The 69909-nt window shown below is 53.5% G+C and overlaps 2 protein-coding genes and 3 pseudogenes across 5 annotated transcripts in view; 4 read left to right on the forward strand and 1 right to left on the reverse strand.

The window, feature by feature from the left end:
- The first annotated feature begins 10661 nt into the window (after positions 1-10661).
- On the forward strand, positions 10662-11084 carry LOC308245559 (ATP synthase F(0) complex subunit C2, mitochondrial-like; annotated as a pseudogene). The gene has a single exon. The product of its transcript is annotated as an ATP synthase F(0) complex subunit C2, mitochondrial-like (transcript).
- A 2389-nt stretch (positions 11085-13473) lies between these two features.
- Positions 13474-25279, forward strand: LOC308242225 (zinc finger and SCAN domain-containing protein 4-like; annotated as a pseudogene). Its single transcript has 3 exons — positions 13474-13496; positions 13903-14901; positions 25004-25279. The product of its transcript is annotated as a zinc finger and SCAN domain-containing protein 4-like (transcript).
- A 581-nt stretch (positions 25280-25860) lies between these two features.
- Positions 25861-27066, forward strand: LOC308242227 (tubulin beta-5 chain-like; annotated as a pseudogene). The gene is made up of 2 exons: positions 25861-26728; positions 27004-27066. The product of its transcript is annotated as a tubulin beta-5 chain-like (transcript).
- Positions 27067-31474: 4408 nt separating this feature from the next.
- On the reverse strand, positions 31475-34166 carry LOC308242230 (small ribosomal subunit protein uS17-like; the record flags this gene model as incomplete). Its single annotated transcript, XM_080656143.1, has 2 exons — positions 31475-31970; positions 34129-34166. 2 exons carry the CDS (start codon positions 34164-34166, stop codon positions 31523-31525), a joined length of 486 nt encoding a protein of 161 aa, XP_080512269.1. The 3' UTR covers positions 31475-31522.
- Positions 34167-44447: 10281 nt separating this feature from the next.
- Positions 44448-69909, forward strand: part of WDR1 (WD repeat domain 1) — a 31547-nt gene continuing 6085 nt past the window's right edge. The window contains exons 1-11 of the mRNA XM_080650987.1: positions 44448-44684; positions 45110-45231; positions 54200-54290; positions 58749-58896; positions 60179-60359; positions 63485-63562; positions 63859-63939; positions 64229-64462; positions 65220-65307; positions 67088-67244; positions 68966-69053. Coding sequence (XP_080507113.1) covers positions 44669-44684; positions 45110-45231; positions 54200-54290; positions 58749-58896; positions 60179-60359; positions 63485-63562; positions 63859-63939; positions 64229-64462; positions 65220-65307; positions 67088-67244; positions 68966-69053 — 1284 coding nt within the window. The 5' untranslated portion in view covers positions 44448-44668. The remainder of the gene's footprint in view (positions 44685-45109; positions 45232-54199; positions 54291-58748; positions 58897-60178; positions 60360-63484; positions 63563-63858; positions 63940-64228; positions 64463-65219; positions 65308-67087; positions 67245-68965; positions 69054-69909) is intronic.

A 69909-nucleotide genomic window follows, 5' to 3' on the forward strand; every position in this document is an offset into this window, starting at 1 on the left:
GATCCCAGGGCAAGAATGTTAGCATCCATACTGACCCTAAATATCCCTTCCAGGCAGCCCATGCCCATGGGGCAATATGGAAAGGAAGAGGGCTCTTACCCTGGGGGAATAAGTGTATCAAACATGCAAAAGAGATTTTTAAATGCTTGAGGTAGTGAATCTACTGAACCAGATTGTCATAATGCCCTGCCCGGGACACCGGGACGGGTCCCAGACAAGCTACGGAAACCAAACCGATAAAGCAGCAAGACAAGCGGCCTGAGGATCGTCACTTCTTGGGGCTATAATTGCCCACCTGGACTTGTCGGAAATTAAACCCCATTGCACAGACCCAGAGGAGGAGTAGGCCCATGAATGGGGATTCTCTAACGCTGACCCTCATTCTATATGGATCAACACTCAAGGTGTGATCTTGCTGCCTGAAGCTCTAGTATACTCCATCCTAGAACGCCTACAGGAAGGGACCCCTTATGAAAGAGATGCTTTAAGGGACCTCATTAGACAACATTTGAAGGGCCCTCATTGACAAAGGGCCATTCAGAAGATCACCCAAGCCTGTCAGATATGCACCAAAAACAATCCTAACACCGAATGTGCCCCAACAGGAAAAGGGAGGACAATAGAAAGGGGTATGCCCGTTTGAGGACTGGCAAGTTGACTTTACACAGATGCCTAAAACCACAGGAAACTTTAAATTGGTATTCGTTTTTGTCGACACCTTTTCTGGATGGGCAGAGGCATACCTCATTAGAACTGAGAAGGCAAATGAGTTAGCAAAGTTCCACTCAAAGAAATAATCCCTAGGATTGGACTTCCTTACAGCATTCAACTTGACAATGGACCACCATTCACTTCAGAAATCTCCCAGAACAAGACCATGAGGATTCCTGCAACAGAGAGGAATTGGCAGGTCTGCTCCAACCACGAAGACAAGAGGAGAAACAGTCCAGAGATGGAAGACGCTGACGACGCCTTGCCACGCTAGCAGTCAGCAGCTGTGCGTCGCAGCAGGTTGCCTAGGACCAAACCAGAGAGGGTCGGACCTGCATTGCCACCATGTGCCCACCATCCAGATATCATTGCTGACATGTACATTTAAGGAACTGTTTGACATTGAAACGGGGACTCAGAACTGTTGGACATTGAAATTGGGACTCAAACATTTTTTGTTACTATATGTTTATTTCTAGTCTGCAGAGTCAAGATATTTTAAAGGAAAGAAATGGTGGAAAAATAGATACAGAGGCAAAGAAGCATTGAACAGACTGTCAAAACTACAGCGGGAAGGCAGGGGAGGTTGCGAGGGAGGGGGTGGCTGTAAGAGATCAACCAAAGGACTTGTACGCATGCATATAAGCATAACCAATGATACAAGACACTGGGAGGGCAGGTAAAGGCATGTACTGGGGGGTAGGGGAGGCCGGGAGGAGATCAATGGGGAAAAAAGAAAGGAGACATATGTACTGCTATTTGTAATACTTTAAACAATAAAAAAATAGAATAAAATAAAAAGAAATCTCCCACGAGATAGGTCAGGCACCTCAGATTCAATGGGAACTACATGCATCTTGGAGAGCCTGTTCTACAGGGAAGTCTGGGAAAATGAGCCACTCAATCAAGACCCTAGCGAAATGTGCCAGAACGGAGCGAGGAGCTGTGGGACTGGAGGGTTAAGCGATTTGAAATAACGGGTGAAGCCAGACTGAGCTTTGGACAGAGAAGACGTGTCCACCAGACGGTCATGGGGACACGCAGGAGATGAAGTTCACACGGCAGGCCGAGGAGCTGCGGGCACAAGTGCCAGCGCAATGACCAGACATGCGCGGTTCGCCGGCTTCGCGCTACCAGCAGGCGGGGACTAGGCGGTCACCGGTGTGAACCAGGCATTGCCAAAAACACACTCATTTCTGCAGGTGCTTTTAAATCTTGAAAATGAACTGTACGTTAATAAACATTTGGGGCATATATATATATATATGCCAGGAAACACATTTGAAATGCGACCAGACATTCCCTATTGCCCTGCTCTGGATTAGGGTAGCGCCCTGAAGTGGGCTGAAATTAAGCCTTTTTGGAAGAATTTATGGGAGACCCTTCCAAGTTTCTGTTTCAGAAACACTCCCTTTAGATGTAGAACATGAGTCAAAAAGTCAAACAGTACTAGTATCTACAACATTGAGGGCCAACACTGACAGCTTTACACAAGTTTCTCATTGCAGGCTCATCTACCTCCCCATCACTGCAGGTCAGTCTCGGGCTGGAACAAGTCTTACTAATGACCCCTGGAAGACAGCAGTTAGCCAGGCAAGGGACCTGTCCCTATGCCGTCCTGCTGACAGCACTCCCCTAAAGCTCAAATCTGGCCGCTGCCATTGATACCATGAGGGAAAGCGGGCCCTGCACTCCTGAATTATTTAAAACCCCTCTTTAGGAAAGGGACAGCACCTTCAAAAGCTAAGTGACAATGTTACTTATTTTTATTGTTGACATTACAGATGTCCCCATTCCCCCACACACACACCCTTTTGCCTGGCTCCACTCAGACCCTGCCCTCCCTCTCTGTGGCCCTCACAATATTAATTTTAATTTTAATTTTTTTTTTTTTACAATTGCAATACTTGATGCCCATGCTTGGACTGATAACACCTTTGTCCCAATTTCCCAGACAAGTCACTCAGCAGGAACGTACCCTGCTGTAGGGTGTGCCACACAAAGCCCCCCTCAGGATTAGGTCATGGGGATCCCTTAGCCTCTGCAGTTTCTGATTTCACTACAGTTCCCCCTGCACGAGGAGGCATGCCCCTCACTAGACACTTGATTGCTCGTCTACACAACAGTTCTCACTTTGGAAGCCCATTGGCAACACCACCTCTTGAAATATGAAGAAGGGTATCAGCTTCGCTTGTTCAGCTATCGCATCCTCTAGGCACCACGCTGCTGCCTTCCAAAGACAACAACCCTTCTCCCACGTGTAAAGGCTCCCTCCTTTCCTGACCCCCTTCTTCCTTTAGTAGATAGAAGAATCTCTGGACCTGGGGATCGGTGAGACTATGCCCCTTGACAGCAGGAAGAGTCTACAAATGAGACCTTCATTCATTTACCCTTACAAGGGGATCTTTATAACAATCCTTCATGGGCCATACAAAATTATCAACTTAAATATTAACCTGCTATATTTGATCAAACATTTAATTCACTCACCCCTAATGCCTTGGCAGGGCTAGACCAAATGATTTCCCGGGCCTTACATGACGCATGGGCCGGACATTCCCCACCCCTGTTATAGGCAGTCAGAGCACCGGGAGTCCCCCACATTGGCTAAAATGGTGCCTGGGAAGGTTCTATACTGAGTGTGCCGAAAATTGGAAAGATGAATGGACAATACCCAAGAACACCAAAAACTAGCAAGACTGTTGGATAGGGGAGAAACCCTCCCCTCCCTCTCCCTATAATAACGGGCTTAAGCAGGAAGGGGAGCTGGTCTTTGAGACAGGAGCTCAGCATTCTCCCAGGTCATGCGGTGTGGAGAGCACCTGGGAAGGCACATGGGCATTCTTCCTTAATAATTGTCAGCTGAACCCAAGGTGACAGGCAAAACGCCTCTTGGTTACATATCTTACCAAAAAGGCAGATGTGTTCTCAGCATTGACTCTTATCTTTGCCCAAGTGTCGGGAAGTGGGTTTTGATATGTAAATCCAGTCTAGCACTGGGAATGAGGGAATGAATATGGGAATGAGGGAATGAATGAATGAATATGGGAATGAGGGAATGAATACGGGAATAAGGGAATGAATAAGACCCGGACCCACCCAAGCTCCTTAAGTTTTTGGTGAAAGCTTCCTGGTATTTGGGGTATAAAATAAACACGCTGCATCGGCTCTGGGTCACTGTCTCTCCATCAGAAGAGGGCAGCAATCCACCCAGTTCCAGCTTTTTCCTTCTATCTCTGTGTCTCTTTCTTTTATTTCTCAATCCCCAGCCGCCCCTACTCAGGAACTGGACCCGCTCTCTAGCCCCGCTGGACGTGGAAAAGAGAGAAATATTTACATCGCGGCACCTGAAGGAAACCTCTTTCCTTTTGCATCTGCCTCCAGAGTTTGGCTTTCCCTGCAGCAGGCAGCCAAACTGCGTTTTTCGGTGCAAGTCATACCAGTCAGAATAATCAGCTTACAAAACTCAAACTTGCAGTGGTTTAAATTCAGTGATAATTTCTGTAATCTCATGTGTCGGGCCCTTTCGGTTGGGCAGCACTCCTGCTGATCTTACTTTGGAGGCCACATTTCAGATGATAGAGTACCCATGTGCCCTACTGTCCGCTGATGCCCTCCTTTCTGTTCCAACAGGGTTAGGAATCGGAGTGGTACAAAATAGAGAAGAGAAGGCTGGAAGGGCAGGGAGGGCCGGCTCCTAATGGCCTCAGCTAGGAGGTGACATATGCCATGTCCCCAGCAGCCCATTGGCTGGAGTTAGCTGAACAGCTTCAACTGCAAGAGAGATTGGGACATGTAGGGGAAGCACATGGGACATTTGGTAATCAACAACTTGCCAAAATAACTATGACTCTGAGCAGGTACCTCCCTCTCTCTGTGCCCAAATGTATTGATTATTAGCCTCAGTGTTACAGCATCAGCATCACCGGATATTTTGTAAGAACTACAGTCTCTGGTCCCTTCGCTCACCTCCTGAATCAGAACCTGCACATCTCCGAGTGACTTGTATGCATATGACAACGTGAGAAGCACTGGCCTTAAACACTACAGTCCCTTCATCCGGCTAATTGTTTCCTTTCCCCAGAGCACCTGCTCTGACTCACCCCACCCCCACTTCCAGGTGAGGGATTAGACATTGCCAGGGCACTGCTCTTACCCTTAGAAAACCAGAGGGAGGAAAAGGTACGCATGGGCAGTGGGGAAGAAGCACCCTGTTATCAGAGAAGGCGCCAGATGCAGAGCCCAGGGCTTTAATTAATGGTAACACAAAGCAGGGGAATTGGGGGTGGGGGGGAGCACTCAGGAGGGACGGTGGTGGGGAACTGAAGAGGAGTGTCCTCGGGCTGGACCAGCTGTCCTGGTCAGAGAGAATCAGTTTGGAAAGATACAAACCAACATGCTGTTGTGGTCCAGTCGGTGAAGAGCTCACTCAGCTCTCCTCTCCTGAAAGCTGAGACCTGGCGCTTCTCCTTCCCAAGGTGGCAGGGGCTGAACTCACAGGGGAGCTTGGATTTGCCTCCCTGCAATGTAGCCACACAGCTCAGCACTCGCCCCATCGGAGTCCCAGACAGAAACCTCCCGAGACAGTCTGAAAAGCCCAGCTGTGCAGTCTCCCCCCTCCCACACCCCACTTTAGGGCACCCAGATCTCCCCTCAGCTGGCCTCAGCAGGTGGGGCCAAAAGTCCCAGCAGCAAGGGGGGGGACTAGGCTCCAAACCCAGCAGTACAGGTGGGCGGAGCAGCTCAACAGGTACACACTGAATATGCTGGAAGAAACTGGAGGTGGACACAAGGCCAATAATGACATTATTGTCAACTGGGTAAAGGAAACATTGGAGGAAGCGAAGAAACGTTCATCCATCTCTAGTTCAAGGGCCCCGAGAGGCGTACGAGCTTGCCTGTTCTGGATCTCGTCGCTGCCATTCGACCAGCTCCCAGGAGCCCTGACCTCTGAAGACAAAGCCTAACAAGGAAGAGAAACTCCCCCGTGTAAAGTACACCATCTCTTTGGCCCGGGAAATTGGAGCAGGAGTGTATGCCCTTCTGGAAATCCTGGTTGAAGTGAACCCTAAAATGGTCCCAATGGCGTTTGCTTGCCTCGTGGTGAAAGGAGTGAAGAGGGTGTAGGCCCAGGGGGCGGGGCTGGAGGCAGCACCCCTGGCTGCTCAGCACCCAGGGCTCTCAGGAAGCACAGAGACGGCTCAAGCCCTCCCAGCGCTCCCACTTGATGTCATTAGACAAGATCCCAAAAAGCGTCTCTGTTCAGCCAGGTAGCTCTCCTGTATTTAACAAAAAGGGTTGCGTTCCTTGCAAAAGCCCAGTCTCTGACAAATACATGTTTTACCATTGAATGTACTGCTTCCTTGAAAATCTAGAGAAATAAAGAACTTATTTTCCAGGCACTGTTTCTGCTTCCTGCCTTTAGGCGAGTACAGATGCTGCCGTGTTATTACGTTTAACATCATCTTTCAAACCAGCTTCATTCGGCTGTTTTTGTTCAAGGGGAGGACCAGCAGAGGGAGCCATCAAACCAGTCGTCAGCCTGTCTCTGGAGGCCAGCATTTGATCTGTGACCAGCCTCTCCTCCTGTCCCCCTTCCCTCCACTGTCTCCCTGTGACTTTGCTCTCCACCCTCTCAGAACTATGCTGTTTTAGGAGCAAAATACATTTCTAAGATGTCTGATGTGGGAGTTGGACACTAGACCATGATAATGCTATTTATCATCATCATCATCATCATCATCATCATCATCATCCGGTAGAGCTGGAAGGGGCCTGAATTCAGTACATCTGAACCAGGTTCTCAGGTTAGCTTCCTACCTTCCAGAAGAAAGAATCCCACCAGGAGCCAGGAAACCAAGGCCAACTCAACACAGCACAAGCAGGAACTGAATTGGCGGCAGCGGGTGCAGGCTAACTCCACGTGACTTCCATAAAGCCTGCAGGAGTGCTCTCAGCCCCGCAGGAATCACAGCTGTCCTTGCAGCTTAGAGTTCTGGCCTGCAGATTTGGCTAAGAAATGGTAAAAACAGGGACGTCTATCAATGTCTGGTCAGTTATGCAAGACAGGTTTGCCTATTTGGAAGGGAGCCTTAACCAAAGCTCAAAGACACTTTTTCCATCACCTCTGCCTCGGCCACGCTTCGCCAAGGGATGGCTGCTCATGCCCAGGCAGGTAAGATCAGCCACAGAGCATCACTGAGCTTCTGTTAAGTCCTTGTCAAGAACAAACAGCTCCTCACTTGTGAGCAGAGAAGAAATAAACTCTGGTCCACCATCTGCTATTGAGTTAAAAATCTGAGGTCTTAATCCCCTGGCTAAGCCCAAAGCCTTGATCCTGCATCTTATTATTTTTATTCCCAGCCAGCAGAATGTGCGTTTCAAAGTCCCTAGCCAATGGATCAAGATTAGTATTATCAACTGGCCTTCTTTTTAATCTTCACCCGAAAATAGACAGGAAGGGAGAGAGAGAGAAACATCCATCGGCTGCCTTTTGCATTCCCCCTACCAGGGGCCAAGCCTGCAACCCAGGCATGTGCCCTGACCAGGAATCAAACCGGGACAATGCTCAACCAACTGTGCCAGTCTGGCCAGGCTCAATTGGCCTCCTTAAAACTCTGTTATCCACTCCCAAAGTTGGAATCAACCAGGAGATGACCACGAAGTCAGACAGATGGCATTAAGCATGTCAACTTCATTGCTGACACAACTAGAGCAGAGAACATCGTGAATATTTGTGGTCACGATGGGTCCCCTGATAGTTTGCATTCATGTAGAGACTGATGCCCAGCCACTGACCGGATGGAAGGACTTCCCTATAAGTGCCCACAAGAGGAAACAGAGCATGCATCCTGTGGGCGAGGTGAATCCAGGAGAGAATGAGCAGCCAGGTGGCCCCGAGGTGCTCAGATCACTAAACTGAACCTGACAGGACTGCCTCTTCCTCCTCTGCCCACCGTGAAGGTCACGGGGAAGAGGGCTGGCAGTCTCTCCATTCTCGCCAGAGAATGGAGCAGAAAATCCCCTCTACAGGTGAAAATGTGAGAGGTGTGGGGAGGGATGACAGGACATCTGGCATAGGAGACACAAAAACCTGAGAAGCGTACTCTTGGGGACACTGGCTAGGTGTGCAAAGGTGGTGTGCTCCTGGGTGCCAGCACGCCGCTGGGCGTTACATGCATAGCTTTCTCCTCCCAACGGCGCTCGTGGAAAATAAATATTCAGTTCCTAGCTGGGTGATGCTGGGGAGATTATTTAACCTGCCTGAGCCATGATTTCTTCACCTATAAAAAGGGTACATAGACACGCAAACTCATTTCCAAATTCATTACAAACATCGAGCAGCATCCACAGGGGTCTGATTCATGAAACAGACTAAGTTCATCCTGGCCATCCAAGTTCTCATTCTAACTCCAAGACGCCGTGATGACCTGGGAACTGTGTGTGGACCATCCAGTCACTGAGGGTTAGGGCGGGGGGGTGAAGGGCAAGGGGCTGGTAGAAACCAGTCTTCAATATCCCTCTAGACCAGCCGTGGGCAAACTACGGCCCGCGGGCCAGATCCGGCCGGTTCAGCTGTTCTATCCGGCCCGCAGAGCCGAAAGAGCGGAGGGTTCTTTTGCTCTCCCCTCCACTCCTTTACTTTGAATTTATATTAGTTCACACAAACACTCCATCCATGCTTTTGTTCCGGCCCTCCGGTCCAGTTTAAGAACCCATTGTGGCCCTCGAGTCAAAAAGTTTGCCCACCCCTGCTCTAGACTCACTTTCCTTGCAGAAGGCGTTGGGGTCCTCGTCTGGACCTAGAAAATGTGCTGTAATAAAAGGGGTTGATTCCATTTTCGAAATCCATCATTCCAAGGCCAATGAACAATGGGGAAAGCGTTGTTTTGGGGGGTTTTTTTGGAAGGAAAAGAGAATGTTTACCGAGTTCTCTCCATTCATATTCATTAGCCCTGTCTCTCCCAATATGTCACCTGTCAAGCCCGACAGGATAGAAACAGACAGGAATAATAGACCTCAATTATGCGGACTTGGAAAATAAATGAAAGGTAGCAAGCGAGAGGATCCAAGGAAACGAGTGTGGTTGTTGCTGGGTCCTCGTGCGCCCTGTCAGAGGCTGAGGAGGAAGATAACTAACATTTCTATTCAACTCAGCCCCCAAATTGTGAGCAGCTGGAGACGCAGAGATGAAAACATTGTCTCATCCCCCAAGGAGCTCGGATAAGCTGAGTCTGATCAGCCCAGTGAGAGCAAAGATGGAGGTGGTCCCAGCCCCTGGGGTCAGGGGAGGGCCTTCTGAAGGAGAAGATACCAGAGCCGAGGCAAAGGTTAGGAAGGAGCCAGCCAAGCAGAGGGAGTAGGGTAAATTCAGTGATGAGAGAGCTCTAGACAGAGGAAATGATGGCTAACACCCGCCAAATCTCACTGCCTTCCAGTGTGCTACCTGCTTTCCACGAAGCCCCTGTGGCATTGTGATTTATGATGAAAAATATGTATTTGATCTTCGGCCATTTCTGGCAGAGTCCTGAATCTTAGAATTTCCTAAGCAACTACTGGACCTCACCTAAGGATGGAGACTGGTGGTCAGTGGAAGCAGCCACTGCTCAGTCCCACCAAAACCTCCAGGAAGGCAGAGGGGCTAGAGGTTGAGTTCAGTTGCCAATGGGCAATGATTTAATACAACATGCCTAGGCAACAAAGCCCTCCTAAAACCCCAAAAAAGGGCTGAGTTCGGAGAGCTACTTGATTTGTGAACATGTAGGTGCCTGGAGAAGGGCGGGGAACCTCCGCACCATTTTCCATTCCTTGTCCCATGCATCTCTCCCATCCGGCTGTTCCTAGTTATATCCTTTTGTAATAAACCAGTGACCTAGTGAGGTACGTGTTTCTGAGCTCTGTGAGCCACGCCAGCAAACTGAACACAAAGCGGGGGTGTTGGAATCTCCAATCCATAGCCATTGAGGCAGAAGCAGGAGGCGACCTAGGCTGGTGAGTACATCTGGGGGTGGAGGGAGGACAGTTTTGCAGAACTAAGCCCATAACTTGTGGAGTCGGATGTTGTCTCTGGGTATCTAGCGTGAAGATTGAATTGAATTGTAGGGGACCCAGCTGGTGTCAGAACTGTTGTTGGTGTGGAAACATCCCCCGTTCCCACACACACACACACACTGGAATTTGGTCCAGGCTTTTAAATTCCTGTGGCAACATGCTCATGAAATAGCTCCTGTTAGCACCCCTACTTCTCAAATGAGACAACTGAGGCTAGACAACTAGCTTGCCCAAGAAGCCGTCTGCACACACCCGAACAAGGATTCAAACCTAGGACGGTATCATTCCAGAGCCTAGGTTTTAACAGAGACAAACCATGCTGCCTTCCGAACATGATGAGCAAGGCCCGGAAGTGGGCTCCAGTGTCCTGTCCGTGGATAACTACAAAGAGGGCTGTTTCTGGACAGTACTATGGGAAGCAGAGAAGAGCTGAACACCATTTGAAAGACTTCATGTACCATGGGAAGAGGCAGGATGTTACCCTGGGGTAAGATGATCTCAGAGGGTTTTAAGCAGAGGAACGTCACGGGTAGATGGGTTTTAAATAAATCCATTTTCTTTGGTCCCACCAAAGTGACATGAAATAAGACCAGAGACCGGAAGGCTAGTGAGGACACTCTTGTGGTAGGTAATCCAGAGGGAAAGTGGTGGGAGCCGAGACGGTGAAAAGCAGACTGGAGCAAGAGGGGAGAGAGAAGACCAGCAGGACGGCTGTCTAAGGGACAGGGGGAGGAGGGAGGGTAAGGCTGATTCCGGGCTTTAGACGGAATGACCAAAAGGTGCATGTTGTCTCCAACTGAAACAAGAACATAGGGAGAACTGTTTGGGAGGATTGCACTCTTAAACACTTCCTTCTTGGTCTTCTCTGCACTGGGAGCAGCTCCCCCCATCCCCTGAAAATGTCTGCCTGCACCACGTTTGTCTCCACCCCCGCCTTGGTCAGGAGCGCCTCTTAGCTGAGCCGGTCACTGTCTGCAGTGGTGCTGAAACGACCAGAGACACTGACAGATGAGAGCCTCAGCAGCTTGGCAGCCCCACGTCCCCTGACCTGGCTTATTTCCACCCGCAGCTTCCAAACCAGTGCCATTTCAAGGGACATCGACACAGCAGCCAAGTTCGTTGGGGCTGGGGCTGCCACAGTAGGGGTGGCAGGCTCTGGGGCTGGAACTGGGACTGTGTGTGGGAGCCTCGTCATTGGTTATGCCAGGAACCCTTCTCTGAAGCAACAGCTCTTCTCCTACGCCATTCTGGGCTTTGCCCTCTCAGAGGCCATGGGGCTCTTTTGCCTGATGGTGGCCTTCCTCATCCTCTTCGCCATGTGAAGGAGCTGTCTCCACCTCCCACAGTTCTTTTTCCGGTGTCCTGTCTGCCCTGCATGTTCCTTTTCCTATACCTCCCTAGGCAGCCTGGGGAAAGTGGTTGGCTCAGGGTTTGACAAAAGGAAGACAATACTGTATTAATAAAAATAAATAAATAAAAATAAACTTTCTTCTTGGCAGTAAATAACATCTTTGCTCAAAATAAAAAATATTAGCAGTTGTGACCACTCTGGCTTCAAAAGAATGTATATTTCCTCAGACACTCACAATCTGTGCTTGATTATGTGGGTGTGTTATGGCCTTTAAAAAAGTTAGAAATATAAGATATGGCAATTAATAAGGTAATTTTTTAAAAAATATGTTTTATTGATTTTTAGAGAGAGAGGAAGGGAGAGGACAGAGAGATAGAAGAAATATCCATGAAAGAGAATCATCGATTGGCTGCCTCCTGCACACTGCCCTACTGGGGATTGGGGCCACAACCCAGGAATGTGCCCTGACCGGGAATTAAACCGGTGGTCTCTTGGTTCATGGGTCAATGCCCAATCACTGAGCCACACTGGCTGGGCAATAAGATAATTAGAAATCATCCTGTAAGGGAGCCAGTGATGCACTTTCATCGAATCAGACACACTTGAACTTGGCAACAACATTATGTTTGGGCAAAGCAGCCTTCTCTTCTGGGAAGAGGCTCCATAACTTTCCTGCACAATGGGGACAGGACAGCCTCTTCCATAGGTGGTGCTGGGAAAACTGGGCAGCCCCCTCAAGAGAATGGAATTGGACCACTCTCTTACACCGTACACAAACGTCAACCAGACAAGGATTCAAGACGTAAGCGCGAGACCTGAAAACTCCCAGAAGAAAACACTGGGGGAGCTCCTTGACATTGGTCCTGGCAATCATGGTTTTTGGATCTGACACCAAGAGCACAGACAAAACAACACGAAAGCAAACTTTTACAAATGGGACTACAAACTAAAAGTGTCAGTACAGCAAAGGAATCATCAACAAAATGAAAAGGCAACTGACAGAAAGGGAGCAAATATTTGCAAACATATCTGATCAGGGCTGATATTCAGAATATATACCTCAATAGCAAGAAAATAATAAACAGAAAAATAAATAATCCAATTTTAAGAGGAGCAAGGGACCAGAAGAGACATTTTCCCAAAGGAGACACCAATGAACAAGTGTCCAGGAAAAAGTGTTCACATCACTAATCCCCAGGGGAATGCACATCCAAACCACAGGGAGGCATCCCCTCACACCTGCTGGGATGACTTTTTCTCAGACAATGAACAGGTGTAATCCAGGGTGTGGAGGAAAGGGACCCTGTGTGCACCCTCGGTGGGAATGTAAACTGGTGCAGCCATAACTTGGTTTCTGTTGCTTCCATTTCCTCCTGGGAATGGAATCTCTGCTAGTTCCTCCTCTGACACACCAGATGGCAGTGTTCAATGAGTCCAGAGAAAACTGCTAGGATAGGGGCTAAATCACAAGGAACAACAGCAGCCTGTAATTATTGGAATCGAGAGTCTAGGTCAGTGGTCGGCAAACTCATTAGTCAACAGAGCGGCAGTTTGCCGACCACTGTCCTAGGCTATGGGGCTGCAGCACAGGATAAAGGCATTTCATTCTACTAGTAAATGGCTCTTAACCCCTCAGAGCTTCGTGGAGGTACAGTCGTCCCCACATATCTGCAGGGATACGCCCAAGATATTCCCCGTGGATGCCTGAAACCACGAAGAGTCTGAACCCTACGTTTTTTCTTATACGTCCACTTTCGGGCTTCTCTTTGGTGTGCCCGGATTGCCTGCATCACTACTCTTGCACTATCAGGCCATTATGAGTAAAATAAGGGTTCAACAGAATCAATGCAATACAGGACAGCAGATGCAATGACAGCTAAGACAGCCTGGATCCACCAGGCAGAGTGCTCCCTGTCCCGAGCGGGGCAGAGGACTGTGTGGGATCTCATCATGCTGCTCCACTTGGCCCATCAGCACGTGTCTAAGCCACCATGCCCGGGGGAAGTGAAGGCAGGACAAGGGTTTTAAACACACCTCACCCTTGCTTCGGGATTAGTCCTGGGAATTTTAAAAGAGAAAGTACTTCCCAAGTCAGACTTCGCTAGACATGGTGGGACTACATGAAGAGAAAAGTCAGATTGGAATTTAAACTCTTTTCCCGCCGCAGGAAAAGCATACATGGCTCAGAGTCAAGACAGAAGGAAACAGTTGTTAGAAGCTCAAGCTGACAAGAAAAATGTAGCAAGCTAGAACATTTAAGTCACACTATCTCCCAAATGGCAGGAATATAAAGAACCGGTGCCGAGAGGCACCAGGGCTGACAATGGAGCCCCACAGCCGCTCAGCTTTGAGCCAGGATTATGGGGTTTGAACAGCTGTCTTTGTGAGGAACTGCAGCACTTAGTCACCTACCAGTTATCATTGAAACAGATCCCCAGAGAAACAACCCAGAAGAGAGTGCATTCCCGAAGTTTACTCTTTCTGAAAATCTGTGTTAAGAATGGCTTTGGGTCTCAAAATCTCATCTCAAGATGAACCATCCAAGAATGGTCCTGGGTCAGAAAACCTAGAGCTTAGATCTCACCGAGGACCTGCCCACAAGGAGGGAGAGGAGGAAGAGGAGGAAGAGGAGGGAGAGGAGGGAGAGGAGGGAGAGGAGGGAGAGGAGGTCGAGGAGGTCGAGGAGGTCGAGGAGGTCGAGGAGGTCGAGGAGGGCGAGGAGGGCGAGGAGGGCGAGGAGGGAGAGGAGGTCAGCTTTCCAGCACTGGACTTAACTCATTTACAAACAGCAGCAACGGGTGTGTGAGGCAGGAGCTGCAAAGTCTATCAGTCATTTCACTCGTGGCTGCAGCCAGAAAGACATAGCAAGGACGAGATGATTTCCCATCTGGGGCTGGGACAGTTCATGCTCAGCAGGCACCGCAGCAACAGGGCCACGTTGGAGGAGAAGTGGGAGTCGAGTGGCAGGGACCTGGAGGCATTCATGGAGGACCTGAGTGATGAGAGCATGAAGCCCCTGGCTTGGTCCACAACCACAGACAGGGACAGGAAGCCCTCTTTTCTGAGAATATGCCCTTAAGAGAAGTCATTGCCCACTTCAAGGAGCAGTGGTCAGCAGCAAACTCAACGGTGGTCAACACCAAGGACACTCCCGGACTCCCCAAGATACATCCCTGCAAACGGGACCAGGAGATGAAGGTAAAGAAAATGGCCGCAGCCTTTCCAGTCAAGGCAATCAAACACCTTCCCTACTCATTCTCCAGGGAGAGGACTGTCCTGGGTCGGAAGAGGGAGGGCTTTCCCTGGAGAATCCACTCAGCTCCAGAACAGCAAGTCGGGGCGCCTCCATGTCCCAGGAAGGGCCTCACCAAGATGTGCCCATGGAGGTGGGAGACAGAAGCCACCACGCCCAGAAGTCCTACCAATGTGAGAAGTGTCCCCAGCCCTTCGGGTATTTCTCTCGGTTCAAAGTGCATCAGAGAAGACACAATAATGAGAGGACCTTTGTTTGTGCCGCGTGTGGCAAAGGCTTCTTCCAGGCCTCGGACCTCCATGTGTATCAGCGGATTCACGCGCAAGAGAAGCCTTTCAGGTGCCACCAGTGCGCCAGGCCTTCAGCCACAGAACCAACCTGCTGGCTCGGGAGAGGATCCACGGGCAGCGAGAAGCCCTGTGTGTGCGCTCGGGGAGAGAGAAGAGACCGCCAGTCATGCACCTACCACCGGCCCCTGAGGCTGCACCAGAGAACTGCCCACACCGGGGGCCTCCACACCAGAAGCTTCCTCCATGTAATGTATTTTTTTTATATTTTTATTGATTTCATGGAGGAAGGGAGAGGGAGATAGGAACATCAATGATGAAGTGAGCAAAGACTTTTCTTAAGGACATGTAATATATGTCTGTCATTATACATATTTCTATAGTACTTCTCTATTTAGAACATGCTTTATAATGTCCCAATCTTACTTTCCATTCATTGTCTCCCCCACTAAAATGTAAGTTTAAGAGAGACAGGGTATTTTTTTGTTTACTAGTCTCGAACCCAGAAAGTGCCTGACCCATTTCCAATGACCAATAAATAGTTGTTGAATAAAACAACAAAAACAGTGTTCCATTAGAAGTTGAGTACCTGACATATTAAAGTATTCACACAGCAATAGAAACCTTAAACCTCAGCAATTATTCTGCTAGGGTGTAGGAAATAAGTTTTCTGATAATATTCCATGAGAGAAATCTACATCAGCAAGTCAGATCGAACTTAGACAATACAACAGGGTTATGTTCCTGATGGCAAAGCACAACACTGGGAAAGACAAAGCAACACCACCCGCAGAGTCCAACAAAAGCAAACTACTCCCCAGTCATCGGAATCTGAGGGATCTGCCTCTCAGTGCTGTCTGCCAGGATCATAGGTGGGGACCTGGCTGAAGAGGATGAATGTCTGAGGAACCTCTTCTCAGGAGGGAGAAAGACACCATCACAGGAAGATAGATGATGCAGACCACAGCTGTGGGAGTGGGAGAGTCTTGTACAGCAGGAACGATGTCTCTTTCACCCTGAAAGGAAGACCAGGAGTACTGACATCCTTCTGGAATGGGTGGGCATTTCCCTAGAGCCTGGGGTGATCTGTGACACATCTTCTAAATGCCTTGTGTCAACACGCCATAGCAGTGACATATTTTAGTTATGACTAAAATTTGAGAGTCACAAGAAAAGAGACAACCCTCCCCTACCTTGCTTGGCAAGCCAGAGATCTCTCTTCTAGCTATCCTCAGGCTGAGACACTGTTCATCCTACCTGTGTGGGGAGGGCCCAAGAACCACACATCCTAAGTCACAAGAGGATGGATGCTCTGGAGGGAGCAACAGACACACCCAAGGACAGGACATCCAGGGTCATTTTCTTCCTTCTGATGTAGCTCATAACCATGTTTGGGGAGATATCTTCGCTGGGATGTCTTTGTTCAATGACATAGTAAAGGAAACACACCAGCAAGAACCCACAAGGCACACACCCTGCCCCACCCCGCTGGTGTGTTGCCATTCCTAGAGGGGCCAACAAAGAGGACATTGAAGAGGGAGGAGAGACAACATCCTGTTGAAGGGAAGAACCTTTTTTATTAGAAGAATATAGAGTGGCAGTCAAGAGATCAGATTCCTTTTTTATTATTATTTATTTCAGAGAGGAAGGGAGAGGGAGGGAGAAAGAGAAACATCAATACAAAATCACGGGTTGATCCAGGTCAACCATCAACATCGACTGCAAGGCCAAATCGCTTCAGAAAGAAGATAATGTTCTGCGTTTGGTGGGATCAGGAAGTTGTGGTGTATTATGAGCTTCTAGAACCAGGTAAAACCTTTAATACTGATCCCTATCGACAACAAATAATCAATTTGAACCATGCTTTGATCATAAAACGACCAGGATGGGCCAGAAGACATAGCAAAGTAATTTTGCTTCGTGATAACGCACCATCACACACTTCAAAAGCAGTTAAAGACACGTTAAAAGATCTTGCCTGCCTGGGAAGTATTAACCCACCCGCTATATTCACCAGACCTTGCTCCTTCAGATTACCACTTGTTCCGATTGATGGCACACGCACTTTCTGAGCAGCACTTCAAAACGTACGAAAAAGTGGACAATTGGGTCTCTGAATGGTTTGCCTCAAAACAAGAAAAGTTCTATTGGGACGGTATTCACAAATTACTTGAAAGATGGGAGAAATGTGTAGCTAGCGATGGACATTACTTTGAATAAAGCACTTTTGATGTTTCTCTTGAAATTACCGTGTTTTCTTTGATTACAAAATCTGCATTAGTAACCAGTACACCTGGTAATGAGAGAGAATCATTGATTGGCTGCCTCCTGCATGCCTCCTCTTGGGGATTCAGCCTGCAACCTGACCTAGAACTGTGACCTCTTGCTTCATAGGTCAATGCTCAACCACTGAGCCACGCTGGCCAGGCTCTGCATCCTATTTTGAGGAGAACCCTAATGAGACAACAGTGATGTCACCCAGCTACTTTCAACACTAAAGGGCAGATAAGGGGGAAACAGGAGAGGAGGAGCAGTTACATCGATGTGACAAGGAAAGGATGGGAATTATCTGTCTCCAATGCTGACCTGTCACTGCACAGTGAAGTGCTATAATAGAGTAGAACTACGGAAATATATATACCCATGCAGTTACAGTAACAGCCCTGAGGGCGGCGCCACCTGACTCCTGCATCAATAGCTCTGCAAACCCTGAAGTAGGTCAGGTGGAGAGAGGCTTCAGAAAGGTTATTGTATTCTCTAGCTCTAGAGCAAATGACCACTAACAATGTCTATTTGTTATCTCGTGGTGACTGTGGGTCAGAAGTCTGGGCACAGCTTCAGGAGGGGCAAACGAGGTGACAGCTGGGCTGCATTCCCATCTGGAGGCTTGACTGGGACAGAATCTACTTCCAAGATCACTCATTTATTGGCAGGATTCGATTCCTTGAGACTGGCACATTATCAAAGCCAAAAAGGGAGGAAGAGTCTCTGCAGATACTGGAGTCCACACCCTCAGGGCAAACCCAAGATCTCATTAAACTCTAAATTAGGACAAACCAGAGTGATCTCCCTCTTGAGTTACAGCCACCTGATATGAGGTCCTAAGCACAACTGGAAAATCCCTCAACCCCTGCCCTAGTCTATTTATGGTCATTACACGAGGGGGCAGAGGTCCTGGGGCCATCTTAGAATTCTGCATAGAGCACAAAGTCTCTGCTAATCCCATCTTTGGGTAGCCAATGACAGTGATGAAAAACCACACTTCCTGCTACTTAAGGGAAAGAAGCTGGGATAAGATGTGGGATACAAAAAGGTGAATTCAAACATGGGACATCTGTGACAATGTCAACAATAAGAATATATTTTAAAAAGGCCAAATGAGACAATAAATTAAGGCAGAGGAACTTAAAGTGACCCGGCTGATTGGAGTATTGTACTCCCCCAAAGAGTCTTTGACAGCAGAGTCAAAGTGTGCCCACTGGGCTACAGGGAATTTACAGGTGAAGAGTATTGTTAGATGTGTTCAGCCATCCCACACGCCCAGGTTACCTGGAGAATTGACTCAACTCTCAGCCTGGATGAGCCAGTAGCTCAAGCACTTTTGCCTCAAATGGAGAAACAGCACAAAATTCAGCAATGGCCGTTCTCAGCACAAACCAGACTCTTCATTTCAGGACAAGGAGGGGGCAAGGGCTCATTAGAGCCCCTGCAAACATTCTCCCATAGATCCTGGAATTTTCATGCCTATGACACTGATACACCTGACTCTCCTGGTACCCCATGGGGCTAATGCCTCCATTTAAAATTCATCATGAGCTGTTTGAGGAACATCCTTGCTGACTGCTCTAGTATGAACTTGTCCTTACCACCAAGAAATTCGTGAGACAGGTCTGGAGATTGAGAGCAGTTGGCTTCTGGAGGTGGCACCCCACTATTATAAGGCCAAGGAACTAGAAGATGCTCGTGCTAAGGAAATGCCCAAAAAAGGCAAGTATCATGAAGAGCTTGTGTAAACAAAAGAAGTATAAACAAGACCCGGCATCAGCTTCTCCTCCACGTTATTTAATATCCTATATAATAGAAGGCTAATATGCAAATTGTCCCCTCTACCGGAGTTCGACCAGAGGGCAGGGCCGGCCGGCCAACCTCGCGCATCCCCTTCCCCCCGGCTGTCAATCGGCCTCGATCAGGGCAGGCCAGACCCCACCCGTGCACAAATTCATGCACCAAGTCTCTAGTCCATTAATAAAAATGGTTTACCTGCTCAGGCAGTGTGGCTCAGTGGTTGAGTGGAGACCTATCAACCAGGAGGTCAGGGTTCAATTCCTGGTCAGGGCACATGCCTGGGTTTCAGGCTCCTGTGGGGCATGCAAGAGGCAGCCGAGCAGTGATTCTCTCTCATCATTGATGTCTCTTCCTCTCTCTCCCTCTCCCTTACTCTCTGAAAGCAAACTTCAAACTTCTATTTTGTACAACCCCTTGAGAGAACTCTTTGAGGTAGTTTCGTAAACAGGATGCTTCCTATTCAGGAATTACTTAATAAACCACATTAGGTTTTCAAAAATAAATAAAATTAATCAGGATGGCCAGCAGACATGGCTGGGGATCTCTGGACCTTGTCGGTCTCCCTTTTCTGAGACAAAGGTAAATTTGTGCAACTCTGAACCTGCTCCAGAAAGATGATTCCAGCATCCTAGCTAATCTCTCTTCCTCAGTGTCCTACCTGTAGAAGCTGGCACCAATTTTCAGTATGGCTCACACACAGAATGCAAATTCTGACCAATGACTCTGCTCAACAGAATGATACTTCCAAACATCTTTAATTGGTAGACTTGATTTTAAATAGGCCAGAGCTCAGGGAATTCAGCTTCGGAATCATGGTAGCCTTACTCTAGTAGGCACTGAGCCCATATCCCTCTTCTCCTAAGAAGAGAACCCAGGAGGTTTGTCATTCTTCTGGGCTAGTGTGGCAGAGGCTAGGCATGGTTCCATGGCACATTCTTTGTGCCTACTGGTTTTGGGCACAGCTGTGGAAGACAGTCACACTCCTGTTGCCTGCATCCCATTACAAGCTCCTTCAATCTGTTTCTCAGCCCTTGGGTTTTCACCAAAATCTCAGATGGTTGCTCAACCTCAGGCACAAAGCACAACCCTCTGAAGCAGCCTGAGAGAACCCCACTGACAGGAGCTGCAAACAAGTCATGCCTGCCATTAAGAGTCTGTAGCTCTGATTTCTGAGGAAGAAAATTCAGAATCAACATGAAGAGCCAAATTCAAGCTCAGAAATGTCATTCCATGGTGCTAAGCAGCAACCTCAGACCCCTTGGGATGAAAACGGTCCTTCTGTGAGGGCAGTCAGGACAGAGAGCACCCCAGAAGTACCATGACCTCATCCCTGAGGTTCAAGAGGATGTCCTGCAGCCACTGGTGACATCCTCAATGGGCGTAGTTTCAGCTCACTGAACCGAGGTGAGCTCAGTGGTGGATTACCATGTGACTGAGATGGGTTCAGCATTCTCTGCCTGTGCCTTTCAGATCAGGCCCCCATCTTCTCAGAGAAAAGTGCAGATGTTGACTATGGGCATTGTCCCCAGCATGTACTGATTTTCCCCATAATATCCTCAGTGTCTATCACTGAGATCTGCCCTGCCTTAGGGATAATTGAGGCTGCACCATGGTCCAAAATATTAAATGGAAAACTCCAGAAATAAAAAATAAGCTTAGGTTGCACGCTGTTTTGAGCAGCATGATGAAATCATCCCTTTGTCCAGCATACCCATGCTGTGTCAATTCCCTTCCTGTTAGGCATTCAGTAGCTGTCTTGGTTGTTAGACCAACAAATCACCCTTATTTTACTGCAGAATAGCCCTGAAGTGCAGGAGTAGTGGTACTGCCGCTCTACTTCACACTTGTGTTAGGAAATTTAGTTTTTATCAGGGATAAGAGGAAGAGGAGCTGAAGACAATAGCAGCTGCCTCTGGTCCTTGTCTCTCCACACTTCCTTCAAAACTAATACAGAGTAAGAACACATGGGACTACACCCTGAAAATAACGTGAGGAAAGACAGTGCCCAACCTTAACAGTTATTTTAAAAACATCAAATGAGGGTATATTAGACCTTTAAACCCAGTAGGAACACAGGCAAAATTCAGGAACTCAGAAGCATTCTACTACTTGTAAAAGGCATTATGTCCGAAAAGCCAAGGTCTGCTCGCCGATACTGCATAAGCTTTAGTCCAGAACACCTGAGAATTACTGAAAGATACATTTTAAAAGACCATATACCCACATTGGAATACTATGGCAGAGATTACTCCAGCCCAGCCGTGGGCAAACTACGGCCCGTGGGCCGGATCCAGCTGTTCTATCCGGTTCTCTTGCTCTCCCCTCCGCTCCTTTACTTTGAATTTATATTAGTTCACACAAACACTCCATCCATGCTTTTGTTCCGGCCCTCCGGTCCAGTTTAAGAACCCATTGTGGCCCTCGAGTCAAAAAGTTTGCCCACCCCTGCTCCAGCCACTCAACTTGATGAGCTAGTAATAAAAACTTGGTTCAAGAACCAGCGGGTCAAAAGGAGGAAACAGCTGCTATAAAGTCAGCCAGGTCTGGCACTAGAAGCACCAAACCAAACCATTTCAGCAAAGGAGGGGACTCCTTTACCTGTACCTTCTACAAACACTCGTCCCCTGTGTCCCAGCATTGTGAATTCTTACAACCATGAACCAACTAAGACTTCTAGTACCCAGCAACCTGGAGGGACTGGTGCCTCTGCGTGGAATGCATCATGGGGTTTCAGACTCATGACCAACAACAGATACGTCTGGGGGTCTCTTATCCTCATGGGCCTCCAATCCCTATGACATAGATCAGTTTATACAACCAGAAGCCATACCTGGGAAGGATCACCCCAGCAGTCTAGATCAGTACCTCTTCCTCAAGTGACCTGATTGAGGGGATATGGTTGGGATTGATCATCAGTGTGATGGCTGATTCATCCACAGATCCTAAGGGTTGTGCCAAATCTTGTCAAAGAGACATTCCCAAATACTTTAATGGATCAACTCCAGTCTAAACAGACCAGTTATTTATCTTTTTCTATAAGAAAAAATCCCTCTTCCTTTTTTTTTTTTTTTAATCCTCACCCAAGGATATTTTTCCAGTGACTTTTAGAGAAAGTAGAAGGGGAGGAGACAGACATACAGATAGAGGAACATCAATGTAAGAGAGACATCAATTGGCTGCTTTGTGCATGTGCCCTGGGGGTCTCTTATCCTCATGGGCCTCCAATCCCTATGACATAGATCAGTTTATACAACCAGAAGCCATACCTGGGAAGGATCACCCCAGCAGTCTAGATCAGTACCTCTTCCTCAAGTGACCTGATTGAGGGGATATGGTTGGGATTGATCATCAGTGTGATGGCTGATTCATCCACAGATCCTAAGGTTTGTGCCAAATCTTGTCAAAGAGACATTCCCAAATACTTTAATGGATCAACTCCAGTCTAAACAGACCAGTTATTTATCTTTTTCTATAAGAAGAAATCCCTCTTCCTTTTTTTTTTTAATCCTCACCCAAGGATATTTTTCCAGTGACTTTTAGAGAAAGTAGAAGGGGAGGAGACAGACATACAGATAGAGGAACATCAATGTAAGAGAGACATCAATTGGCTGCTTTGTGCATGTGCCCTGGATCAAACTTGCAACCCAGGCACGTGCCCTTGGACTGGGATCCCAGGCACGTGCCCTTGACTGGGATCCTTCAGTTCACAGGCTGATGCTCTATCCACTGAACCAAACAGGATAAGGTAGAAATCTACCTTTCATCGCTGCCTAAAATTTCTGTCCTCTGAATCTCCTGAGCCAAATGTCAGTGTGAAGGACAGTCATTGGTGCCTTTGGAGGAAGCAGAATCAGCTAGTTTTCCTTGGATCCTAGCCTCTCCCAGTTAGCTTAGCACCATGAAAGCACCCCAGCTAAAGTCAATACCACTTAAAAATTCCTGTTCCCCAACGATGTTCATTATTTCTTAAAAGAAACAACAAACATTTTGGAGTATAACATCAGCAAGATTGGTGGAATAGGAGGTCCCAGCACTTGTATCTTCTAGAAAAACAATGATTACCACAGCTTACTGATAAAAATAGTCAGGGAGCTCCGGAGTACAATGCAGGAGCTACTGTAACCCAGTGGAACACAGATATCAAAGATGGTCACATAGAAAATCATAGGCAACATTTCCCTGTGTCAGCCCATGCCCCAGTCCCATATGGCTTGTGATCAACAGGGATCCCGTCAGTTGTAACCTCCCATTTTGGAAGAAAAGGAGGACTGAAGATCCTAGCTAACTTCACCATCAACAAGCCAAGCAGGCCTCCTGGCTATTAGGAACCCCAAAGCTATTGCCACTAAGGATTCCCTCAGTCTTTGCCTATGCTAATCTCAGCTGATGAACCTGCCCAGAATTTATGCCACTGAACCATCCAGAGGATCCCATGCTCAGACCCCAACCACAGTGGCCCTCAATGGTTAGATATGAATAAAATGGACAATGATGGGGTTCAAGCAAAGGTTTGAATACAGTACTACCCAAGGTGGTGCAGGGCAAAAGGACCCCCGACTGAACCCCCATACAAGTCTGCTCTATTTGTCCTTGTTCAAAGATATAATGAGAAATCTACCCTGGAATTGCTTTGAGCAATGTCTAGGGAGATGAATCAAGATGAAGGCTGACAAAAAAACAACAACAACAAACAGAGTCCCTTGACTCAACCCCTCACTGGGGATCCTAAGCCTTTGCACCAGAATGGGTAAAATGGTCAGGAGGTAGAGAAGTTTCTGGACTCCTTGACATGGGAGCCTCACAAACTGTGGTACCAAAACCCATTTGTGAAGCCCTGGTTTGGGCCAGAATTAAGACTGAGAGAACATAAAGGTTGCTCACCTGATAAAAGGTTTGATGGGATTATAAATGTGGGGATGTTTGGGCAGGTTTATGCAAATAATTTGTGTCATTTTTATCTGAATGTTTTATGGGAATGGATATTCTGTCAGTCAGAAGACTGCTTACCCTACCAAGTGTTGTAAAACCAAAAACTGTTAATAAAGTCCGAATGGAGGCTGGGGGGAGGGGGCGAATCGTCAGAAAGCTACTGTACAGCAAGCCTCCACCATGACCAAGAGCAGGCACAGAAAACATGGAGGAAAGAAAACAGGTAGAACACAATGTTAATATCAAACCAGCACCAGAAAGTGTAAGTCCACCCTCAGTGTGACATACCTAAGTGGACTGCCTGCTCAGAGCACAGTCCACAGTGCACATGATGTGAAGGGTCATTCTTTAAAAAGGTCTACTTTCCAGAGGACAAGATGACAAAAAGGAAGGAGGGGCACTGTTTGGCAATTGATCATTTTTTTCACTCATCACATCAGACTAAGGCCGTGGTCAGCAAACTGCGGCTCACGAGTCACATGCGGCTCTTTGGCCCCTTGAGTGTGGCTCTTCCACAAAATACCATGGCCTGGGCGAGTCTATTTTGAAGAAGTGGCGTTAGAAGTTTAAAAAATTTGGCTCTCAAAAAAGAAATTTCAATCATTGTACTGTTGATATTTGGCTCTGTTGACTAATGAGTTTGCCGACCACTGGACTAATGCATCCATTTCACAGAGAAGAAGGTGCAAGCATGAGCCATGGCATGGAATGTGCCGATTACATCACATCTCCACCACTAGTCAGCTGATGGCTCAGTGAATTTGATGCTTCGAACACACCTTTGGCAGGCCTCTCGGAGGCGATGCTCTAAGGATGGGATGCCATCCTCCAGGAGTAAGGATACATCTTGATTCCAGTACTTTCACACGGCACTGTGACACTAATCAGAAGGATGCCTGGAACCAAGGGACACACGCAGGAGTAGCTCCACTTGCCATCACTCCCCCTAAACCACTCGAGGAACGTGTGCTTTCCCTTCATGCACCTGTAGGGACCAGGAGCTCTCCTCCTGCAGAGCCCAGGTGAATGCTCCTTCCAGGACACATTTGGGGTTCCTTGTATCCTGAAACCAGTAGGCAAGAAAAGTCACAATCTTATCATAGGAATTTGACTGATCAGCAAGAAAATGTAGGGCTGTTGCTCTTGCTTCAACAGTGTTTGGACAGCACAGACCCAGGGACGCCCCTCCTTCCAGACTCCAACCACCTTCAGAAGCACCGCAGCTATCCTCCGACCTCTTGTCCAGTCCCCACCTTCAGAAGCACCGCAGCTATCCTCAACCTCTGAGACTAGCCAATACTGTTTTTCTCCTTAGCTTCTTATTGTGGAAAAACCATGAGCTCCCAAATGCTCCAGAATTATTCCACCAAGGTGGAGGCTGCTGTCAACCGCCTAGTCAACCTGCGTCTGTGGGTCTCCTACCTGTCTCTGGGCTTCTATTTAGGCCACGACTATGTGGCTCTGGAGGGTGTTGGCCACTTCTTCCTCGAGTTGGCTGAGGAGAAGTACAAGGGAACCAGGTGTCTTTTAAAGATGCAAAATCAGCAGGCGGCCACACCCTCCTCCAGGATGTGCAGAAGCCCTCCTAAGAGGAGTGTGGCAAAACCCAAGATGCCACGGAAGCCACTATAGTCCTAGAGAAGAACCTGACCCTTGGATCTCCGCGCTCTGGTTCTCCCCACATAGACCCTCAGCTCTGTGACTTCCCGGAGAGCCACTTCCTGGGTGAGCAGGGGAAACTCATCAAGAAGATGAGGGTGACACCTGATTCACCTCCCATGGCTAGCCGGCCCCGAGGGCAGAAATCTCCCATGTCCAGCTGTCCCAAACACTGTGGGTCCCCTTTTGCCCTTGTCCTTCTGGCATGGACAAGGATTTCAGGAATCACTATGCCCTCACTTATGCCCTGAGAGAGACATCTGGTTGACGGACCATACCCGCAGGTTTGAGAATGAGTCAACACAAACAGTGGCCAATGTTGGAAATTAGGGGGGGTGGGCCAGTGGGGAGAGGGGAGGAGTGTTTTTGTACAACTAACTGTACTTTTCTAAGATTGAGAATTCAAGTCTTCATCTATTTTCTGAGTATTGTCACAAGTTGTTCAAGGACAGCTATTAGCAACAAGGTGGTTATGGTTCAGAGTAGTCAATTCGTGCCACTTCTTGGGATACATGTCACAGTGGCATCAATAGGACAAATGTGTTTCCCACTCGCTGGGCAGGGGCATGGGCTCCGGGATGGGCACCTTGCTCATCAGCATGATCTGTGAAGAGTATCTCGGCTGCATCATGACCACCTCCAATGTGGTACCTTCACCCAAAGTGTCCGACACTGTGTTTGAGCCCTACAGCACCACCCTCTCTGTCCATCAGTTGGTGAGAATACTGGCGAGACCTACTGTGTTGACGATGAGGCCCTCTGACATCTTCCCACCCTTAAGCTGAGCACGCCAACCTTCAGGGACCTGAACCACCTCGTCTCAACCACCATGAGCGGTGTCGCCACCTACCTCCGCTTCCCTGGCCAGCTCAATGCCGACCTCTGCAAGCCGGTGGGCAACACAGTGCCCTTCCCACACCTCCGCTTCTTCATGCCTGGCTTTGCTCCTCTAACCAGCCATGGAGGCCAGCAGTATAGGGCCCTCACTGTGCCCGAACTCACCCAGCAGGTATTTGATGCCTGCCTATCACTCCCTCCATGGCTGGCACCTCACCGTGGCTGCTGCCTTCCATGGACAGAGGTCCATGAAAGAGGGGGATAAGCAGATGTTCAACGTGCAAACAGGAATAGCCCCTACTTTGTGAAACGGATCCCCAACAATGTCAAGACAGCTGTCTGACATCTGCTCTGTGGCCTGGAGATAGCGGTCACCTTCACTGGCAACAGCACAGCCATCCAGGGGGCTGTTCAAGTGCATCTCAGAGAAGCTCACTGCCATGTTCAGCCAGAAGGCCTTCCTCCACTGGTGCACGGGTGAGGGCATGGATGAGATGGAGTTCACCGAGGCCGAGAGCAGCACGAAGGACTGTCTTCGAGTACCAGCCATACGAGGCTGCCACCGCAGAAGAGGGGGAAGACTCGGTGAGGGGGCTGAAGGCCACGCCTGTCACTTGGGCTTCTTGGTTCCCTCAGTTGCCCTTTCCTCTCCTTCTAACTTGCATCTTCTGCCTCTATTTTTTAGGAATGTTCTAGAACCATGAATGGCACATAATAGGTACTCAATAAATATTCGTTGTTTATTGACTCTCCTCTCTTGCCCCTCCGGGAAACCTATATTTCTGCCACTCATTGCATTTCCTTCTGGTGTCCATTCCTCCTACCTGTCCAGTTAATATTTCCCCCCGTTTTCAACATAGTTCTCCAAGATGCGGGGTCTCATCCAGATCCCATCTGGGGCTGTGTGTGAAAACCCCATCTAAGTCCACATGGCAGCCCAGGGGAAGGGCACTGTGCTGGCTCCAGCCGGTAGAGGTTTCTACGGAACGGGTGGGGTGTCCTGGTCCAGAGCAGTTGTGTATTCAGGCTGTTGAAGACCTGGTTCCAGGTATGTTTTCCTGCTCCTTCTGTTAAGAGTATTCTCTCAATTTCAATCTCTCTCCAAGCTCTGCCCTGAGCTGTTTCTTTTGCAGGGTGTGCCCCGCTCTATCAGGTGAGATCCTGCCCTCCTGCACGTTACCTCCCTCTCACATGGAGCCGCTTCCTTTCTCTGGATGGAGAGGGGGGATAAGGGGAAGAGTGACCAGCCTTGGTCCCTAAGCCTCAAGAAAGGCCCTCCCCATCTCCACCTTTTCTTACCCTAAAAGCAGTCACAGTCCTGTCTAAATAAAACATTTGCATAAAACCCTAATATGCAAATAGACCAAACGGCTGAACAACAAAACTGGTCGCTATGACTTGCGCTGACCACCAGGGGGCACGCATGGAACATGGTGGGCGTCGGCAGCAGAGCGAGGAATATGGCAGGCATCGGCTGTGGTGGGATGGTGGAGCAGGTGAGCAGGGGCACCAGACCAAGGCGGGGCACCGGTCACTGTCATTGGGGCAAGCCTCTGGTGGTTACTGAAAATCCTTTGCTCCCACACGCTGCAGAACCGCTGGACACTTGCACCTGCTGCCAGTGCCCAGCGCCAGTCCCGATCACTCGGCCTTGTCAGCAGGTGCGAGCGGTGGCTGCTGGCCCTGGTCGCCCCTGAGGGCTTCTTCACCTCCCCCTGCTCCTGCTGGCCGATCGGGGCAGCGGCTGCCGCTCGCACCTGCTGATGGCGCCGGCCCCAATGGCTCCACGCCATGTGAGCGGGGCTGGTGCCATCAGCTCTTCAGAGCAGCGGTGGCAGGAACGGGCCTGCCAGCAGACAGGGGACCAGGGGCCATGGCGGGAGGGGGCACGGAGGATGGGCTGAGACCCGCCCCTGTGCCCACCGCAGCCTCGCAGCCCAGAGTTCCTTTCAAGGTGCACAAACTCATGCACTGGGCCCCTAGTATGTCTATAGAAAGGTACACGCTGCCACCTAGATGGTGGGAGTCATTCCCGGAGCAGAGGGGACAGGACACCCCCCTTCTTTTGGCAACGCCCCTTTTCTTCTTTCCTATTGCCTTTCCCCCTCTACCCTTGGTTTTGTCCTACGCTACACTTCAAATGTCTGTTTTGTATTGAATTTGCTCTTTTTCATATTGAAAAAATGACATTGCCCCAAGAGCCAAAAATAAATGGGAATTGGGGGAAAAAAAAAAGAAAACCCGTCACCAGATCAAAGCAGCAGCAAAGCGGTGTGGAAAGGGAGGGAGGGAGAGAACCTTCTTAGAGCCACAAATGAAGAGTTTCAAGCATCCTATAAAGACACTACTTGAACACCTTTTTGCTTGTCTGTAAGACCTTTGGTCCTTATTCCGTCCTTACCTGGCTAATATGTGTATCTGGGGTGCCCTCTGGCACCACCTGGTGGCTGTGGCGCATCACAGCAGCAGACTGTGGATGTTGAACATTGGGGTCCTGACCCACCCTGGAGGCCCTGGCACCCTGACCATCAGACCTTAGTCTCCACAACTGAACGGATCCTTCCAGGAAAGGCACACAGACCTCCCCATTCGCAGGGAAAAGGAACTGAAGCTGAGTTGTGAGAACGAGCAGTGTGGCCACACAGGGGCAGCATGAGGAGGCAGGCTGTTTGCGGCTCGTGATGTAAGGGGCGCACTTCGCGTACCCCCGTCGCGGCGGGGGCGCCTCTGTCCTGATGGGTGAAGGAGATACTACAGAGGAGCAGCCTTGTCGAACTAAAACGCCTACAATGAGGGGCCGGGGAGGCCGATGCTCCAGGGTGGAGCCTTGCGCTCCCGATCTGCGGCTCACTAAGACGGTGCTGGGAGGCAGCCAGCACTGCCTCGCTGAGCGGTTTCTCTGGGTAAATTCCATGCTCAGAGGTCACCGAGTCTCTCAGTGGGGTCAGCCTCTGCAGGGCTCTACACACGCGCGCGGCCGCATGGCCGGCAGCTCTCTGCTCCCCTCCTGTGCCCTGAGTTAACGCATCTGGGTTTTCCCACTGAGTGTGGCCCCAGCAAGAGGAGGCCGGCCCAAGGCACCTCGAGACCTGGGCCAGGGCAAGTGAGCAGCTGGGCCCCACACGCCGGTGTGGTGTCCTGGCTTCCCCGCCTCACCCCAAGCCTCTTCAGAGCCCTGGAAAGAAGCCGGTCAGACCCTGACGTCTGCTGAGACTGAGGGTGCGGACAAGTGGCTTCACGCATGGAGATGAGCCGCTTCAAACCCAGCTGGGCCTGTGCTCACCCAGGCTCTTCCGTTAGCGGTTCCACCCCTTTACCTCCCCACCCCCCCAGTAACCCAACTTCCCTCGCACAATAGAACCCCTGCCTGGGCAGTCAGTCTCCAGCGCTAGGCCCCTAGTGGTCCCCACACCGCCTGAGAGCTGTGGACAAGGACTGAGGCATCGGACAGCGCTGGGCTAATAACACAGATAACGAACGACCGGTAAGGCCAAGCCTACCTCAATCCTACGAGTCACATGTGCATGGGTGACTTAAAGCAGCAGCTGGCTATCAAGAATTGCTGCCTCTGCCCTAACTGGTGTGGCTCAGTGGATAGAGCGTCAGCCTGCAGACTGAAAGGTCCCGGGTTCGATTCCGGTCAAGGGCATGTACCTTGATTGCGGGCACATCCCCAGTGGGGGGTGTGCAGGAGGCAGCTAATCGATGTTTCTCTCTCATCGATGTTTCTAACTCTCTATCCCTCTCCCTTCCTCTCTGTAAAAAAAAAATCAATAAAATATATTAAAAAAAAAAAAAGAATTGCTGCCTCACTTGGGTGGCTAGTATGTAGCATGTCAAAGTAATGTGCGTCTCGGTAGTGATTTCATGAGCCACGTCTGTTTTTACAGACAGATATCCCCGTACGTCTCCAGCTAACTTCCCTGCACAGAAGTTTATGTCCTATCCCAGCATGATTAGCTCAGCCAACCCCCATTACACGAAGCCTAACTCAGCTCATTACCGTCGCTAACCGGCTAGTCACAGAGGGAACTGGCTGATTCCCCACACAGTCAGATAGAGCTTTAGGGGACGTGCCCTGGGGACCCCAAGTCCTCCTCAGCTTTAACTAGGGCTCAAGGCAGTTCTTTCTGCCCAGGTTGGGAGGGTTAGAGAGGCAGCCGTGCATTCTACACGCAGATGTTTGCATCGAGTGGGGACAACGCAAGACAGAGGGTGCTGGAGAGACTGCTCCATAGCGTGACGGCCGCCGGGTGCGGGCCAGAGCAGAGATCGCTTCCTGTGAGCCCCGGTAGGGACCGATCTTCAGCAACGTTCATCCTGACCCGTCAGCACCCACTCCCAGCCTCCCACTGAGCACCGGTTCCCCATCTGCTCAGCACGTGTGATTCCCCGTAGGGTAGCCTTCAGGGACTCACCCCGAGACTATCTCCCCTCCACCCTGTGTCATTCTTTGGTGTCTGGAGGTGGTGCGGGGACCCCTCTTATCTTGCAGTCACCGGAAGCTGCAAGTTTCCTGTCATAAACTGCCCATGACCAGACTGGAGGACCTGCCGCTTCCTCGGGTCTTTCTCTGCCCTCTGCTTACAGAGGTAGGATTTCAGGCCCGGCCCTTCCCCCGGGGCTGCGAATGTGAGCATTTTGCAAGCCAGCCAGGGGACAGAAGCAAGGGGCCTTGGAAGAGAGGCCATCTGCAGGGGGAGTCCAGGCTTGGCCACCTGCATTTAAGTGGGGAGGGCTGGCCCAGATGCTGGATCCAGTGGGCTAACCCTGAAAAGGCGAGACGGCCTCATACACTGAGGAACTGTGCATTGCACGCCATGGCGAGGAAGGGAAGTTCACGGGCTGGCCCCTCTGGTGGGCGATTCAGGTGGCCACCCCCGTGCGAGGCAAAAGCCAGGGGCAGAATATAAGAACTGAAACTCCAAGAAATGATGCTGAAATGTCTACCACTCTGTTAGCATCGGGACTGGCTGATAGAGTGGGGAAGCAAGACCAGCTGGAAACCGTAGCTTATCACTCTGCCAAGTTGGGAGGGCGCAAGCCACCACCACCTAAAGTCTGGACACGCGTGACTAAGCCAGGCTGGAGCGCAAAGCGACGGGACACACGGGGAGTGAAGACAGCGAGGAAGAGAAAGGACATCGCCCTGAGCCATCCAACCTTGGATTCAGAAAAGGCAGCAACCGCCCAGGAAGGGCAGGGCAGCCTCCACCCGGCACAGGAGACCTACATACCCAACTAGTAGACATAGCGGCCACCGATATACCTTTGGGAACAGCTGGCGTCTGGTTTTTTTTTGTTTTGTTTTTGTTTTGTGTGTTGTTTTTTGACTGAGAAAATAACTTTATTTGGTTGGGGTGAGGGCAGGTAGCCAGCTCAGAACTTCTGGAACTGCTTCTTGGTGCCGGCGGCCTTGGTGACCTTGAGCACGTTGAAGTGCACAGTCTTGCTCAGGGGCCGGCACTCACCCACGATGACAATGTCGCCGATCTGGACATCTCTGAAGCAGGGGGACAGGTGCACCGACATGTTCTTGTGGCGCTTCTCGAAGCGGTTGTACTTCCGGATGTAGTGGAGGTAGTCTCTGCGGATGACAATGGTCCTCTGCATCTTCATCTTGGTAACCACGCCGGACAAGATGCGCCCTCGGATGGAGACATTACCGGTAAAGGGGCATTTCTTGTCAATGTAGGTGCCCTCAATGGCCTCCTTGGGCGTCTTGAATCCCAGGCCGATGTTCTTGTAGTATCGAGGTAGCTTCTCTTTGCCAGTTTCTCCAAGCAGGACCCTCTTCTTGTTTTGAAAGATGGTGGGCTTGCTCCATCTGAATGTCCGCCATCTTCACGGCCGCTTGAAAAAAAGCCACTCTGGCGTCTGGTTTTAGTTTCCAACAAGGTTTGGAGTCTCATTCTGGGCATGTCTGTCCCATTGGAACCCTAAATATCTCTGCTGTAGCTTAGTTCTCAGGAAGCTGGTATGTCTGTGTGACCTAGCGAGGGATTCCCCAAACTGGGGGATGGTGCAGCGCTGGCCACCGCAGGTTTACCGCCATGTGAGCGTGGGTCCTCAGGGGAGGCCGCCCTGCAGGGTAAGGGTAGAGATGACGAAGGCTGGGCGGCACCATTTCTGCACATCAGCCACGCTCCCACTTCCTGCCCAGCGTGTGCTGATAGTTGAACAAATGGCTCTTAGTCACTGCACTACAAGGAATCAACGGGAGGAGGTTAATTCCAAGAGTTGTGGAGTATTGGACACAAAAAACTTTAAATATGTTTTTATTGGTTCAGAGAGGAAGGGAGAGGGAAAGAGATAGAAACAGCAATGATGAGAGAGAATCATTGATTGGCTGCCTCCTGCACACCTCACACTAGGGATCAAGCTCACACTAGGGATCGGGCCCCAAACCTAGAAATGTGCCCTGACTGGGAATTGAATGTGTGACCTCCTGATTCATAGGTTGAGGCTCAACCACTGAGCCATGCTGGCCAGGCCACAAATACTTCTTAACCATCACACACACACACACACACACACACACACTCCTTCAGGCTTCCACTTCAGTCATTTCTCCTATAGAACAGTGCCGGGGTTCTTGTTCCAGCATTAAGAAGGGTTCAGCAATCTGGAGAAAGGCTGTGCGTAGATTAAGTAGGAGTCCAAAGACAAAAGATAATTTTGAAAGGCATTGGGGGTCAGAGGAGCTTTAGCTAAAGGAGCTAAGTTCTCCTTGTCTCAGGACCCCTTGCTTTTTATTAACACAATTTGTCCTAAGGCAAGGTGGAGATATACACATCAAAGGGTAGGGTCAGGTACAGAATCCATTGTCAGATTGGGGAATAGCCTACAGTTGTTCAGGTGTTTCGCCAGTAGGAGGCAATAACATGTAGATTAAGATGCCCTGAGCTGTCTGGCAGTAAACAATCAACCTTTTCAGGTTTGGGGGAAATGCCTTTGGCCATTCCAACAGGTGATTACATATGTGACTCGGCTCTTGAGTCCCCAAGTTCCATCAACCTTTTGATGAAACTCTTGCAATTATGACATGCTGGAACTGGCTCCCGGCAGAACAGGCCCCGACCTCCTTACAGAAATGAGGGAACACGTCCCTGCTCCCACATCCCTGCTGCCCTGGCCTGTACCCTGCACACACAAGGCACTGCTCCATCTGCAGAAACCGTTTCCCATCCAGCCGGGTCCCAGCAAGACCCTGCTTCTTGCCTATCAGACTCAGTTTGGGACACCGAGCTCCAGAACGCCTTCCATTTGCGCCTGCCCTCTCAGCATGTGTGTCATGCATGCAGTGGGTATATGCAGCCTCTTCCTCCAACAGGTAAGCCTAGGTCCATGAATGACAGTCCATGAAACTGAATTCCCTGATGTGCTGGCTTCATTTCTCCAAGGTCAAGGATGATATACAGTGTTTTAGTAGAAGGTAGTGGAGTACTTGGAGGGGCACACAGAGGAGGGTTTTGTGAACCAGTACTGAAGTATTGTTTTGTTATTGCTTTCAGAGAGGAAGGGAGAGGGAGATGGAAATGTCAATGATGAGAGAGAATCATGGATCGACTGCCTCCTGCACGCCCCACACTGGGGATCGAGCCCACAACCCAGGCATGTGCCCTGACTGGGAACTGACCGCCTGGTTCATAGGTCCACGCTCAGCCACTGAGCCACGCCGGCTGGGCCAATCCGGAAGTCCTGTAATAAACAATAAGCTGACATCCATTGAACGGCCGAGTCCATGCCAGCTCTGCCCAGGATTACACCTCTGCGGTTTCTAAGCTTTAGATGTTGCCAAGAACACCACTGAGAACGTTAGTCTTCACTCCACCACTCTGGGAATTAGCCTCCTCCCGTTGATTCCTTGTGGTGCAGTGACTAAGAGTCATTTGTTCAACAATCAGCACACGCCGGGCAGGAACTGGGAGCGTGGCTGATGTGCAGAAATGGTGCCACCCAGCCTTCGTCATCTCTACCCTTACCCTGCAGGGCGGCCGCCCCTGAGGACCCACGCTCCCATGGCGGTAAGCCTGCGGTGGCCAGCGCTGCACCATCCCCCAGTTTGGGGAATCCCTCGCTAGGTCACACAGACATACCAGCTTCCTGAGAACTAAGCTACAGCAGAGATATTTAGGGTTCTAACGGGACAGACATGCCCAGAATGAGACTCCAAACCTTGATGGAAACTAAAACCAGACGCCAGCTGTACCCAAAGGTACGTCAGGGGTGCTGCTTGATCCATCATGCTGGCAGCAGCGGCTGAGCTCGCTCACCCCAACCGCACCTCTGCCACCTCCCTTCGGACTATCGACTTGAAAATAAACCTCGCACACAGCTCCAGTTGCCTGCAGACAGAGGCCCTTCCTGTGCAGTCCCAGCAATGCCCTGGTAGGCCCTGGAGCCCAGCCCGTCAGGGACAAGGAGCCTGGGGCTCCTCCGGGCCCAGACACCAGCTGGGGGCACCGAGGCAGAGCGGGTCCTGGCCGCTGTGGCTGCGCCTGGACGCGGAAGTATTTCACGCCAGCTGGGCTGAGGCATTGTGCCCACAGCCCCAGGGGCACCACCAGAACCAAGCAGCCCCCAGACATAACACAACTGCTCCAGTGGCTATTTAAAGGCATTGAGCGATTTAGAACAGAAGCCAGATCTGGAGGCGGGGCGGGGAGTGTCCGGGTCGCTGAAGGAGGAACGCGCAAGGTCAAAAGGGGTCAAGAATTACAAGTTCATGATTACATCTGCTAGCAGAGGGGCCGAGGCCAAGATGGCATCAGCGGGGCCGAGTCGGGGGAGCGGGGTCTTTATGTCCATTGTAATGGTCAGCCAGAGAAACGGGTGGACCAGGCGCAGGTGGGGCCAGCTGTAGGCGGTCCCCTGGAAACGGCCAGGCGGTTCACCGTGAGACCTACAATGAGGATAACAGGACAATCGCCGGGAGGGCTGAGAGTCCCAAGCAGAGCATTAAGGGAGCTTAGGAATGTGTCTAACAGGGAGTCACTGCTCATCATCACCCCTTTGGGGAGTCTTTGGTGGGACACCGGCCTGTCCTCTCACTTTGTGCCCTGGCTGGGCTTTTCCCAGGAGCAGGTGCCCAGAAGGGGTGGCAGACCTACAGGGCAAGCGCCTCTGCCAAAGCGGATGGCCGTCAACTGCACTGTCGGTGTCCTTCCCTCCACGGGGCTCAGGGCCAGGGCTGGGGCTGGGGCTCCGGGTGGGAGGGTGACGGAGGTAAGACAGGCAAGCCCCGCTCTCCGGCTGTTACGGGTTGAGTTGTGTCCCCCACCAATGGCACAGTCAAGTCCCAATACAGAAGACCTCAGAGTGGGGCCTTATGCAGAACAGGGCTACTGCTGGTGTAATTAGTTAAGCAGAGGTCGTACTGGATAGGGTGGGCTTATTCCAACACGGCTGGTGTTATAAAAGGGGGGGTTGGTTCACAGACCCACTCAGGGAGATCATGTGAACATGGACCGAGAGCGGGATGATGCCCCCAGAGCTGGGGACACGGAGCCCACGCTTCCTCGCAGCCTGCAGAAGGCACCAATGCAGCTGAGGCCTTGACCCGCTGGCCAGCCTCCAGCCGGAGACCGTCTGTGGTTCCGGCCCCTCAGCTGCGGTACTCAGTTACGGCAGCCTCAGCAAAGACATCTCTCCAGCCACACGCAGGTCTGGGCAACTAGCAGGCTCCCACTTATAGGGAAACATATGACCCCTTGGAGCGGGCAGACTCCGTGGAGGCTCAACTATGCCTGGCCAATTCCCTGGGCTGATCTACCGGTCAGATCACCTCTCCCCTGCTGAGCGCTGAGCGGAGGAGAAACCAGTGTGTCCGGATCATCACCGTCCCGCCTCCAGGGAAGCAAACCGGCCAAGCGCCCTCCTAGGCCAAAATACCTCGCCTCGCATCTTCTGCTCTTGCGGCAAGGCCCTGGGCCCGGAATCATTTTTTATTGACTTCAGAGAGGAAGGGAGGGAGAGAGAGAGAAGCATCCATGATGAGAGAGAACCATGGATCGGCTGCCTCCTGCACGCCCCACACTGGGGATGGAGCCTGCCACCCGGGCATGTGCCCTGACCGGGAATCAAACTGTGACCTCCTGGTTCCTAGGTCGATGCTCAACCACTGAGCCACACCAGCAAAGCAGAGAAGACCAGGAGCGTGAAAGGGGGTTGGAAACAGGAGGCCGCGGTCAGGAGGAGCTGGGTGGATTTCTGGAATGCTGCGACACCCCCCGAGGTCCTCGGACTTACTGGGGAAGGGGGTGGAGCCAGGGCCACAGGATCGCGGCTGGAACACACCCTGTCCTCAGTGCACAGAAACGCAGAATGTCTCATACCTGCAACAGCCACAAGGACCGCCCGCTGACCAGACAGAGAGCAGGGGCAGGCCTGGGGTTGTCCGGGGCTGCTTTCTGCAGAAAGCAAAGCACTTTGACCCAAATCTCCATGGCATCTGCAAGGGCACCAGCATGGCCCTCAGACCTGCCCCCACCACACAGCTCTGCAGGATGCCCAGGGTCACGTGGCCCACGCGCCTGCTTCCTGGGTGCACCCGAGACACGTCGGTGCCAGGGTCGAGCAGTCACACCGCGAGCAGAACTGGCCAGGTAAAAAACAAACACTGGCCAGATCACTTTCTGGGATCTCATCAGGAGAACAGACAAAAGGACTATATTCTGAGCGTCTGTCCAAAAGGGATACAGCTCTTCAGCTGGAGAATGACCACCACCATCCTTGAGCTGAACTGGACCAGTCACTAGGACATGAAGGAGGAAGTCACCCCCTCAAGAACACGACACCTCGCAAAGGTCCGGCTCTTTCTCACAGAAGGACAACAGCTTGGGCTCTACTTTTGAACTTGAGCCGGTGGTAACGTCTGACCCGAGGGAGAGCACCCCTCACAGAGTGTCCCCAGTGCAAGAGCAGAGTCTGCTGTTCCAGAAAGGGTCCCTCAGGGAGGCCGAGGACAAGACCCATCGCCTGTCCTCGGCCACTACCTGTGCCTCATTCAGATGAGCTCGTACTGGAGGGTGGCCCTTAACTCATACAGCTGTGTCTATAAACAAGGGGGTTTGGCTCAGACACTTGGTCTCAGGCAGCAGGGAGAGGCAGACGAATGTGTCCATTTCACAGTTCATGGGAGGTGGTTTTTTTTTTAATAATGAAAGTTTTAATTTTTAAAATTCAGTGAGGTAACTGGTTAACAACCAAGTCTAGTTTTCTTCTATTACCATACATCTGACCCCCTTTACCCCACCACCCTCTCCCTTCTACTCCCTTCCCCTCTGGTGCCCACCATCTTGTCATCTGTATTTAGGAATCTGTTTTGTTCATTTGTTATTGGCAACAACATGGGTGGGTCCTGAGGCTGCTATGCTAAGTGGAATAAATCAGGTGGAAAAGGACAAAACCTGCCTAATTTCACTCACTGGAGTTCTTTGTGCAAAATGAAAAGAGGGGCAGAGGGTGGCAGTGACTGGGCCAGACCCTTGCTGCTCGGTGGGGAAAGGGGCGGGGCTGGGGGGTGCAGCGCAGAACACGGGCCGAGGGCCAAGTCTCTGAGGCCAGGTTTGCTGGTGACAGCAGCTAACTCTCACCCAGACCTGAGAGGGATCAGATAGCGCAGGTTTAGCTGATGATGACATGGTTTAAAGCGGGGTCCTCAAACTACGGCCCGCGGGCCACATGCGGCCCACCGAGGACATTTATCCGGCCCGCCGGGTGCAGCTGCCTGTCCTGCTTAGCAGCCGACTCGTCCCGGGCCCGCAGTGCGCATAGGAATTTGTTCACAGTTTTTTTTTTAAACTATAGTCCGGCCCTCCAACGGTCTGAGGGACAGTGAACTGGCCCCCTGTTTAAAAAGTTTGAGGACCCCTGGTTTAAAGAAATAAGTCAGGAACTTAAGGACGTATTTCCCTGGAACTGTTCAAACTAGCCTGAGGCTACTAGGTGTACCGGTTAATACAGATTTTTTTTCAATAGATGGAGTTACTCATATGTTGATATATATGCGATTTGATATGTATGCTATTTTGTTGTATTGACAGCAAGCTTCAAAACTTCATGTCAAATTTTCTGAAGGTGTTAACATCATAGATATTTTTACGCTTAAAAATGTTGAATTTCATGCCAAAAAAAGCATTTGCGGGAAGTTTTAATTTATTATTTTGAAGAAAAGTGCTGCTGAAAGTTAGCGTATACTTCGGGAAGCTTATGGTGAACATGCTGCATCTCAAGATACTTGTGAACGCTGGTTTAAACGCTTTAAAAGTCATGATGTCGATGTGAAAGACAATGTCCAGGTCAACCGAAAAAGTTTGAAGACCACCAATTACAAGCATTATTGGATGAAGATGCGTGTCAAACTCAAAAACAACGTGCAGAAAGATTAATTTCTGGTCGTTTACAAGCAATGGGAAAGATTTTAAAGGAAGGAAAATGGGTGCCACATCAACTGAACGAAAGACAAATGGAAAACAGAAAAGCCATCAGTAAAATGTTGCTTCAATGGCACAAAAGAGTCTTTTTCATCGAATTGTGACTGGCGATGAAAAGTGGATTTATTTTGAGAATCCCAAATGCATAGAATCATGGGTTGATCCAGGTCAACCATCAATATCGACTGCAAGGCCAAATCGCTTCGGAAAGAAGACGATGCTGTGTTTGGTGGGATCAGGAAATGTGGTGTATTATGAGCTTCTAAAACCAGGTGAAACCATTAATACTGACCGCTACCAACAATCAATTTGAACCACACTTTGATCGTAAAACGACCAGAATGTGCCAGAAGACACGGCAAAGTAATTTTGCTTCATGATGACACACCATCACACACTTCAAAACCAGCTAAAGACACGTTAAAAGATCTTGCCTGGAAAGTATGAACCCACCCCCCATATTCACCAGCCCTTGCTCCTTCAGATGACCACTTGTTCCGATCGATGGCACACGCACTTTCTGAGCAGCACTTCAAAATGTCTGAAGAAGTGGAACATTGGGTCTCTGGTTTGCCTCAAAACAAGAAAAGTTCTACTGGGATGGTATTCACAAATTACTTGAAAGATGGGAGAAATGTGTAGCTAGCGATGGACATTACTTTGAATAAAGCACTTTTGATGTTTCTCTTGAAATTACCTTGTTTTGATTACAAAATCCGCATTATTAACCGGTCCACCTAGTACACAGTGGTAGCGTTCTCCTGGAGGTCCAGCTCCTGGAGACAACCTCGAATGGGAACGGAACTCAGGCACAGGGTCCACAGCTTGCAGGGAGGGAGCTGAAGACCCTCACAGCGCTGGTTACACCTGCCACACATTTGCCTCTTTACAAAGCACAGCGCCCCCTTGTGGGACCTTAAATACCATGTGTTTTCAATTGAGCAGCCCAAGGAGGGACCCAGCCCCAAGTCTGCACCCAGGGTTGGAGAGAGCTTACTTGTTCTCACGTTGGAAGAATTGTTCTCAAGTTAACCAGCGGTTAACGCTTTTGTATAGGTTTATTTTTTATATTTTTATTGATTTCAGAGAGGAAGGGAGAGGGAGAGAGAAACATCAATGATGAGAGAATCATTGATTGGTTGCTTCCTCACGCCCCAGACTGGGCATCAAGCCCCCAACCCAGGCATATGCTCTGACTGGGAATCTGAACTGTGACCTCCTGGTTCATAAGTCAACGCTCAATCACGGAGCCACATCAGCTGGGCTTTTTGTATAGATTTATAGTCAGGCCAGGGTTTTGCTTTATTAATCCTCTGACAGAAGCATAGAGGACAAAAGCAATAGAGAGCTCTTGGGGTGATGGCCCAGCCCTAATTGTGTCCCTTCTAGTAGGAAAGCCCAAAGCCCCTCCCCAGCTTTTCAGGATCAGCAGGCGGTACCTTGGAGCTAAGTTAGCCCCACGCGACATCACACCACCCCCCTTCATGGCTGAGTGGACTAGAAGTGGAACCCTGATCCAACCTGGGACAGTTTCTGGGAATTGGGAAGTGAGGGGCCACTGCTGGTGAGAACTGGAGGTGATGGAGGTGAGGTGGGTGTAAGGAAGTAGACGTGGAGGGGATCTATTCCAGGGACACTTTGCAGGTGGTCCTTAGGGTGGCTTACCTAAGCTTGTTTACAAACTCCGGGGAAGGACCCAGGAGAGAGACTAAGATTCCTAGAGGGGGAAGGGCCCTGTCCTTCCAGGACATGGACTAATTCAGACAGGAGCTGCCCGAGTGAGCTCACCTGCCATGCTTCCTGCTGCTCCTGGCAGAGTCCTTTGCCCGACGCTCTTAAACAACAGGAAGGAGGAGGTCAAACCAACGGGAAGACCGCACATGAGAACGTGAGGGTTGCAAGTGAGCAAGTAGGTTTGAGTTCAGAACTCCTGTCCCATCCCTCCTTTCTCTTCGTTCCTCCCCGAAGCTTCTGAGCGCAGGAGCCGCACAGGCCTCCAGTATATCCCCACTTAAGGAAGAGGAAACAGGGCTGAGGCTAAGCGAGGTGGATTCCCATAGAGCCGCGTCCCCAGCCCTCAATTCACTGCAAAGCATCAGCAGAATTGACCAGAACCCACCTCCCTCTGCAAGGGGCGGCTGTAAGGCCTCCTACACACCTAAAACCAATCCTAAGGGTTTCGTCCACGTTATCCAGTCTGCAACCCCTTTATCCAAAGCCAGCCCCCGACTTCAAGGGATGCCGGAAGCCGATCATTGTTTTATTAACGGAGAGGTGTGGACAGGGAATCCGGAGGGCTGATCAACCTTAATTGCTCTGAAGGGTCAGAGCTAATCACTAGACATTGGTAGTTGAAGCAGCCTCCACCTGTTTGTCTTAAGTAAATTCGATGACTGGCTATTACTGGAGTTTCCTGCCTAGGGGATATGGGTGTATCCCATAATCTTAATCTTAATAAAAGGGATGGCAAGGCCAGAGCGAGTAGTAGTCCTCTCTTGGGCTTCCGCCCAATTTCCCAAATTAATACTTTCCTAGTCTCTTCATTTGTGTGCCGCCTTCTCCAAAACCCGAACCCTGAACCGGAACCCTGAACCACGTGAGACATGAAAGGGGTTTCCACAAAGGAAGAGCTGTTTAAGCTGTTGCCCGAACAGTATGTTTTGAAGCCACACTAATTTACGCTTTGCAATTTAATGCAAATTCAGGTGATGCTCTTGTTGGCCATTCCCTCTAGGACACATATCAGCAAATTCATTCAGCTCACATGGTGGGCCCTTCGCTAAGTGTTGAGAAACACGTGGTCCCTGTTCTCATTAGTTTCCCAGGCGGTGGACAGGGAGGCTGATCAATCCTCTCTGCAGGCCTAGGAGTGCAGGTGTAACAAATACTACTTGAGAATTCAGTTAAAGAGACCGGCTTTCAACACTCCCACCAAGATGCCAGGGAGGCAGTTGTTATAGAAGTGTACAGGTTTACACGGGCAGGGCAGGGTTTTGTTTTAACAAAAGCATGGAGGATAAAAGACGTAGAGAAGTGCCTGTGCCGACATGTAGAGCAGTGCATCGCTGGGATAGAGACCTTTCAGGGTCCACACTGAAGTCTGAGGGCACCCTGTTAGGGACCTATCTATCTATCTATCTATATATCTATCTATATATATATATATATATATAAAAGGCTAATATGCAAAGTGTCCCCTCCGGAGTTCAATTGGCAGCCGGAAGGCCCTGATCAGCAGCCAGGCCTAGGGACCCTACCCATGCACAAATTTCATGCACTGGGCCTCTAGTTCTATTATAATGAAGGTGCATGTGGGGAGTAGGAAAACCCAAGAAAAAAAGTGCTGGAACCACAACCAGGCACAGCTGACACCAGCCAGGTGTTACTGAGCCCTTACAGCTGAGAGATCACCCAGCAGAGGAACCAGGGCAGGCGTCCTCAAACTATGGTCCGCAGGCCACATGCGGCCCGCCGAGGACATTTATCTGGCCCGCCGGGTGCCACTGCCTGTCCTGCTTAGCAGCCGACTCGTCCCGGGCCCACAGTGGGCATAGGAATTTGTTCATAGTTTTTTTTTTAAACTATAGTCTGGCCCTCCAACGGTCTGAGGGACAGTGAACTGGCCCCCTGTTTAAAAAGTTTGAGGACCCCTGAACCAGGGGAATGACCCCCTGCCCGCCCCTTTCAACCCCAGCAGCTGCCTGTCAATCATGTTTGCAGACATACTTATGATTTTTATCGCCATCATCATTCCCATCCTACCCCAAGCTTCTTAAGCCCCAGACCAACATATAACTTACAGAGCTTAGCATGCGCCCAGGAGTTTGGTTTAGAGCAGCCGTGGGCAAACTACGGCCTGTGGGCCAGATCCAGCCCGTTCGGCTGTTCTATCCGGCCCGCGGAGCCGAAAGAGCGGAGGGTTCTCTTGCTCTCCCCTCCGCTCCTTTACTTTGAATTTATATTAGTTCACACAAACACTCCATCCATGCTTTTGTTCCGGCCCTCCGGTCCAGTTTAAGAACCCATTGTGGCCCTCGAGTCAAAAAGTTTGCCCACCCCTGGTTTAGAGTCATTTTGAACAGCATTAAGTCCAACAAGGCTTTGCACACCTGCATACGGGTTACCAGCTTGCAAGAGCTGGGGGGTGGTGCCTTAGTTTTACATCCCAGTCAGTCTGTCCATCACATAAATGCTCTAGGGGTGAACTTCAGTTATCACACCTGCTCTTAACCCCAGCCCCATTAAGGCCTGATCATTAAAACCCTGCTTCTCAGAACAGTCACAGCCCCACATGTTCTGCATTTCTGCTTTAGAAATCACACCGCTTTGCACAAAGTCAACATTTCTAGGGTCCTTTTAGTTCACAAAACTGCCTTCACACCCAGTGCTTTTTGATTGAAGGTTGCATTTGGGGTGCTGGGTCATCCATGGGAGCCATCTACCATGTCCCAGGAATAGACAGAAGCCAGGGAAGGGAGTATCAGAAGTAAGGGCTGGAAGGTTGCAATTTAAGAATAAGGTAGTCAGGGTAGGTGATGTTCACCAAGAAACTGTTGACACTTAAGCGTTAAGTACTTTTGGACAATAATTCCAGGTAGAGAACAAATGTCAGAGGCCCTGGGACGCCAAGGTCACCTTGCAGGAGAAAAGCAGGCAGGGAGGGTACAGCTGAGGGCAGAGGGCTGGTGTAGATGAGAATCCCCGAGACCTATCAAAGGGCCCAAGCGGGCCATCTCAAGGACTTGAAGCTTTTACTTTGAGGTTTGGGAGTTCCTGTAGTTTTTAAACTAACAGTGAGATTTAATTTTCAATCTAACACACACCCAGGCTGCAATCTGGGAAACAGACTGAAATGGGGGTGGGGGGGTGGGGGGGGGGGGAAGAACAGGAGCGCAAGCCAAGAAATCAAGTTGGACACGCCTGCAATGAATAACCCGGTAATAGCCGAGGCCAGGAATGATTAACCTGGATACATTTTGAAACGGAATTTCCCATCAGATTAGAAAGTCAAGGATTTAAGCCCAAACTAGAAAACTGTTTAGAGATAGGTACTTTTATGTTCTCACATTTACCCTGTCCCCCAACTCCGAGAGATAGGACCCCCTCACCCACCCAAAGGTGAGGCTCCAAGGATCACACCTCAGAGCCCTTGATTTCCCCCTAAGAGCCACTGCCTCGATCTTATAAGATGAAATCCCCCTTTTCCTTCTGCTTTCTCGATGAGGAAATAAACCCTGGGTTTCTGAGAACCGACACCACCCTTCCTCCCAGGCCCCCACCTCTTGCTTTTCTTGGCTTCTTAGCTTTCTAAAATAAACTTTTGAGAAAGCTCTTGTCCAGCAAAGCACACCCCTACAGTTCCTTCTGCCAGCAGCCCTTTTCCAGGGAGGGCGACTCCATGGACTCATGCTTTTTTTAGAAAAAGAGAAAGAAAGCAAGCACTGTGTTTGCAAAACCCCCAGCGGGCGCCTCACAGCTTCTGCAAACACAAGGCGCCCACAGGGCCGGAAGCTAACGGCTTGGGAACGCCAGCGACACAAACACAGACGTGAAAAAGACCTCCCGAGCCCCCCGCCCCCCAAAACCACGCGCTAGTGCTTTCGGTGCCCCCAAAGCTTCAGCACAGAACGCCCTTCCTTCGCCCCGCAGCTGCAGTACCCCAGCCCTCCCGGAAAAATTCGGACGCAGAATGGAGCCCGCGCCGCTTTTTAAAGGGGCCGCATGGTGACGTTTTTCCGGGGGCGGGACGTCAGGGCGGGGCCGACGCGGTGGGGGGGGGGGGGCGGGCCGTCCGCGCATGCTCGCGGGGCCGCCGCGCCGAGCCGAGCGCTTGACTATATATGGTCAAAGCTGGGGGCGAGCCGCGCGCGGGGCCGCGCTTCCGGGTTCGGCGCGTCCGCTGCGGCAGCGCGCAGGGCAGGGCGCGAGCGGACCTTGGAGCCGCGGCCTCGGACCGCCCCCTCCGCGTCCGGCACGCCCGGCGCCGCCTTTCGCTCCTTTTCCCGGCTCGGCCTCGGCCAGGTCTGATTCACGCGCGGGCGGTCCCCGAGGGTCTCGGCGAGCGCGGCGCGGTAACAAGTGGGCGAGGATGCCGTACGAGATCAGTAAGTGCCGGGCCAGGGGCCCCCGGGTGGGCGCCCGCGCTGCCTGCCCCCTCGGCCATCGGCCATCGCGGGGCGTGGGCGGCTCGGAGGGGCTCCACGGGCGCGGGGGAGGGGCGCGGGCGCAGGCCCACGAGCGCCCCGCCGCCCTCGGGGGCGACCCCGGCCCGGGAACCCCCAAAGTTGGAGGTGCGGGCCGGGCCTGTGGAGCCCCCTCGCCCCCGAAGGGGCTGGCGGGGATCGTGGACCAGGAAGTCGCACGGTCCCCTGAGCTCCTTCAAAGTGGCGGCCGGCCCTCCGGGTGGAGGCAACAGGTGACCGGCTGAGACCGGTCCTGAGCCCCCGCTCGCCTCCCCTCTGTCCTCAGCCGGGCGGGGGGCCCGGGCGGGGCGCCCCTAACGTGCGCCGCTGCGTTTGTGTCTCTGCAGAGAAGGTGTTCGCCAGCCTCCCCCAGGTGGAGAGGGGCGTCTCCAAAATCATCGGCGGCGACCCCAAGGGCAATAATTTTCTTTACACCAATGGAAAGTGCGTCATTCTAAGGAACATCGATGTGAGTACCCCTGCCCCCCTCCAGGCGCCCGTCCCGTCCCCACGCAGCGCAGCTCCTGGGTGAATTCTCCTTCCCCTTCCTCCGGTTCCTCTCCGGCCCTGTGGCCTGGGAGGAGGACGCCACGCCCCCTCAGCTCTGGGACCACACCTCAGAAGCCCTGGAAGACTGTTTCAAGTTTATCCGGGCCGGGTTCTCTCTCTTCTTGTGGAAACTGAGGCTCAGATTAGTTCAGTCCATAAGCATGAGGGCTCTGGACTTGGGGGATCACAGGCCGATCCCTGCTCCTTGACCTTGGGGGGGTTGCTGACTCAGGCCTCCCTGAGCCCCAGTTTCCTCATCTGCAAAGTGGAGATGATGAGAGGAGGCTCCCCCCACTTCCCCTGGCTGCCCTGCCCACTGAATGAGAGGAGGCCTCCCTGCAGCCCAGCATGCCTGGCACACACCCAGCACTTGGTAAATGGCATTTAAGTTTAATCACCATTAACACCCAGGGTCTCCCAATGTCCCTGAGCCGGGCAACTGCACTCCAGCCTCATCTTCCCCCTGCGGATCTCAGCCCCAGGGCAAAACCAGACACCCCTTAATTCCCATGAGTCACTGGCACAGGCTGGCATCCTGTCCCCAGGCTGAGAATGCTTCCAGAGCCAATTCCCAGGGAAATCCTTGCACATTCCTGCTACTCTGTGATGATTGAAATGACCAGGATGGCACACTGAAATGCTGCTTCTCCCTGACTCCGCTGGGGGGCGGGGGCAGAATGGGGGAGGGAAGCCAGAGGTGCTAATAGGACCATTGGGGTCGGGGGTGGGGTTCTCCTGGGCTGGGCTTGGGCCTTTTGCACAGTATGTAGGTGGGTAGTTTTGCTTGGCGATGCTCCCCAGGGTGTCGACTTAAGTGCACACACATCGTGGTGAGTGATTACGCTCTGTGGGTTGGGATTGTCACTGGTCAGATGTGCTTACCTTCAGGAACCTCACAACCAACTGAGGGAATGAGGGGCCCTGGGCCTCGGCTTCCTTGTCTGTAAGAGGAGAGGCCTCTCTTGGGTCAGAGGTGCTGCTGGCTCTGCCCCCACCTCTGGTGAAGCCAGCCGTGCCGTTGCTCTGCTGCAAAACGGAGCTCGCTGGCAGTGTCTGCCCAGGGTTGCTGGGCACCGCGAGTGAGGGGGTGGGTGGTTGTGAATGTGCTTTGAAGGTGCTAACAGCTACTCTGCTAGTCACACGGATTCCTAGAAAGCTGATCTGGTCTCGCTCAGACCGAGGGGAAACATCGCCAAGGGCTTAGATCGTGCTGATCCAGAGGTCTCCAGAGTGAGGGCCTCCCATTTTGAGAAAAGTTGAGATGGCCCTAAGTAGATACTTGAGGTTTGGCAAATAGACGAAAGCATCTCAGGGATGCAGACCGTGCACCCCATGGACTTGCCCCTGCCAAGGCAGGCGCATCATGGCCGTTTATATTCAGTCCAGATGCAGACCTCACATGAAGTGTACCTACTGTGTCTGGTACCATGAACGATTCTTACACTGCAGCAACTCCTCCAACCCCACCATGGGCCCCTTGCTCTGAAGGGGTGTCGGGCTCGGTAAGGTGAAGGAGCTAGTTCTGATGGAGAAGCTGGTCACAGCCATGGACAAGCCACGGAGGCGTCCCCTGGCCTGGGAAACCCACGCTCTTTCTTCTGAGGTCTTTACTTTTTACACTACATCCTCTCTTCTGAGGATGCACGTGCTTTCACTTCCCATCTGTTTGTAAGGTTCTGCAGGACCAGGGCGGCACGCGATGCTGCTGCTGTGGCTGTCCCTGTTCTGGGTGTGAATGGGGCACGTGGGCCCTTGTTTGATTGGTGGGCCCTCGGTTGTCCAGTATGGTACGGTGGTTATTAGGGCAGAATACTCCTGTGAAAAAGAAGTCCTCATCCGCCTGCACGGACCAGGAGGGAAGGCGGTGCTTAGAGTACAGGCTCGGGGCAGAGAAGAGATGGGAAAGAAGGCGTGGACCAGACCGTGGAAGTCTGATTGGCATCCCACCCGTAACGTGCCTGAAACCGTATTAGGGTTTCCCACGGGTCCCTCCCCCAGAAGAGCAATGCAGTTCTCCAGCCGTTCAGGCCTCACACCTTGCACTCGACCCCCCTTCCCTTCCACATCATATTTAATTCCTCTCGGAACCCTATGGAGGCTATTCAGAGCAACTTCAGAACCTGACAAGTTTTCAGAACTTCCTCTGCTGCCCCCTCATCGCGGCCACCATCTTCTCTCCTGGAGTACAGACACAGACCGCCCGGCCTGGGCTCCTCGCCGGCGCCTGGCTCCTCCGGGCTGCTCTCGGCACCGCACTGGAATTGCTGCCTTAGAGGAAGTTGCTCCTGCGCTCTCCCGCCCCATGGCTGAGAGGCGTAGTGAGAGGCTGGATGATGAGGCCCTCACACTGCTCCAGGCGAAGGCCCTAAGCATCTGTCCTCCGTGCTCACAGTCTCCAACTCGGGAACTTGGAGTTCAGACTGACAAGGAAGAAGCAGAGGCGCTGTGGGCCACTCAGCACAGGAGGCTCTGAGCACCTACGGGCTCCGGAAGACACCTGGAGGGTCCGTGGTGCCAGCCAGGTGGAGCGTGGGTGGTGAGAGGGTCCCGCAGTTTCGGGGCCCAGAGAGAGAGCTTGACTGGAGCACTGGGTGTGAGGGGAACATGCGGGACAGGTGTGGAGGGCTTTGGTGGTAGATGTCAAGCAGCCCTGCAGAGCCCGGCTGTGGTCCAGGGGGTACAGAAGGTTCTGCAGTAGATGGATTATTCTGTGTCTGAGATTTGAGGCAGGGTGACCAATGAGGAGGCTGCTCACAGATTAATGCATCCCTCAGCAAGTGCTTGTCAGCTGGTACAGCCAGCCCTTACTTCCTGATGGTTCCCACACACATTCAGCCCTGCCCATGGCCACAGCGCCCAAGATAGAAACCAGTGGTTCTCGGGCAGTTTTGCCCCCACCCCCCTGGTGGAGATTTGGCCGTGTCCGAGGGCATTTTTGTGCCACTGGTATCTAGTGGGGTAGAGTCAAGGGATGGTGCCAAACCCCCTACAATATACAGGACTGCCCTGCAGCAAAAACTACTCTGGCCCAAAGTATCAGCAGTGGCCAGTGAAGAGCCCTGATGGAGAACATTCTAATGCACTAGGTTACGTACTTGGAAAGAACAGTGTCCATACTGATTTGGGAACAAGAGCGAAGAACCATCTGTGCCCCGGCAGCAAGGAAGTCTTCTGGAGCAAGGGCATATTTGAGTTGGGTTTTGGAGGATGAGTAAGAGTTCTCTAGGATGATTGAGACAGCAGAGATGGGGAGAATCTAGACGGGATTACGTTTACACCGAGGTTGGAAGAAGCTTGACTGCGTCCTCTTGGCACCATTATGGACTCCTGCAGGGTGGTTTTGTACATTGCTTACTCTGCTGATGGAGATGTGGAGAGATGCATCAGAGCCCTTCTTTGAGATAAAAAGAAAGGATGCAGCCTTGCGCTTGAGGCCAGTGGGGAGCTGTCATATTTCTGGCTGTGTTGTGGAAGTTGACTCCTCCTGGGAATGGTTGGAGATGCTCATTCAAATCCCCATCCAGTCCCAGCCCTTGGAAAAGGCCCTTCCCCGCCACCCAGCTGCCCCCACCCCCTTCCCCATGCAGGGCCTTATTACAGATGGCGTGCGTGAAGTGCAGAGGGCCCTTTTTACTTGCGGAGTCTCCCCGGCCTCATGGTGGTGCAGCCCTTAGAAAGACCTGGATTTCAAGCTTCGGTTACCTGGCTTGTGGCGGCTTCTCCCACTGTTCAGAGCCTCCCCCAGAACAGGGCCGTCCCTCTACCATAGCCTGGATGTGAGTGTCCCGCGCACTCCAGGCCCGTTCCTCTGGGAGCACTGGCCGATTCCAGTCCAGCACAGCCCCGCGCACCACCTCTGGCATCGAGCTGGATTTTGATGGGCACATTTTGTGCCCGGCAGTGGCCAAGCACTTAGAACAGTTTCCATATCAGTAAGAATCATCTATAATAATAAAAGCATAATATGCTAATTAGACGGACAGCCGAACAGCCTTCTGGATGACCTTCCGGACGAAGCCGGGGCTGCGAGGGCCAAGCCCCTTGCACGTATTTTGTGCACCAGGCCTCTAGTGTTACAGCGGTAGTGTGAGATTTAACTGAGCTAATTCACAAGCATCTCTGGAAGGTTGCCTGGGCTGTGACGGTGCATGGTCTGCCTTCGTCTTCACAACCCCCTATTGGGTGACTGCTGTCTTCTTAGAGACAGGCACTGAGGCCCAGGAGGTGTTGGGATTTGAACCAGAGCAGCTGCTCCAGTTTTCCATCCTGACTCACAAGGCCCAGGGTCATGGCTAAGGCTTGGTTTGCTTCATTGGGAGGGAACTGAGCTGGGAGGCAGGAAGGAGAAGGCTTTCTGGGGATGGGAGGGCAGTGCTCCCCAGGTCCCCAGTGCCAGCCCAGACTTGATCCGGGAGGGACGGAATCCATTCTTACCCTTTGAGGTTGCGTGGTAGGGGCTTAGCCTCTGGGTTCGGGCGTACGGGTCTAGAAGCACAGGTTTGTGTGGAGCTGCTTTGGAGCTGGGTATTGGGCTGTAACTTGAACTTGGCCTTAGTCACCCGTGGACAGAGGGCCCTGCAGATGGTTAACTCGCAGGTCCAGCTACCCGAAACTGCTCTCAGGAGCTGGGAGTGTTTAGAAAGCCAGGACTCTGGGAACTCAGCCCTCCTGGACTCATGCTCACCTTGCCTGGCTGGGGTGTGGAGGGCGCCCAGGCTTTCTCTAGCTGCTCCAGGGAACCTTCAGCAGCTGCAGAAAGCTCAGACACCCCTCGGGAGCTGTGTCGTGTCAGACCGCTTCGGCAGCGGGTAGTCCATTGGCCTTCCCCGCCTCTCACAGCCCATCTGGTTCACCGGCCAGGAGCTGAGGGAAAGGCTGCCATGCCCTGTGACCAGGCTGTCACCAGCCTTACCTGTAAAATGCTGTGGTGACCTCTGTCCCCTAGCGCAGCACCAAGACAGAAATGTGAAAGGGGTGCAGGGGTGGCTCAGGACGCAGCGTGGCCACTCTCCTGGGGGAGGGCAGGGCAGGACAGAGTTTTTGTGGGGTGCTGCTCCTGGGAAGGCCCCCTGCACAGGTTCAAGGCAGGGACAGGCTCTGAGGTGGGAGCACCCTCACCTTGTTCGTGAGATGGGGTGGACCAGGGGCGGCCCGTGGTCCTGGTCTCATCACATTAGTGACCGCTCTCGCGGTCTTCAGCATCGTGGCTCCAGTCCAGGGATTTAGGGAAGTGGCCGAGCGTCAGGCAGGCCCTGAGCTGGGCCCTGAGTTCAGCAGGGGGAAACCTGTGGGATGTGGGACAGGGTGTGGGGCCAGGACGGCTCCTGTGCCAGCCCTGAGGTGGGCCCTGGGCACGAAGGGGCCTTGGAGGGTCAGAGAAGCGTGGGCTCAGGTCCTGCAGCCCCTGAAGGAGGGATTCTAAGGAGGGAATGAGGTGATCAGAGTTGGGACCCAGAGACCACGGTGGATTGACGGAAGGAAAGATCAGTTTAAAATATATTTTCATGGTTCCAGGGGGAATGGGAAGAAATAGACAGAATCTGGGTCGGGTACAAAGAGGAGGTGGGCTTGGGAGCTGTTAGAAGACTGGGCAGGGCTGCGGAGTGAGGGGCAGGGCTGGGGTAGCAGGCAAGGCAACATGTTCTAGTGGCTCTGTCAGCCTCTGCCCACATCCACGTGGCACCCGCAGAGCCTCTAGTGCCAGGGCTTCTGACTGCGAGAGCACAGGAAGGAAGTCCCAGGGGAGGGTGCCCAGCCTCCGCACCCCCTGGCGGACACTGGAGCCCTGTCCTGGAGGCCTGAGGATGGAGAGGGAGCCTTGTCCCAGCGGAGTGCTCCAGGTGCTCCCAGCCTTGGCTTCCCTCCCCCCAACTCATTTTCTGTGGTTCAGAGCTCGTTCTCAAACCACGACTGGTCCCAAATCCTGCTTTGGTTCCTTCAGACAGCAGGAGATGCGGGGAGGGGGAGGGAGGCTGCCCCTGGAAGGCTTGAGTGGGCACTGCTGATGTGGAATGAGCCTGACCTGCGGCAGGACACGTTGGGGACAGGGGTGGTGTCATTTCTGTCTCCGGTGGCCAGCTTCCCTGTGTGCAGAGCAGTGGCCGCTGACTCAGGCAGTCATATTCAGCCTGGTGACTCGAGCTGTCCCACTCCCCACCCCCACTGGCCCGCTGTTATTTGGAAGAGTGATGTCTCCAGCCCAGGATTCTGGTGCTGAGCCTGCCCGGGACAACCTTGGGAGTTTCACACGCCCTGTGCTCGCAGATGCCCTGCCCATTTAGGGGAAGGAATTCTTAGGACAGAGCCTCCTCCCGGGGCGTCCCTCTCTCCCCAGAGGCCTCTGTAGAGCCCACCCTTTTTAAAGGCAGTGCCAGGTGGTGACCAGGTCTCCAGGCTGTGGGTGCCAGCGTGGGTGGGTAGTTGCCCACCGTGTGGGTGTAAGACCTCTGTCACCCTAGCAGCAGACACCTGAAGGAGGCCCTTGGTGGTGGTGGTGGTGGTGGTGATGGTGCTGGTGCTGGTGGTGATGGCTGTGCACACAGCGTGGCGGCTTCTTTGTGAGGGAGCCTTTCGGTGTCGGGGCGTGAGTGAGGGCTGACAGGCGTGAGTGAGGGCTGCTCCGGCAGGAGCGGGTTGGAATAAGCAGACATCTAATGGATACCAGGCATCTTAGTTTTGTTGAGGGGTAATTTAGATGCAAGAGACATCCCTCCATTTTAAGTATGTACAACTTGAGTTTCATCAACTATACATAGTTATGTGATCGCCCCAGAGTCCATAATTATAACATGGAACATTCCAGTCGTTCTACCAATCCCCTTCTGCCCTGTGCAGTCAGTCGGCTCCCTCCGCCCCCAGCCCCTAGCAGGGACCGGTCTGCTTCCTGTCGCTTTAGGTTTCCTTTCCTAGGATTTCACCGAAAGCAGTCCTGGTTGTGTTTGGGGTGCATCCTCGCAGTTGGGAGAGGTGGTAGCTGTTCCTCTTGGTGGCCGATCAGTTCGTTTCTCCAGGAGACCTTTGAGGGGTTTCTAGTTTCCACCTCTGACTTCACGCACAGGACGTTTTGTGGACGTGTGCGACTCTTTCTCTTGGAAGTGGATTGCTGGGTTTTTGTTGGGGAGTGTGTGTTTAACTATAAATAACCAGCCAGGCTCTTTTAAATTCCCACCAGCAATAATTCAAGTGCTCCCCTCCCCCGCCCCCTCATGCTTGCTAACATCTTTTAATTTTATTGGTTCTAGTGGGTACATAGTAGTATCTCATTGTGGTTTTGATTTGCATTTCCCTATGGACTAGTGTGATGCTGAGCGCCTTTTCATTTGCTTTTCTGCCATTCATGATATCCTTATTGGATACCTGATACCTTCTAATTTCATTAGCAAATGTTTATTCCAAGACTAATTAACTTATGAGCCATATATATCAAGTGCCTACTTCATCACATAATAATAAGCATTAAGTCTTAGGGGCAGACATGGGATCCGAGGGAGGACTGCTCAGAGTTCCTTTCCTTCAGAAAGCATTGATTGAGTACCAGCTGTTTGCTGACTGCTGTGATGGCTAAAGAGATAAATGCACGTGGACGTGAGGGACCGTTGTGCATGTCATAGCTGCCTCCGGGACATGTGGAATGCTTGGGAAGCACAGAAGAGAGGGCAGGCCATCACAGGAGGCTTCATGGAGGAGGCGGCTCTTCATTTAGGTCTGATGCATAAGTAGTGTTAGCAGCCAGGGAGAAATGTTGCTGGTCGAGGGAACAGCATTTACAGAGACGTGGGGCTGCCAGGATTGGTGGAAGGTGGCCAGTGGTTGATGGGGCTAGAATTTAGGGTGTTCTTCTCTGGCCTCTGGTTGGATGGGGTGGGGTGTGCAGGGATCCTGTGGCCAGGAGGCTGAGCAGAATGCAGGCCTCTGATCTGGCAAGGAGATGAGGGAAGGGAGATTACCAGGTGGTCGGAGCAGGTGGAGGGGCAGTTGGGGGTCAAGTTAGTTGCACCTGCAGCAGCTGCTTCTGGATGGAACCTGTGTCCACAGCCTGGTCTGTGGGAAGCTGCCTCTTTTCAAGGAACACGTGGTTCATAGAAAGCTGACAGCGGGTGTCAGGGATTCGGTGGCTCAGTCTTTATTCCTCCTGAAAGCAAGCACAGCTGTGGGGACAAATTGGGAGCATCTCAGCGTGGTCCAGGTTTGCTGAGGCCGTGTGTGTGTGTGTGTGTGTGTGTGTGTGTGTGTGTGTGTGTTGGGGGGGGGAGCGAGGATCTACTTTCAGTAAATCATATGTTAAGGCCTCACTGTTGAATAGTCAAGCTGCTCCTAGTCCCAGGTGCTGGCCATCTTCTTGCTGCAGAGCCCAGCCAGCCTTCACTCTGTGCTGCGCAAGGGGGCGGGAATCCGCGTTTCCCACCCGAGGGCTTTGGCAAGGAGAGCCTCCAGGCACATGCCCCACTCTGTTCTCCCTCCTCAAAGCCAGAGGCCCTGTTTGGGGTCCTGCCCTGCGTGGCAGCCGGGGCAGGGCTGGCTCTGAGCAGGCGAGACCAGCTTGACTGAAGAATGCAGCTGCTGCCTGCATAAATAGGGGGCAATGAGGATCCGATTTTTAAAAAATGAACCTTCTATTTCATGTGCATATTTCACAGATGCATAGGAGAGAACATTACCTTGACTTCTATAACCATAGACAAAAAAGAGGCGAAATGACCTAGAATTCTGTCACCCAGAGAGAGGCAGGCAGTGGGTGTGTACACTTCTGGGATTTTCTTTGTGGTGCTTTTGACTTACTGGTAAGTTTTGTGGGTGTGTCATTTCCCCCCAAACCCATCCATTGGGGGAGCGGAGAGCAGTTTGACTGCTTCTCCCTGCCCTGTGTTCACTCGGTCTCCTCCCTGCAGAACCCAGCCCTTGCTGACATCTACACGGAGCACGCCCATCAGGTGGTGGTGGCCAAGTACGCGCCCAGCGGATTCTACATCGCCTCTGGAGGTACCTGTGTGCGTGTGATGGTGGTGGCCCTGGGGCCAGGCTGGGCTCCTGCCTTGGAAGGGTGGTGGGGAGGGTGTGAAGGAATGCGGGGGTGGCAGGTGGGACCCATGTGGTTAGTTTCTTGGGGCTGACAAGAAAAGTAGAAGCCACTGAAGAGCCCCATTCCGCTGCTTTCTAGCTTGCAGCCTGCCGGCTGGTTTCAGCCTCCGAGGTCAGCAGCAATGCTCTCGCGAGGCTGGGCGAGGCTGGCCAGGGCCTTTGCGGTGGCTGCATCGTGATTGCTGGCGCCTGCGCGGGGGCGCGAGGGGGGGTGTTTCTGAACTTAGCTTTGTCTGGTGTTACCTTTCCCGCTGCTCCTTTCCTGGGACTGAGCACAATGCCGGCCTCCGCCTCCATCAGAGCTCCTCTCGTTCTGACCCTTCGCTCTCCGGCTGGGCTCCGGCTCAGTGAGCGGCTGGGCACGCAGATCTGTACCTTCTAGGGTGCTGTCTTTATCCCCCTAATCCTCTGAGGTAGATCTCTGACCATTTGCAGATGAGAAAGGGAGGCACAGAAACTACAGTGAGTTACCCTGACCCCACGCCCCATTCATTCACACTCTCAACAGCTGTTTATTGTCGGCCTGGCCTGGGCCTGGCCTGTCTCAGGCCCCAGGGAGAGCCAGGTGAAGGAGCTGATGTGGGCGGCCTCCCGTGCCCAGAGAGGGACAGGCAGAACTAAAGTGCTAAAGGAGCTAACCGGCGAGTAGGGAAGGGCCAGGACTCAAACACGCTGGTGGCTGTTTTGTGTACACTGTCCTTGCGCTGGGCCGGGCAGGCCAGGCGTGGACCTGCCCCTGACGGGACCAGCCCGCCCTGGCTGTGCAGCCTTCCTGGGCCTTAGCGTGCTCTTCTGTAAACGGGGCTGCTGGTACCCACCAGGTCGGTTGGGAAGGGTCCAGTGTGCAGTGTATGTGAAACACTAGGACAGCTCTTGCATAGTGGGCTCCTGACAACCGTCTGTCACCGAAACCGGCACGCACCAGTGCCGGCCGGCCGGGGTTGCATGTGGAGGGCTTGGCCAGGAGTCTGGCACGTACTGGGCTCTGAATGATTTCTGTGTTTTGACCTACTCTAACTCCATCTGTAAAACTTGCTCTAATTTCTATCCTGTGATTTATTTTAGCCCTGTGAGGTTTTTCTTTCTGGCCTAGCTTGCCAGCAAAGTGTCTCTTCGTTAAAACCCCAAGATTTGGCCCTGGTGCCTTTGAAAAGTGTGTCTTCCTAGGAGAGAGATGTGGTTGGCACAGCGTTCCTTCACTGCCTGCTTGGCACAGCTTTCCTTCTGGCGCCTTGAGCCTGGAGCCTGGCTGCTGAATCACTGGCGAGGCCAGGCCTGCCCTGCCCCGCCCCGTGTCCCCAGGCGTGGTGCTCAGACAGTAATCAGTGGCCTCAGATGCTAATGCCGAGTCAGCGGGGACAGTCTACACAAGAGAAGGGTCAGCTGGACACTTTCTCACAAACGCCCTCATTGAACGGAGGAACCAGGGAGATGGGGCTGCCCGTGGGTGCAGGTGTTCTCGGGCGGAGATCACATTTACTCTGCAGCGCACTGGTCCTCTGCCCAGAGTGAAGACAGGACACGTTTCCTGCAGCGAGGAAAGGAGCGTCCTGGGCTGAATTAAACCGGGTGGGGGTGGGGGTGCAGTGTGGAGGAGGAGGAAGCTGGGGGAGCGCTGTGCTCTGGCTAACGTTCCTGGTACCTGATGTGCCTGTGTGGGGCGGGGGTGCCAGGGCCTGGGGAAACCTGCCGCTCACTCCCAGATGGGGTGCCGACCCTCTGCTGGGTCTTAGGTTCCTGTAAGTCTGGCTGGTCCCCATTTGCTGAATGTTTGAACCCTCCAGAAGGCCTGATGTGTGAGGGAGCCCACTCCAGGGCCCAGGGCCCAGGCCCCAGCCCTGAACAAGGTGGTCGGTCCATGTCTGCCTTCAGGGAGCCACAGGGCCACGCGATGCTTCTCAGTGTGGCGCCATCTTCAGGGCAGCTCCATTTCCCTCCTAGAGGTGGCGGTCTGTGCCCGTGCTCAGTCCCCGGGCACCCAGGCAGTGATTCCCAGGTGACTTAGGCTGCATGGGGCAGGCTTTTGGGAGTGGGGCCCCGAGCCCAGAGAAGGATGTGAGCGTTGCTCAGGGGAGGGACGTGGAGACCAGGCTGCAGAGCCATCGGGAGCAGAGGATTCGGGAGCAGCCCATACATGGTGGGCGTGTATTTATTGTCTGTCCCCCTTGAGACCCCAGGCAGGTGCTTGTCCTCTGTGCTCTCTGGCTAATGCTGTGCACTTAGTATGAGGCTTCGCACCCATGGCACTCCGCCATCCTCTGGTGACCGCACCAGGGCTGCCCTTGTCAGACGGGGCCCGGGCGCCTGGTCTCCAGCCCAATGTGTTTTTCTGGCTCCAGTTGCTTCTGAAAAGAACTTTATGAGCAAGCAGGGCTGATGGCGGAGGCTGCTGGTCTGGCCGGGGAGGCGGTGGGGAGAGGACTGTATGCTTGGAGTGGAGCCTGGGCTGTGAGCACAGGCCGGCCGCGTGCGGAGCCCAGGAGGTGGGGGAGCAGGATGCAGCCTGTGTGCAGGTGGGTGCCTGGGTCTGTGCTGTGGCTGTGTTCTCCGTGGCTCAGCGCAGGCGTGTGCCCAGTGTGCATGCGAACCCTTCCCTGACACTGTCGGCCAGTTTGTTCAGCGAAGGGACCTAAAGAGTCCAGGTCCTTTGGAACTCCCCTCAGGTGACATGCCAGGCCATCTTTCTAGATTTGGCCCAGAGCGGGCCAGGGCCCATGGGAGCCCCTCAGTTAGTGATGTGCCCAAGACGGCAGTGTGTCTCCTCTCTGTCCCACAGCTGGACTAGATGCCAGATGTTTGCTCTTGAGTGTGGGGCCTCCTGTGGAGCCTTAGCTAACTCACTGACTAGTTGTGACAGTCCCCTAACAAGATCCTGTGGTGTCCCGAGGGCTGGTTTGATGAGACTTTACGCCTGTCGTTCATCTTCGGGACAGCCCTCCCCTGGCACTTCCCCCTGTGGTGGCAAGGTTATAGGTGTTTGAGGGCCACAGAGGTACACAGGGCAGGGCTGCATCTGGAGTGTGCGGCTCTCTCCCCTGGGCCCCACCTGAACAGGACAAAAGCGGTCTCACGGAACCGCTGTCCAGTTCGTTAGGTGCTGAAGTGTGTCCTGGGAACAGCGCCTGCTCACCTGTTGGGAGGGCTTCCCAGACCCCTCCGGGCTGAGGATTTAAGCCTCCAGAATTAGCATTAAGTCCTCCATTTTTCCTGCAAATGTGGGAATTCAGGTGCTCATGCGGGAGGGGTATGTGGGGGTTGGTGCTTGGAATGTGGTGGCTGGCTCGTGGCAGGGAAGGAGGCGCTGCTACTCTATCACTGATCCGAGGCCTGGCACCCCGTTCTGTCTGTAGTACCCCTCCTTCTCGCACCACCCTGTGCGTCTCCCATAAGGCTTACTCACACTGCAGCTGAGTTGTGGAGGCCTGGCACCCCGTTCTGTCTGTAGTACCCCTCCTTCTCGCACCACCCTGTGCGTCTCCCATAAGGCTTACTCACACTGCAGCTGAGTTGTGGAGGCCTGGCACCCCGTTCTGTCTGTAGTACCCCTCCTTCTCGCACCACCCTGTGCGTCTCCCATAAGGCTTACTCACACTGCAGCTGAGTTGTGGAGGCCGGGCACCCCGTTCTGTCTGTAGTACCCCTCCTTCCCGCACCACCCTGTGCGTCTCCCATAAGGCTTACTCACACTGCAGCTGAGTTGTGGAGGCCTGGCACCCCGTTCTGTCTGTAGTACCCCTCCTTCCCGCACCACCCTGTGCGTCTCCCATAAGGCTTACTCACACTGCAGCCGAGTTGTGGAGTTGGGCTGTGCTGTGATGAGTGAGGCTGCTGACTGCCTGCGGTGCAGTGGGGCTTCGAGGGAGTGGGGTCGAAAGACCCCCATGGGGGCCGCCACGCACGCCTGGCATGCACCGGGCTTCCCAGCTGCGCACCTTGATTCTGTTAGTAACGCAGCGGCCATGTAGGAGAGAGGCAGGTGTCACTGGTATACTCACCTTGTGCACTGGAAGAACTTCCGGTCCCCAGTGTTGAGGAAGTTGGTTACCGAGGCTCGTGTGCCATTTAGGTCCCCTACAAGGAGAGATGGTCATAAAGCAAAGCTGCATCCGGCGCTTGGGGTTTACCACCTGTGTCCCTGGGCTTCCTGTTGCCTGTGCAGATCTTGGAATCTGCTGAGGGGCACACACCCAGCAGCGGGCCTCGTGGAGGCCGCGAGTGGCTGGGGATCGTTGACCTACACCATACCCCTCCTCCCAGGCGGCCTTGGCCAACTGCAGGAGGCCTGTGCCCCCAGGCTGCACAGCTCTGCAGCCCGGGACCCGTGGTGACCGGGGCTCCCGCCACCCGTTATGTCCGCAGATGTGTCTGGGAAGCTGCGGATCTGGGACACCACGCAGAAGGAGCACCTCCTGAAGTACGAGTACCAGCCTTTCGCTGGGAAGATCAAGGACATTGCTTGGACGGAAGACAGTAAGAGGATCGCCGTGGTCGGGGAAGGAAGGGAGAAGTGAGTCTGGCCTTGGCCCTCCCCTCCATGTCCCCCGATCTTCTTTGCGGGTGTCCCTGGTGGGAGGGGTGCAGTGACTTCAGTGTGCCAGCTGGGACGAGTGTGTGTTCAGTCCCCATAGGTGCCAGGCTCTGAGCCTCCTCACAGAAGTGTGAGCAGCAGGGCCGCTGGCTCCTTCAGGGTGGGCTTCGGTGACGTAACAGTGGGTGAGCTCCTCGGGGTGGTCTCGGGGCCCGGGCACCTTCTGCCTGCCTCTGGAGTCCCTGAGCTCCCGCCGTCACCATGCCCACCTTCCAGCAGCAGGAAGCAGCAAAGGGAGGAAGTGAAAGATGCAGCTCTTACAGAGCAGGGTTGGGTCCCCCCCTCCCAGCAGCTGCAAGGGAGACTGACGTTTTCCCAGCTGGGCACATCACCCCAGACCCCTCACTAAGGAAGACGGGGTGAGTGGACACTGAGTAGGTGGCCCTCAGTGGCTGCTGCACTCCCAGGTCTAGTGACCAGAGAGGAATTCTTATTCCCAGTGCAGTCAGGGTTTCCTCTAGGGCACCATGGCTGCCCTCCAGGACTTGAACTTGGCAGGCATATGCCTGTCTGCCTTATTGGGAGCCTCTTTTTAATGCGTATTGTGGTAGGTATCAATTCTTCCATAGAGTTTCAGGTCACTTTTTTTTAATGTTTTTATTGATTTGAGTGAGAGGTAGAAATATCAATGAGAGAGAATCATCGATCCGCTGCCTCCTGCACACCCGTATGCAACTCGGGCATGTGCCCGACCAAGAATTGAACTGGCAACCTCTTGGTGCGTGGGTCGATGCTCGACCACTGGGCCACACCAGCTGGGCTTTCAAATCATTCTTGTTGGTCTTAACAATTTCTTTTTCATTAGATTGCAAATAGTAACCAAAACAATACGTTTTCATAGAATGCCAGCCGAAAGCGAGGCATCATCTCCTCTCGGAGGGGATGGCAGGTGTATTTCGTGGTCCTGCCCAGTAAGGAAACTAACCATAAAACTGGTCCCCTGGCGGATGCTTTCTTAGGGAGGCTTGCTGGCCCTGGGCCACACAAACAGGGACCTCCAGCCCCTTCCGCAGACATGTGGTCTCGATGCTTTCGACAAATACCATGTAGAGCCAAAATCGCAGTATCATCAGTGTGTGATTTGGATGAGTATGTGAAGTATGGTCATGAGCCGGGGCTGAATTGGACACTCAGCTGCCCGTGTCTCATCCAGCTTCTCGGGACTGATTATTTTTCCTGTGACTCCTCTCGTTGGATAAAGGTTTGGAGCCGTCTTCCTGTGGGACAGCGGCTCCTCTGTGGGCGAGATCACGGGACACAACAAAGTCATCAACAGCGTGGACATCAAGCAGAGCAGGCCATACCGGCTGGTGACGGGCAGTGACGATAACTGTGCCGCCTTCTTTGAGGGGCCACCATTCAAATTCAAGTTTACCATTGGCGTAAGTGGGCTTCTCTCTGGAGGGTGGCTTTGAAGCCAGTGGAGTATTTGTATTTGAAGCCAGTGGAGCCTAAACCTGTTAGATGCGGATGGCAGAGGTCATGGGCGCACACCGTTGGTGTGTAGACGGAAAGCAGGGTTTGTGAGGGGACGCCACACGGTCCCCAGTCCTCCTAATCCTGCACTAGGACGGTGTGGATGTTCCAGTTCCAGCAGGAGGGGCCCTGCATAGGGCCGGGCTTCGTCTGGGATGCAGTGTGCGTTCTGGGGTGGGAGTCCCGAGCACCTACGAGCCATGTGACGAGACCAGCATCCTGGCCTGCAGTTGCGGTGTTAGCAAGGGAGCCCAGGGCTGGCGTCAGCCTGCTCTCTGGTTGTGCCATCTTGAGACCAGCTGAGCCACCAAGGTGACAGGAGGTGGGCCTCCAGAGATGTTCAGATTTGTCTCCAGCGCCTTCCCGGGAAAGGTGAGGGGCAGGGACACACCTGTAAAGGGGCACATGAGAAGAATTAGATGCTGGAAATGCCCTGGTGAAATGTCCCCGGTTGTGGGGTCTTAGTCCCAGCTTTCCACGTGCTCTGGGCTGGCCCAAAGGCTTGACCTTGGCTGACAGCAGGTGGCTAGCTGGACAGCGAGTGGCCCAAGGAAGATTAGAACAAGCCTTTGTCCCTTTGGTGCCAGGAGAGGCAGGTGGAGGGCGGTCTCCTTTGTTCTCGGCACAGCTGAGGCAGGTGAAGGGAGCGGGGCTGCCTCTCCAGGTGCCCTACAGGGGAGACCTGGCAGCGTGAGGGGAAGCCAGGTGTGGGAGGGGCAGCGGCTGAGGGAGGGCCAGGCGGCATTCCCAGGTCAGGGAGGAGCCGCGTCTCGGAGCCCCGAAGGGAGGAGGTGATGGTGGGCACAGGTGTCTGAGCCTGTTTCTCTCCAGGCGCTCGGGACCAGGGCACAAGGCAGGTGGGGCCAGGGAGGGCTCCCAGAGGGGACACCTGAGCTGTGGCTAGTCCACCTGTGCACACTAGAATCAGGCTGTGGAGTCCGGGGTCTGTCCTGTCAATGACATGGACTTGGGTGCATGACTTAATCATCACCTAATTTGCTTTACCCTCCGTTTTCTCAGTGGTGAGAGGGAGGAGATGGGGGCCGGAGGCAGTGACAAGGGAGGATTTGGGGAGCTTCAGTAAGTGCTGCTGTGACTAAAGGTCAGCAGGAGGGGTCCAGCCACCCAGGACCTTCCACATCGGGACCGCGGAGGCTGAGCCAGCCCACAGGCTCGTGCTGTGACCCCAACGGGCTGATTGGGGTGGGACAGGGCCATAAGCCCCAGTGCAGTAGGTGGTGGCCAGGTTGGGCAGCCGTGAGATGCTCAAGTTTGGAACCCGCCCCCAGATGCTGCCCAGCCCGTTCCTTCTTTGTCCCGGCCCCTCGCACGGAAAGGGCTATTTTTAGCCCCCCTCTTTGGTTAATGGACTGTGGGGCTCCCTCCCTCTTTAGGTTAATGGGCTATTTCAGGAGCAGACAGCACTCTCCTGCTCTTCTGGACACTTGGCTCCAATTGCAGGGAAGGCTGAGAGGATATGTTAAAGCCACCCAGCACCCGGGACTTGCAGTGGGAGTGGCATTGGTCTGTGGGGCCCCTCCCGGGAGCCTGCATCGTTCCCCGGCCTGCAGGGGCTCGTCAGCACCTGTCGTGGGCCGTGTCCCGCCTCACCGGGGCCAGCTGAGTGCTGTGACTGAGGAGACAGGACCGGTGCTGGGGGACGGCCTTTCAAAGGAGAGGCAGTGGCACCCTAATGGGATCACCAAGGGCGTGCGGAGTCAGGAGAGGAGGGCAAGGGCCTAGTCGCCCGGTACTGCCTTTCAGGAGGGCATCATGACTTCAGTGAGCCAGGTTGTATGGGGGGCGCTTCGTTCCCTCAGGGAACCAGTGAAACTGCAGTTTATGACAATCCATCGGTGGCTCATGCCTCTAGTCCACAGCCTGTTCGTACGCCCAGGGCAGAGGGGCAGCGCCCACGGTGGCACCCTGAGGCCCCGAGGCCCGCTCTGCTGCGGCGAGCTCCCAGTTCTTAGGGAGGGAGCCCTGCCCCCTCTTCCCCGCCTGCCAAGCCTCTTAGTCAGTCACAAGGTCCCGAGCCCCCCCGACCCAGCCCCCCTCCCTTGTCCACTCTACGGAGAACCTGGAGCAGCAGGGACGAGAGAACTGGTCGTCTGGCCAGATGTCCAGGGTTTGAGCCGTGGTTTTGTTTTCAGAGCTTTCCTTTCACCTCGGGGCTGCCCTGAGGACTGGGAGGAACGAGGAGGCATGTCTCAGACCCTCCTGCCCCTGGCTTTGCGCATCGCTGGTCCCGAGGGAGGGCAGGGTGGACCCTGCTGTGTGGCTGGCTTCCTTCCAGCCTGGAGTGGACAGCATAGTAGTTGCAGGTGGCCTGAGTAGTTAAGAATCTGACCTCAAGTGGCTCCCCGCCAGGGGCCCCTGCCTGCCAGCCTCCTGCTCGGAGCCCAGAGCTGGCTCAGCCAAGAGCTCTGGATGGGAAACTGGAGACTGGCTCCTCACAGCCTGGCCTCTCGGGTCTGGTGTCTCCTGTAACAGGTGCCTGGAGGCCCCGAGGCCCCTCTCAGTGAGTGGTAGGATGTCACTTCGGTTCAGTGGGTGGGTGCCACTGCTGGGAAGCCCGACCTCCCGCTCCGCGTGCCGAGGACTGAAGGGAACAGCACACACCCTTAGAGCAGGGTCAGCGGACACAGGAGCCAGAAGCACAAACCCCACAGCTGAGCTGGGCCTGGGCCAGGCTTGGGGCCTCGGGCAGGAGGCCTCGCCGTCACAGCAGGCACGGGCTTGGGCTTGAGCTTGCTCCGGGGGAGAGGGAAGAGGGTGGTTCTGCCCCACAGATGAGGGAACATGGCGTAGCAGACGGAGCCTTGGCTGGGGGTGTTCAGGGTCCTTCCAGGCAGAGAGATGGGCCAGGGCCGAGGCAGGAGCTGAGCCAGCCCTCGCTGAGTCAGGAGCTCCGAGGTCTTCCTGTGGCTGTGGGCTGGATTAGCAGCAGTAGCTGTGAGGCAGGCTGTGCTTCCTAGAGAGCTTTCCTGGACCTCCTATCCGCCGGTGGGTAACGGTCCCCTTTCCACAGGACCACAGCCGCTTCGTCAACTGCGTGCGCTTCTCTCCCGATGGGAACAGATTTGCTACAGCCAGCGCTGACGGCCAGGTGAGGGCCGGCGGGCCGGGCCGGGCGGGGGCTGTGGAGGGGGCGCCCCTCGGATCGTCCTCGGTGACTGTTCAGAACAAGCTCACTGAAGCGGTCTCGGCGTGGGGACGTAGGAATCTCCCTCTCCCACCTGGAACGGGGCTGTCACCAAAGCACCCGAGACACGGCTCTGTCTCCTCTTAAATGGAGCAGAACTTTAGGTGATTCTCTGAGTGTCGGTCGGGAACTGACAGAACAGTGATCAGGAAGAGCGCTCAGCATGCACACAGTAACCCACAGCCTCCCTCTGTTGAAAGATACACATCTACGACGGGAAGACGGGAGAGAACGTGTGCGCCCTGGGCGGGAGCAAGGCCCACGACGGAGGCATCTATGCTGTGAGTATGGGCTTGTTTTCCGTGGCTTCGTCTGTGGTCGTGGTCGGGCCGGTTTGCATTCACCGAACACATTTGCAGTCAGAAGCTTCAGGGTCGGGTGATGGTCCAGAGCTTCGGGGCCACGTCTGTCGGGTGACATGGCCTGGGCACTCATCCCGTCCCTCCCCCGGCATGCCCCCCCCCTCTGGTTTAGCTTCTCCCTGCTCGGCAGTGGGGGCTGTGGCCGGGCTGCTTCCTGAGGCCACTTCCCACTGAAATCTGACACGTGCGCACCGTTCTGTTTGAGTAGATTAGTTGGAGTCCTGATAGCACTCATTTGCTTTCTGCTTCCGGAGACAAAACCTCGAAAATTTGGGACGTCAACGTGAACTCGGTCGTCACCACGTTCACCATGGGCTCCAACGTTCTGGACCAGCAGCTGGGCTGCTTGTGGCAGAAGGACCACCTGCTCAGCATCTCCCTGTCGGGGTACATCAATTACCTGGACAAGAACAATCCCAGCAAGCCCCTGCGGGTCATCAAGGTGAGGCTGCCCGAGGCACCTGGCTGTGTAAGGCAGAAAGGGAGAGGCCGGGGGGGCTGACGGGAGGCGGGCCTGGGGCTCTGATAAAGTGGCCGAATGCTGGTGGTTTGGGGGGAATTTGTGTTTAGCAAGGTGGGAGGCCAGGGGCCCTCACCCTTCCTCCTGTCCCCTCCTTCTGTCCTGAGGGGTTCAGCCTCCCTCAGTTAGGGGCTCACGGGCTATGACCCCCAGAGCCCCAAGACAGGGTAAGTGGAGCACATCACACACCTGGGAAGCCACGAGAACCTCGAGGAGGAGGACCAGGTGGCCTAAGGGGGGCCTGGACTTCATGCGGGATTTGAACGTGGGACTGCACATGGGGAGCCCCCCTGGGCATGAGGGGCTGGAGGCGTGTGCGGAGGTGAACTCGGAAGTGATGGAGCCTGAGATGTGGAGGCCTCAAGTACCTGGCCAGGGGTCAGGGCAGCCGGGAGGAGCAGAGGGGTGGGAAGACCCCACCCGGATCTTGTCCCTGGTCCCCAGGGCCTGCCCTCCGCCTTCTCCCACTGTCAGCCCCAGATTCTGTCATCTCAGGGGACTTGCAGCCCGACCAGGAGCTCCTCGGGCTGGCCTGCTGCCACCCACTGAGACCCGCCTCTGCCAGGGCGCTCGGGGCATCGTCTGGGAGCTCAGGGTCGGGTGGAGTTGGTAGGGAGCAGTTGGAAGTCACAGAGGCGGGCTGGCGTGTCCTCAGCTCCCCGCCCTGCCTCCTCCACAGGGTCACAGCAAATCAATTCAGTGCCTGACGGTGCATAAAAACGGCGGCAAGTCCTACATCTACTCCGGGAGCCACGACGGACACATCAATATCCTTTGACTCGGAGCTGGCTCGGGGCCGCTGGCGGGTGAGGTGGAGCTTCCTGCTCCGACGGTGCCAGAGGCGAGGCCAGCCAGCTGTCAGCAGCCACTCGAGCGCCATGGCCGTGACCTGGCGGGTCACCTCTCACTCCGTAGCCTTCAGTGGTGCTCCCCTGTCCGTGACTAGTCCTGGCCCGTCCCCTCCCAGCAGTCCACTCGTTGAGTCTCAGGTTCTAGAGGACTTGGAACCTCTTAGTAGAGCCCTCTAGTGTAGAAATGGAAAAACCAGCTTAGACTGCTGAAGTGCCTTACCCAAGGCCAACGGCCCCTGTGGGCAGCGGGGCTGGAACCAGAACCCGAGCCTCCCCTCTCCAGCCAGCACTTGAGATAGACGCACGTGTGACCGCCCTTTCCTCCACCTCCCCACCCCACCCCTGTGCTTGTGGCCTGGGGCTGGTAATCCCACCTCCCGGGACCGTCTTGAACATTGGAGCAGGTGTCAGCAGGGTGCCCCCCACAGGTGCCCATACCCGGGCCTGGCTCCCAGTTGGGGGCATCATTGAGCTGCCCTCGTGTAGACAGTTTCTCAGTCTCTGTGCTGCGGCTGAAAGGGGCTGACCGGGACTCCCCGTTTCTCACGCCTCCACAGACCCGTCTGCAGACCTTCGTCATTTTCATGAGATCCAGGGAGTCTCCCCACGGTCCCAAGAGAGGGAGGCAGATAAGTCGCCCTCAGCCCCATTACATGTAAAGAGATGCAGGGTAAAAGGGGGTATATGTCCAGGGGGGAGAGAAGGTGCTAGAACCTGCCTCTCCTGGTGGGGTGTGCAGATCTGTGCAGCCACCGCCTTCAGTTGGCCTGGGTTCTCCCCTCCCGCACCCACTCATCCCCACCCCGTGTCAGTGCACACACGTTACCCTCGATACTTACCTTTCCTCCGGGTCCCGGGCTGGAGTCCCTACCACAAGAGGGTCAGCGCGGTGCACACCAGCCTCCCAGAGGGAAGTAACTTCATTGGAAATGAGAGGCTCGCTCGCTGATGTAAAAGAAGAATCTCGTCATTTAAAACCCACCTCACACCCAGGCCCCTGGCGCTCACAGGGCACAATCGTGCCCCCCTGCGATGGGTCGGCCCAGGCTTTACCAGGCGGGGGGCAGCTTGGTGTCCAACTGCTGAGCAGCGGGCACAGCCAGCCTCCTGCTGGTGGACATGGGCTCCACAGCAGGTTCCAGAAGGAGCAGAGCTCAGCTCTGGCTGTTAAACAGCAACGGCCTCCGTAGTTGGGTTGTGATCTGTCTACGCCAGCTGTGGGCAAACTACGGCCTACGAGCCTGATCCGGCTGTTCTATCCGGTTCTCTTGCTCTCCCCTCCGCTCCTTGACTTTGAATTTATATTAGTTCACACAAACACTCCATCCATGATTTTGTTCCGGCCCTCCGGTCCAGTTTAAGAACCCATTGTGGCCCTCGAGTCAAAAAGTTTGCCCACCCCTGGAACTACTCGCTCAGCGCAGTTCTGTGGCCTCTGCTCAGCTGGCCTGTGCACCACTGTCGCAGGAGGCTCTGAGCGGCACGTTGGGTCATGAATGGCCCGCTGGCCTACATCGGGTCGGCAGTCTTGCTGGTTTACCCGGACGGCTCTGAGGTTCAGGCGTGATTGAGCACGGGGAGCTCGCCTCAGGCCCAGTGCTTACTGTCCTGTCCCTCATGCTGCCTGGGACAGGGATTGGCTGTGGCACCCCCGCCCCCCATTCTGGAGGTTGACTTTTCCTTAACCGCCCCCCACATTACTGGGATTCCGAGACCGGGGAGAACGACTCCTTCACTGGGAAGGGCCACACGAACCAGGTGTCCAGGATGACCGTGGACGAGTCCGGGCAGCTGGTGAGCTGCAGCATGGACGACACGGTGCGGTACACCAACCTCACGCTGCGGGACTACAGGTGAGCTGCCCGGGGCTCCGGGACACGCCTCCGCCCCGAGAAGGCGCTGTGCCTGCCGCAGTCCCACTCACAGCATCTCCTCCCTCTTCGCTTCGCGTCCTGGGCACTCATTCTGCTGCCGGGCTCTTGGCCAGGAGCTGGGTTAGAGTCCGGGTGCACGCAGACCGTGACCGGGGTAGCCTGGGAGGCTGGCGGCACAGGTCTCACCGCGCCCCCTCCTCGGCTCTGTTCCTCATCAGTAAGGTGAGGTGACTGGCGCCAGTGAGGCCTTGAGAGTGCGTGGTGTATGGCAGGTGCCCACGGACAGACGGGCCCTGGGAGATGTGAGTGAAGAGCAGTGTCGCATTCGGTTTGCCCTGGTGCGTTGGTTGGCGGTCCGTGGAGCCGGGCTGGTTGCTGTAACAATTACTCTGCCGTTTCCAGTGCCGGGCGAGGAGGAAGGGGTGTCCTGTCCCTGCTCGCAGGCAGGCTCCGCCTCCTGCATCCACTCCCCAGACCTCACTCTGCGGTTAGTTGTGTAGACGCCCCCATCCTCCCGGAGGTGGCAGGCTCCTGGGGGTCGTCTTGGTGACCCTCACTGGGCACGGCACCCATCGTAGCGGACATGCGTGCTGTGGCTCGCTTGCCTTTTGAGATTGGTCAGTTAGGCCTCAGGATGAGCGCAGAAACCACCCCAGAACCTGGGCCTCCGGGCCCCATCCTCTTCCTGCTGCCCAAGGACCCCAGCATTGCCTTCCCCCGGGGCCGCACTGCCCCTGAGCCTCGGTGGGTGAGAGAACCCTCGGTGGGCAGAGCCACAGCCTGGCCGCCTTCTCACGGGCCTGTTCCCTGAGCCTTTGGGACCCCACGCTTGGCCCAGTTACCTGCCACCTCCGGGAGGATGGGGGCGTCTACCCAGCTAACCGCAGAGTGAGGTCTGGGGAGTGGGTGCTGGAGGCGGAGCCTGCCTGCGAGCAGGGACAGGACACCCCTTCCTCCTCGCCGGCACTGGAAACGGCAGAGTAATTGTTACAGCAACCAGCCCGGCTCCACGGACCGCCAGTCAACGCACCGGGACAAACCGAAGGGAATTTTCCTCCGTTTATTATTTTCAAGGAAGTTTTTGTGTGTGCACATTTTTCTGGAACGTGTTTTCCTAGCATCAGCTGGAAGTAAGAACACAATTTTTACCCATTAAAAACAGTGCATTATACAGGGGGCTCCCAAAAAATGTATACACCCTTGAGCGGCTGATAGCTCAGTTTTGGAAATGAAATGTATTTTAATAATCACGGCCTTCATAATTACTCAGAGCGCGTGTATGCATTTTTGGGGACACCATGTGTTTTAAAGTGAGTTGCTGAGTAGGCTGGTCATGGCCTGGGATAAGGGGGGCAGAGCTCAGTACTGTCTGCACCCAGGAAACAGGGTCTTTAGACAGGGAGACAGAGCAGTGACAGGGTGCAGTGGGGTGGTGGGTACTTAACCACTTTAAATAGCAGCAGAAATTACTCCCTTTGTTCCTCTCGTCACCCTTACCCAGGCCCCCACCCTCCACCCCGCCGTGATTTCCAGCTTTCTCCCAGACTCAGTCACCCCGGGTTTAGCCGACCCCCCACCCCGTGGGTTACAGCAGCGTGTCCTCCGGAGCAGCCGGAGCTGCTGCGGGTTCACAGTCAGTGTGTGCACACCTACCTGAGCCCCCAGACATGGCAGCAATGTGCTCTCCTTCTCTCCGACAGCGGACAGGGCGTGGTGAAACTGGACATTCAACCCAAGTGCGTGGCTGTCGGCCCTGGAGGATACACGGTGGTTGTGTGCATCGGGCAGGTATGGCCCCGCGGTGTTGGCTGGCAGGCGGGCATCTGGGCAGCGTCCCATCTCTGAATCCCATCCCGTCCCATCCCGTGGCTCAGTGGCTCGAACAGACCTTCTTATTGAGCTCTTTGCCCTTGTCAGCCTTCAGCATGTTCACTCAGCAGTCCTGTCAGTTACGTGGGGGGTCGTCCGCTTCTTCCAGATGAGCAAATGGGGGCACAGAGGGCAAGTCGTTGCCCAAAGTGTGCACCTGGCAAAGGGCGGGGCTGGGATTTGAGTTCAGGCAGCCGGTCAGATCCTGCACTCGAGCGTCAGGCCCTGTGTGTCCGTTGCTGTGAGGCCTCCGAGAGGCAGAGCCGGGCTGAGTCTTCACTCATGTTCGTGATCCCAGCCCTGCAGGGGCGGCGCTGGGTGACCTCCGGCATTTCCCTCCCCCCTCGGAGCTCCGTTTCCTCATCTCCGACAGCTCACGGGAGGGTATGGCCCCTGCACCTCTGTAAGCCCCTTCCTTAAGGAGGAGGCTAAAGCCTGGGTGATCTGGTGACTTCCCAGGGCCACCTGATGGCAGGGCCACCAAGCCAGGGAGGAGTTTGCGGCTCCAGCTCCCCAGCCCGGTCCTCACTCATTCTGGTTGAGGTCCCTACATCCTTTCTCTCTTGGAATTTCTGGAATGAAACGCCCTTGCCCGAGACCCAGGCCTGACCCACTTTGTCCAGCATTCTGCTCTGTGGCAGACACCATCTCCCAGCAGACCTGGGCATCCCAGTGTGGGGGTGAGGAAGGCAGGTGTGACTGGGCCCCAGCTGGCAGGAGTGGCCAGGCCCGTGCTGAGAGGCGTGGTGAACCCTGCTAAAGAACCTGCCATTCA

The sequence above is a fragment of the Plecotus auritus genome (genome assembly GCF_963455305.1).
Source record: "Plecotus auritus genome assembly, chromosome: 1".
Classification (NCBI taxonomy): domain Eukaryota; kingdom Metazoa; phylum Chordata; class Mammalia; order Chiroptera; family Vespertilionidae; genus Plecotus; species Plecotus auritus.